Source organism: Necator americanus, chromosome IV (genome assembly GCF_031761385.1).
Source record: "Necator americanus strain Aroian chromosome IV, whole genome shotgun sequence".
In the NCBI taxonomy this organism is placed as follows: Eukaryota; Metazoa; Nematoda; class Chromadorea; order Rhabditida; family Ancylostomatidae; genus Necator; species Necator americanus.
The window spans coordinates 8,406,359-8,477,029 of record NC_087374.1 but is presented as its reverse complement, the minus strand read 5'-3'; the positions used below and the strand labels follow the sequence as shown (position 1 = coordinate 8,477,029).

At 41.2% G+C, this 70,671-nt stretch overlaps 9 protein-coding genes across 12 annotated transcripts in view; 6 read left to right on the top strand and 3 right to left on the bottom strand.

The window, feature by feature from the left end:
- The window catches only part of RB195_000672 (uncharacterized protein), a gene marked incomplete at both ends in the record, with an annotated part of 9,306 nt that extends 5,912 nt beyond the window's left edge, over positions 1-3,394 (bottom strand). For both annotated transcript variants that reach the window (XM_064197141.1, XM_064197140.1), the window contains 2 exons: positions 2,618-2,743; positions 3,258-3,394. In XM_064197141.1, coding sequence (XP_064053021.1) covers positions 2,618-2,743; positions 3,258-3,394 — 263 coding nt within the window. The remainder of the gene's footprint in view (positions 1-2,617; positions 2,744-3,257) is intronic.
- Positions 3,395-11,202: 7,808 nt separating this feature from the next.
- RB195_000671 (uncharacterized protein) lies at positions 11,203-11,515 on the top strand (the record flags this gene model as incomplete). Its single annotated transcript, XM_064197139.1, has 2 exons — positions 11,203-11,304; positions 11,372-11,515. The coding sequence occupies 2 exons, from the start codon at positions 11,203-11,205 to the stop codon at positions 11,513-11,515; spliced, it is 246 nt and encodes an 81-aa protein (XP_064053020.1).
- A 591-nt stretch (positions 11,516-12,106) lies between these two features.
- Positions 12,107-14,606, top strand: RB195_000670 (uncharacterized protein; the record flags this gene model as incomplete). The annotated part of the gene is made up of 5 exons (XM_064197138.1): positions 12,107-12,186; positions 12,275-12,328; positions 14,251-14,284; positions 14,349-14,435; positions 14,571-14,606. 5 exons carry the CDS (start codon positions 12,107-12,109, stop codon positions 14,604-14,606), a joined length of 291 nt encoding a protein of 96 aa, XP_064053019.1.
- A 2,722-nt stretch (positions 14,607-17,328) lies between these two features.
- Positions 17,329-17,841, top strand: RB195_000669 (uncharacterized protein; the record flags this gene model as incomplete). The annotated part of the gene is made up of 1 exon (XM_064197137.1): positions 17,329-17,841. One exon carries the CDS (start codon positions 17,329-17,331, stop codon positions 17,839-17,841), a length of 513 nt encoding a protein of 170 aa, XP_064053018.1.
- A 713-nt stretch (positions 17,842-18,554) lies between these two features.
- Positions 18,555-18,788, top strand: RB195_000668 (uncharacterized protein; the record flags this gene model as incomplete). The annotated part of the gene is made up of 1 exon (XM_064197136.1): positions 18,555-18,788. The coding sequence occupies one exon, from the start codon at positions 18,555-18,557 to the stop codon at positions 18,786-18,788; it is 234 nt and encodes a 77-aa protein (XP_064053017.1).
- Positions 18,789-33,142: 14,354 nt separating this feature from the next.
- Positions 33,143-50,023, top strand: RB195_000667 (uncharacterized protein; the record flags this gene model as incomplete). Of its 2 annotated transcripts, XM_064197135.1 has the most annotated exons (43): positions 33,143-33,194; positions 33,516-33,685; positions 33,778-33,867; positions 33,934-34,006; positions 34,092-34,182; positions 34,282-34,414; positions 34,485-34,618; positions 34,675-34,797; positions 34,887-35,013; positions 35,106-35,219; positions 35,516-35,691; positions 35,778-35,893; positions 35,951-36,043; positions 36,154-36,228; positions 36,559-36,656; positions 36,803-36,865; positions 36,934-37,062; positions 37,116-37,200; positions 37,271-37,347; positions 37,411-37,497; positions 37,559-37,618; positions 37,686-37,781; positions 38,424-38,541; positions 38,620-38,675; positions 38,961-39,148; positions 40,391-40,593; positions 40,655-40,719; positions 40,789-40,919; positions 41,668-41,728; positions 42,036-42,135; positions 42,203-42,300; positions 42,362-42,506; positions 42,567-42,736; positions 42,810-42,926; positions 43,855-43,938; positions 45,620-45,787; positions 45,843-45,957; positions 46,015-46,062; positions 47,934-48,024; positions 48,093-48,218; positions 48,288-48,423; positions 48,625-48,691; positions 49,902-50,023. In XM_064197135.1, the coding sequence occupies 43 exons, from the start codon at positions 33,143-33,145 to the stop codon at positions 50,021-50,023; spliced, it is 4,671 nt and encodes a 1,556-aa protein (XP_064053015.1). The 2 variants fall into 2 exon arrangements, with proteins under 2 accessions (XP_064053015.1, XP_064053016.1); XM_064197134.1 differs by having other exon boundaries at positions 42,362-42,736; positions 45,843-46,062.
- Positions 50,024-51,419: 1,396 nt separating this feature from the next.
- On the bottom strand, positions 51,420-54,364 carry RB195_000666 (uncharacterized protein; the record flags this gene model as incomplete). Its single annotated transcript, XM_064197133.1, has 4 exons — positions 51,420-51,511; positions 53,450-53,503; positions 53,561-53,606; positions 54,302-54,364. 4 exons carry the CDS (start codon positions 54,362-54,364, stop codon positions 51,420-51,422), a joined length of 255 nt encoding a protein of 84 aa, XP_064053014.1.
- An 8,825-nt stretch (positions 54,365-63,189) lies between these two features.
- On the bottom strand, positions 63,190-63,453 carry RB195_000665 (uncharacterized protein; the record flags this gene model as incomplete). Its single annotated transcript, XM_064197132.1, has 1 exon — positions 63,190-63,453. The coding sequence occupies one exon, from the start codon at positions 63,451-63,453 to the stop codon at positions 63,190-63,192; it is 264 nt and encodes an 87-aa protein (XP_064053013.1).
- RB195_000664 (uncharacterized protein) lies at positions 63,380-70,104 on the top strand (the record flags this gene model as incomplete). Of its 2 annotated transcripts, XM_064197131.1 has the most annotated exons (12): positions 63,380-63,454; positions 64,477-64,535; positions 64,881-65,029; positions 65,730-65,803; positions 66,756-66,902; positions 67,098-67,228; positions 67,281-67,380; positions 68,408-68,546; positions 68,602-68,685; positions 68,750-68,856; positions 69,752-69,850; positions 69,934-70,104. In XM_064197131.1, the coding sequence occupies 12 exons, from the start codon at positions 63,380-63,382 to the stop codon at positions 70,102-70,104; spliced, it is 1,335 nt and encodes a 444-aa protein (XP_064053012.1). The 2 variants fall into 2 exon arrangements, with proteins under 2 accessions (XP_064053012.1, XP_013305864.2); XM_013450410.2 differs by lacking the exons at positions 63,380-63,454; positions 64,477-64,535 and having other exon boundaries at positions 64,987-65,029.
- Between the last annotated feature and the right edge of the window lie 567 nt (positions 70,105-70,671).

Sequence of the window (70,671 nt, the reverse complement as noted above, 5' to 3'; positions counted from 1 at the left end):
TCAGTTCAGTCGAATGCATTCATCGACTACTGGGCACAAAGACGAATCAATCTGATAAAAATTAGACAGGGTGTTGTGAATTCGTAAAGTGAATTCATTTGGATATTTCTTAAAGAAGTCCAGCTAAATCTTGAGAAGTTTTGAACAAGTATATTATATTATTTACATAATACAATACAACCCGTGCAAACACCTGATCCCATTTAATTAGTTTACTTAGATAGCCTTGTTTACGTTTTTTTTTACTACTTCTCTAGTTTAAAGACTAAAACTAACTAAAATATTTGATTGAGAACAAAATTAGTCAGAGAGTATTACTGGCAACTGTCAACAACGGTAGCGTGTCGATTGGGCAAGTTATTGATTCCTCGGTCAAAGAATTCTGTACGCGAGGCAATTCTTTAAACCTAATTCTTAATTTGACTGCTTGTCTACTTCTGCTATCTATCTTTCTCTTATCGCATGGAAAAATTGTAGAGTTGTTCGGTGTAGATGAGAGTTGTAATTATGCTGAGCAAAATCAAGGCTGTACCCTTTACCATTCAACCTAATTCTTAATTTGACTGCTTGTCTACTTCTGCTATCTTTCTCTTATCGCATGGAAAAATGAACCTAGGAATTCGTTGGGGGTCCTCCATTTTCGAGGTTTGTATCTCGGACCGGTTGGCAATAACACTGGCCACTGTTCTCATGGCTAAAATTGATGTTCCGATCTCGATCGCTCCCATGGCTAAAATTTCGGAAACGCGTCCTTTGCTTTATTGCCGATACATTCACGACTTTTTCATTGTTTGTTCCACTCAAGCAGAAATGGACACAAGGTACTAACTGAACAGTCGACACATACTAAGTTCACTCGAGAAAGGCTGAGGAGAACAGTTAACGTTTCTCAACGTTGTGCATATCTCAAACAGAACGCAGTGGAGGAAATGGTACTGCAAAGTTAGTAACGAGAATATCTTGGTTCACTATCTTTCTGCTCATCCATCATAAGAGGTCGATTGTACGAAATATGTTTCGGTCGCCACTTGCACCGGAGAATAGGAAAGAATCAATCGAGCTCGCTAAGAAAATTGCAGCCAATAAATGCTACAGACCAATGCAGTCTATGACTAAAAGAGAACAAACCCGAAACAAATCAGGTATGCAGAAAATACAATTGTATAGTTTATTTCCAATGAGGTTAGGGTTACCAGTCGGCGGAGTCAGGAAAGCAAATATCAAAGAATCCATAGCGATTATACAGCTTCCCGTAGCAATCTTAAGCAAAGGCTCATATGTAATCGCCTATACGACGGCATTTGCACTATATGTCAGGACAACAAAGTATGCAATTGCATGAACTCAGATGTTTATCTAATCTCCTGTACGCAGTGCGGTGACGAATACATAGGAGAAACTACTATACCCCTACGTGTTCGGGTTAAAGAACACCTAGACGGCAAAAAAGGAAATTACGCGACTTCACGGCATTAGGGCTCATGGGGTACAGCATCATAACGGAAAAGATTTTGAAGTTAAGATCACTATATTGGTGCGCCAATCTAGTGTAGCCGCGGGGAAGGCACTCAAAAACGTTTTAGATCCATCCAAGAGCCCCAATAAAAATCACAAAATGGACGCCTCTATACTACGGAACTGCTCCCTAATTAAGGTTGGTATTTTGAGTGGGCTAGTCATACTACGACAGGTGTCTAGTCAGTGAAGTCCTACGATTCTAATATGAGAAAAACACTTCCACTTGTAACTATGTAAACAACAGCAAAGATAGGGCTTTGCTTGTTGCACGGATAGAGCGCTTGATCGGATAGAAAGCGATTTCGCCAGAAGGTTAGCCAATAATAAAGGATTGTAACAAGCTCGCGTCCGGCTCAAATTAAAAACACATACTGTCCTTACTTAGCTGGGTCTATCAAAAATGATGAAGTGCGTGGTGTTTACAGATCTCAATGGAATGATTCCGAGCTCAAGATGATCCAACGGGATCAATTTACGTATAAAGTGTGTCCTGCTATACATGGGTAGTACTAATCTATAGATTCCGGGAAGATGGTCGCAGCGGAACCAATTACCACTGTGGTACACCCTCCAAAACCTATTCAAGCTGGCATGAATACTCAATTCGTGAAAATCTCATGGATCCTTATAAGAGTAAGTTCTGCTCTGAACTTCGGGCAGCTCCTGCTCTTGCAGAAATATTTTAGATTAGCTTTCAAACATATTTTAAAAACACTTTTTATCCATGATTACAGTGACGCACATGAATCTTCATTGACCTACAAGGTGTACCATTCGAACGCAAAACTACACTGCGGTGAGCGTAGCGGTTAGGAGCGCACTGGAACCCTTGCTGGCACCACCTATCGCTGCAATTTGGGATGGTCCCAAACTCGTTTCCAACTGCTGCCTCCACCCCGCCCTTTCCAGCGCGCACGCTAATGCACCGTGTTTCGTGTAGTTTTGACCCGACTATACTCCACCCAAAATTTTGGAAACATTTCATTCAAAAGTACAGCATAAGTAAATCAGATGCTATAGAGGGTATGGATCCAGTCCAGTCCAATCCAGAGGTACAGAGAATCCGCCGTTAAGTTCCCAATTTTTGACAAAATCTTACTTGCTCATTGCTTCCTTGGCATCATCTCTTGTTTCGAAGCGAACGGCTACGAACAACCGTTGTTGATCAGCGCTCGTTTTAACAAAATCGAAAGACACTGGTCCAATCCGATCCTCGAAATACTCTCTGAAGAACACACGTGGGAATATATTTTCTAAAAAATTGTCAATGATATAGTCATGCTTGAGGATTTGTGTATAGTATTTCCCACATGTCGTTTCCACTCACCTTCACAAGAAGAAAACATTGAAACGTGAACCAATTAAATTAACATGATGATGCTCAGGGCACCCTTCCTAGGCAACGAACGGAAAACTATCCAAAGGGCAAACAATGGTATAGAGTAACAGGATAGGGAAGAGAGTAACGTCCAACGGCAATCGTGGAAATCTCCTCCAATTATTTGACGCTCATTAAATATCGATTATCATCAAATCAAGAGTTATTTTATAGCTGGAAAGATCAGTTGTTACTTTTTTCAAACAACAAGCAATAAAACAGAAAGAGTGACGTCAAAATATACCAAATAAGTACAATAAAATAGTTGGATGCATGCTTATGCAGTGTACTACAATTTGTTCGTCTAACAAACTCTTTTTTTCCCAAATTAAAGAATCGACATTGAAGGAAAGGAACTCACTTTATTTCGTCTGTAGATGTATCTCCAGGCAAACCACGAATGAAAATGGTATGCTTGGACTCCGGAACTTCATCTTCATTTATGCGATCTCTTCTTTGAAAGTCGTATCCACGATTTCCGTAACCACCGTAGCTCATCTTTGATTGTAACACAAATGGTTCAAACTAATTCAACCAAATCGAACAGTCCCTGTAAAATTGAATGATACGTTATCAAGATAAAGCAATCTAACTTATCTTTACTTGTCAACCGCTCTGCGGCACATTTTGAAACGATCAGAGAGAGCAATATCCAGAGCCTTCGAAAGTTCATATCAAGACTCCTGCATCAGGAAGTGAATCCAGAAAACCTTTGAGATTCTAGGAACCCTTTCTGTAACTTCCAGACAAAACATTTGTTGTTTTTTTTTTGTGGGAGAAGAAAGTGTACTGCAGAATATGAGATTAATTCACGTAAGTAATTTTGCCTTCGCTTTCATTAAAACCTCGAAAGGGTGCGGTGGAGCAAGTGGCTGTGGAGAGACTTTTCTCACTACTATTGTCCGATTGTGAAGCTCCCGCCCCGACTAGAACCACTGCGCCAATTCGAGCACAGCCGCGCGCGAAGTCCAGATCGTTTTGACCCAACTATACCTTCAATGCTCATTTTTACAGATTCCCTTCCTCAGGAGAAGAAAACAATAAAAATTTGATAGGAAGAGGACGATTTGGAAAGAAAGCAGTTCCCGACTAATTAAAAGAACGGACCATTCTCCTCATGCAGAGAGAAATGTTTCATCACAATGTTGACCTCATCCACCCTTCCGATGGAGTTTTCTTGACTTTGTAGTCAATGCGGTTCGAAACTCCAAATTTCATAGTATGGTTATTAAATGCGTAATGCGTGAGGTGGCAGCGTTCCCGATCGATACCAAGGCATTGGCAACAGCACATATTGAAACGACTCATGCATCTTGATCTTTCGCCTCGCGTACGCATACATACAACTCGCCTACAACTTGACTTTTCATTAAACCATCAGTTGGACGATGAATAAGTGATGGGAAGCTTCAGACAACACTTCTCACTAATCCAATTGCCAAATGATTGGTTAGTAACCTCAGAATCAGAGATTGCACAGTGCCAACACGGCCTGGATCCATGGTTCATCCTAATTACTACACTTTTATAAGGGAACCACTACCCTAAGAATAACAAAACTTTGACACCTTTATGGGTTGAAGTAGAAGATATGAGACAGAAATGAAAATCCATCTCATTATTCTGACACAATTCCTAATTAGAAGAATCACTCACCTTAATTCAGATCTTCTCGTGTTGTTTCAAAAAAGAAGGAGGTAAAACCAATAAATTCCAAGCAAAAGACGTGCACAGCCTAAAGAAGAGCGGTAGGCTTCAAACTGACGATTAGATGTTTGTGGAGAACGGAACGCTGCAACGCGACAATTCGCTGCGCGTCTATTTTTTCTCATCAGAGCGCGTCGAATGCTCAAGTCAGATCTGTTGCAGCGAACAAGAATAACTGATTGAAAAGCTGCGATATAACTGGATATCGAGTCGTTAGTTATTTTTCTTTTCTCGTGACCCACTGGATTCTAGTTTTCAAATTCAAAGCATCATCTGTGACAAAAGGTGAATTGAAAATGCTAGATTATTCGGTTACAATATAAATCTGTAATAAGATTTGTCTCCAGTTTTTCGTGAAACAAGTCACCAAACCAAGTCGTGCATCCAAAACAACTACAACCTTGAAACTTGACTCTACAGGACCTGATATTTAAGAACTCGTCTCCTCGTTTCGATTGTCGGTGGATTGATATTGAAGAGCAGTCATGATCCCCAATGTGCCCCCACTAACTCACGGAAATCCTAGCGGAAAAGATCTAACAGTGCATGAAGTTGTAAAGATCTCTCGATAAGAAGTGCGATTTGATGACTGATGAAACATACTGATGTAAGTAAATACAGTAAATACTACTAACTAGGAGTTCTATGCGGAATCCTACGGCGCGATTCCCTCCCTTTCATTACTGCTGTCAGTTTCTCTTACGCGCAGTGCTGATACCATACATACAAGTACATCCCTTCCCAAATTCTTCCACCCTGCTGGAATTTGGCAAACGGTATAACTAGCTTCTACCTTAGTAACAGCCGCACTATGGTTATTTGAAGTCGCTCCAATCTTAGTTGTTGGAATGCAGTCCAATCAAAACGCTTTGATTTCTGGTTCATCATAGCGCAGGTGGTTACGCTCGAAGGTTCGCGGAAAAGTTTGCAGGAAAATGTATGCAGCTAGTGGTAGATTCACAACTCTAATTCGAACTTAACCGAGTGTCGTCGTTAGTAAGTTCGAAAAAACGCAGCGCAGAGGTCGTCAATTTTTACTGGTCTTTGTTACTAGCTCAATGGCACATCGTTGAGATTTGGTTTTTATTTCATCTCTTTGGATTCCACAAAATCTTGTGCCTATATCACGGACAGTAACTGCGTATATAGTAGAGTAAAAACAACATGAAGCACGGTGTAGTTGCGTAAGCGGCTGCGTTCTAAGCGGCGCGGTGGATCTAGTGGTTGGGATGGAAGTGGAACCCTCACTAACTCCACCCATCGTTGCAGATTGCAGTCAGAATGAAGCTAGCAATGGTCTCGCCTCAATTTCAACCTCTCTCTACCATCCCGCTTCGATTGTAACCGCTTCTGCATCTGTTTCGAGCTTCAGGACGTTCTGAGCTCAACAAATGTTACCTTTGATTTCGCGGCGTTTGAGCTGAACTTCACAACATTAGAGATAGGATGTGGACTGGTGAGGAAGCGTTGTCCTAGTAAGTGGGAAGTGCTAATTGGTGGACAGAAAAAAGTAAGGAGATGATAAAGGATAAAGAAGAAAGTTCCTGGTGTTAATCAAACCGCTTGCGATGCGCCCACACGTTCACTTCAATTCAGAATCGTTTGGGGTTACGAAAGTGGAACTGTCCTATACAGCGCTAGCCGATGTGTCAAGTCAGTGTTTTTGTCCTCCCAGACAAGTCTGGTACCAATTTGTTGACTCCGGAGGGATAAAAGGCTTGGTGAGCACTAGGGCGGATTCGAACCTCCGATCGATCGTGCAGGAAGCGGAATCTCTAACCGCTACATTTTTGCGAAAAATTATGGAATGTAGCAAATTTAAAACGGTAATGAAGATGAAGATCACGATGCAGTTGCGCAAGCGGCTGCGGTGGAGCGTAGCGATTAAGAATGAGTGTGAACAAATGCTAGCACCTCGTCGCTGCAGTTTGCAGTGGTCGATTCAAACCGCTATTTCCACCACTGCTTACGCAAGTGCACCGTGCTTCATGTCGTTTTGACTTGACTACACTTCGGATTTTAGAGGGATTCATCGGCGACGAAACTTAGCAGTGAGGACGTGAAGACCTTTCGTGGAATTGTCGGTGCCATTGCTGAGAAATGTATATGGCACCATAATCGGGACAAAACGACATGAAGCACTTTGCATTTGCGTACCTGCTCGAAACGGCGCCGTGGAGGCAACAGTTGGAACCAGGGTGAGACCTCTGCAAACTCCAGCAATGGGTGGTGCCAGTAACGGTTCCAGTACGCTCATCAGCACTACGCTCCACCGCAGCCCCTCGAGAGAACCCGCGGACGCAATTGCACAATGCTTCATGTCGTTTGGGCCGGGTGTGGTGGTCGGTCAGAAGTCCGTTGTAGCCACATGGTCGAGGGTTCGAAACCGCCTAGTGTAAACCAAGCATTTCATCCCTCCGGGGTCGATAAATTGGTATCAGACTTGTCTGGGAGAACAAAAACACTGACTTGATCACCGGCTGGCCCACGGAATTCATTGTATAGGCCAAAACGCGTTCCAAAACCTCAATGATTACGAATTCCAGTAAAACGCGTTGGCGCATCCCAAGTAGATTGATGCGCCAGTGACTTTATCCTTTTTATCATGTCGTTTTAACCCTACAAAACAGAGACTGACACCAGTTCTTGGCGAACAGTCGAGCATTTGTGCTCAATTGTGCACCACTCCTGACGTTTTCCTTTTTGTTTGTCGTGAAGACTAACTCCATATTTAGTGTAGGTTATTTTATGAAGTATTGTTCGAAGGGCAACTGTGTTGTATGCAGTACTTAGAGTGATCAGGTGATAACTCTTTTCTGGATCAGGTTCAGACAAGCTCCCATCATAGATTTGGTGTACCACTGCTCCAAGATCTTTTAATGCTGCCACCAGTGTACATATGTAGTGTTTTGGAATTATGCGTTAGGTACTTAGCAGGGAGATTAACTACTTCAACTGACGGGGCGATAATAAACAGTGTGATGACACCGACAGCTCTTTTTTTCTCCTTTTTTTCTTTTTTTGGTTATTAACTTTTTTCCTTCATGTTTTTTTTTCATATGATACAAATTCGTACTTAGACGTAGTCTTTGATTAATTGTAGTAATAATAGTAATAATAGTAATTGAGCTGTAGCCGAGATTAGCGTTGATCTTTACAACCTTGCGGGGTTATCGGCTTCGTCAGAGCCTGGAAAAATCAAAACCATCTGTGACTTACCTCTCAAGCGCTTCATCACCACATAGAAAACATTCGAACAAAAGACAAACTCAAAGGACAACACATCGGTTAGCGGTTACCTCATTTGCTAGATCGCGTAACGTAACAGACCACCACGTACTACAAGAGCAAGAGCTTTTCATAGGGACCTGACGGCCCAGCCCGTGAATTAAAACCCGCACAGATATTGCTAGTTCGTTTGTGATCGCACTCCTTCCTGTTCACTTTTGCACTCTCACAGTTATCCAAAACGCCTCTAATATTCTACGTGCTATGATCTCGGACTCGAAGGATAGTATAGTAACTTCTACCTCTTTCGGAGTTTTGATGACGGCTTCCGCGGTGCGCTCCGAGTGTGATGGAAAGCTTAAATTTTGCTAGCCCATCTAGATGCTCGTTTATCTGATAACATAGTGGGATCCAGTTTCCCCCATGTAACCGTCAGCCCACGACCTGCGCGTGATACGACACATCACTCCTGAGAACATACAATCACTCTCCCACATGGAAAAATCACTGCTGTTCAGGATCGGTCATGCGTACGATTACATAGCAGCTGACGCTTCAGGTTCACTAGTGGTACCTCCACAACCATCAGGTCATTCTTTATACCCGCTTTCCATCGACAACTCTGTACCGCATTGCTTATAGAATTCTTAGGATGCACTAAAAGATAGTAGGCTAAGATGTTTTTGCTTACCGATACGACTTAGTCTTCCATATCCCATTCCGCAAACAGAGTCCAAGTTATCTGCAGTGTTCACTAATTTATCAGCGTCATGACTTGCCAAGTGCTCCATCCGTATAGGTTTACGGAAGCCAGGCGCCATGTGAGCAGTTCGTGAACAGCCTGCTTCGCGACATCGTTTGAAACGTTCGTATGACGCGGTGTAACGCCAATGGACTACACGACATGTTCACATTTGAACGTGGCACTGCGAAGTTGTTTGAGGGAACTGTTCGAACTACTGAGGTGAGCTGGGAGATATCGTAGCAGCTGGTTTAGGATTATACTAAGCAGTTAGGAATTCCTGTGTGTGGCCCCAGTACCACTTATCATAGGTCACTTATCATAAGTCGTAAGACCATTTTCAGAGCTTGTGAATCTTTTTTAGAGTGTATAGAACAGGGTATACAGGTAAGTCATTCTTGACGGGTGATAAAGTTCCTGAGTAACCCTGCTGTTCCCGCTGTTTCAACCCTTACACTATTCAGACGGCGATATCGTTTTCCAAACTCATTTTCGGAGGATGGAACATATAGACTGTCATCCTCAAGATGTTGCCTTGTTATCGCTATGTCTAGTTCACGTGGCAAGACAACTCCCCTCCCCCTCCCCTCTCTTATCAGTGACGGAGACCTTGATCCTTCCAGTTGTACAAAGTTTGCAAATCTCACGTAGGCCTCGGCGTCGCGCGGCAGGGAAGTTGGAATCGTGTTTTTTTTTTGTTGAAGAACGCTCCAAAATGTGGTATATTGTTGTAAACACTCTGAGCTTGAGCTCTTCAGTGGGGTTGTGGTCTGGTAGGTCATCGTACGTGGGAAAGGTATGGAAAGTAATGATTCTCGCTCAGCGATTCTGTTCTCGTATCACACTCATGGTTATTCGAAAACCCTTTGTTTTTAGCATTCGTGCCGCTCTAAAGCTTTCGATTATCGTCTAATCAACAGGTGGAGGTGTAACAGTGCTGAAAACAAACGTAAAAGAGGATCTGCTCTCTTTCTACGTTGATCAGCTTGCAAAACAAGGATGCAAGCTTATGAATCTTCTTCCGAAAAATGAGCTCACGTTTCTCCAACAACATAGGAATATCTATCCCTCCATAGATGAAGACACATACGATATACTTCAGGGGGTACCTGATCCGGAGTTCCTCTGAAGGGGTACAAGAGGAGATCCTGATCACCCCTTCCACAATTCTTTGCAGCGAATGCAATGCTGCGTTGATGTTTCTCAATGAAAGTGATGGCGCGACTAGAGATCGGGCGTGTCTGCTAAAGGCATCACCCCACGAATCTGAGGTGGTACTTATTTCAGGTGGAGTATTCGCATACGTATAGTACACTATGGAGAGAGGGGTGATCCCGTCCATTTCTTCCTAATTGCCGTAAAAAAACGGCCCGGAAGATACTGCTTCGGGCATTCCGGCGCGCCAGCCTTGCATTGTGCACGCGCCGCATCTTCCGGGCCGCTTTTTACGGCAATTAGGAAGAAATGGACGGAATCACCCCCTCTCCATAATTTACTATCCCGTGTACGAATACTCCACCTGAAATCCGTACCACCCCAGATTCGTGGGGTGATACCTTTAGTGCAGCTTTTTTTCTGGTGACGCATCACACCAGCTATAGTAGGGTCAAAACACCTGACATGGAGCACCTGCGCAATTGCGTACGCGGCTTCCCTCGAGACGCCTCGGTGGAGCGTAGCGGCTAGGAGCGTGGTGAAACCCTTGCTGCCACCACCCATCGCTGCAGTTTGCTACAGTCCCAACTTGGTTCCAACTGCCGCCTCCACCGCGCCGTTTCGAGCGCGTAAATGGACCGCAACTACACTCGAGGTTCATGTCGTTTCGACCCGACTATAGACAGCTTTCACTTGTTTAGAAACGGCTTTTCGTTTTGGATCGGAACAAAACGTGAGGAGTTTCTCCTAACGAGATCGGGCATCCCAATACCAAATAAATTAGCACTGTCAAAAGGTCGGAGCGGAGCAACAGTAACTACCAGCCCCTGGCACTTCTCCGTAATTTGAATATATCCTTAGTTAATCAATAGGAGAAGAAAAAAGAACGGCTTTCCTTCTGCGGATACGAAATGAACCCGTAGCATGGCAACTGATAAGTTCACTTCCAAAAGAAGATTACTCTGAGAAAATGAGCATATGCTACACAGGTCGGATAGACCACGTACCCTTAGCTCACGGGCTTCCGAAATATAGGACGTCTCGTCCGCGCAGCGGTTTTCCCTGTGCACGGCTTTGGATTGGAGCACGTCACGGCGCATCGATCCCGAGGACAACTGGGAAAAAAGGTCGATATTTTTACCACAAAATGTATGGAACTACAAAAAGTGAAGGACGGCATTCGTGTGACTCATAATGACATTTGAAAACTCTTACAGCAATATCAACGGTAGAGAACTTGCATCTTAGAAGCGTGGATGTTGAACGTCGTGAAAAGTGTCAAAAATGGTGCACTTACAGTGAAATTCTTCCAGACCCTGAGTCGTCCATCCTAATTAGTAGTACAACTATCGGTTAGGATTTTCCCATCGTTATATGTCTGTTTATTCCCTGTGGTCTCTTGTAACTCAGAACCACTCAAACATGCCGCCGCAAACCGTACGAGTTGTCCGTTGTCCACTGGCGCGAGCGTCACATGTGCGGACTCCTTCTAGTGATCACAGTTTTATTTGGTTTATCTGAATTTTACAGGTTGGAACCCACATCGTCCTGCCTTCGTGTTGAGCTCGTTGTAACGGTGAGCGACATATCCTACACTCATTCTACTGGTCCTCAGCAATTTCTAGGTTTTTGTTTGGTGTTAGGCTGAACCCACGTTCGCTTTCTTGAGCACTCGCTCAACAGTGAAGCATTTCATAGATAGCATACATCTGCCTCGTTCTGCAAAGCACACATGTGCACAAATCGGATGGCACTTCATATACTGGGATTTTCTTCAGCTAGCATGAAATATGAAGTAACTCACACGATTACGAAATAATAAGTAAATAAAGTCTTTAGTAGTTATTTCCTATGCGTAACATGACATCTCAGATGTGTTTCTATTGCAGTCGAGTGGCAGCTGCTTTTCAATAAAGGTTCTGTTGTATAACAATCCACGTTTTCTGCTTACACCATAAGTTTGCAAGTATACGAGAACATTGTGGACTTTCGCAAGCGTCTATGTCGCCATCATTTTGATTAAGGAGTAAGTTATAGGAAGAGGTCCAGACAAATGGATCGAAGATGAATAAAAAGCATGGAGGAGTTAGGCACACGCATTGAGATATCCTTAGCGCAGGTAAGGCCGAGCGAGTCGTCTGTTTGCAGATTCGTTCTAACGATTTAACCGGATATCGCCCGTTTGCAGATTACTTGTTTGGAATCTACACGTAGTACAATGTTTGGAACAGGTCTTTCTTTTTTTCAGTTTTGAATAAGTACGAATAAACGGCACAAATTCTGAGTGGAAAAATGGAGAATAACAAGGGCTGGACTATATACTTGTGCTATCTTTCTGTCTGTTTGTTTCAAGTTTTTATGCTATCTTTAGGCATAGAATGATATCTCACATGGAAGCAGTAGAACTATACAACATGAAATGTGAATGCTACAAAGTCCTTCTATCTTCCTATACGGGGTTGGTTATAGATGTATTTAGAGAAGTGAATAGAAGTAGGTGTGGTTTCCTTGTCTTGTGATCTACGGGTTTTCGTTCTGTTTTGTAGAGGTCTGTTCATGTATGAGGACTGGAACAAACTCTTCGGGCGCAGGAGAATTGAGTTTTGAGAAGAATTGATGAGAGAATTCTCTTTGTCACCACAAAGGAGTTGCCACACCTTCAGCCACTTATGTCTTAAGTTTTCTCTTCTGGAACTAGCTGCTTCGAATGCAAATAGAATCAACAGTGAACATTAAGACTTACGCATAATTAAGACTAAAGAATTAATGAAGTGGTGTTTGTTGTAAGTTGATAATTAGCCCATGTAAGGTGAAATCCTCTCCGCTCTGAATGCGTCTCCCACACCGCTTTCGAGCTGCTTTGAGTAGCTCATCCGATAGTTGATTGATCATTGTGACTGACCCTATTTCCGTCCCTCGCGTTGTTCTGTTTCTGTGAAGTTTAGATTTTTGTTGGATGTCTGGGAAGTTTTCACTTGGTGACGATGTTCAGGATTTTATTTTTGACGTATCTTACTAGGAGCAGCAAGGGCAACGAAAGCGCTCGTCGACCTTCATTCATGAAGATGGATCAATATCAAGTCTGTCACTGTGGTACTTCCGAAGATACTTTTGTACGGCAGTAAGACATGATTTCTTCTATTCATTCACCTTTTTGAAGCGAAGGTTTCTGTCGCTATTGTTCGGATTTCTCTTCACAACCAATAGCTTGGTTATTTTGTTGGATCCTTCTGAAGAATTCGACTTCCTTATGATATTTTGTGCAAAGTGAGTGTGTGTCGCGCAACCAATTGGTTCTGGTTCACGTTAAAAGCCAGCAAGTGTTCTTTTAGGAGGTGTACAACTTTTGCTTCGATGTAAGAATTAGTTGTATCGCATAAATTTTGGTAGTTCTAGATCTCGATCAACGCGACGCCTTATGTTGTCCGCGGACGTCGAAATTTGAAGGTCTGCACCAGCACCGCGTACAACCTGTAGGGAGTTTTTTCGGGTAAAGTGTCTTTGGGGGGGGGGGGGACATTCAGCGGCGCCCTTATTTCTCGAAGTAAATAATCAAATCAATCGGGGCCCTAAGGCCTAAACATTAGTCTCAGATGATCTATGACATGTAAACTTAAGTTACTAAGAGAAAAGGTAAGAGTTTCGGGAAATAAGGGAGCCACTGAGTGGCCCCCCAGCGACACTTTACCCGTTTTTTCCTCTTCGTTGAGCTGAGACTGTATCGGTGAAAGTTCTGAAAGTGAGGTTTGAGTGGGTCTCGTTGAGTTTCGTGAGATTAGCTGGGACATTTTTTTAGCTTTGAAGGATTCTTCAGGTGCCTATCAACTTCACAAGACCTTTGGTGCATAGTACAGTCGGGTTATAGTGACCTATGGTGCAATTGTGCAGGCAGTTACGCTCGAGATGAGGGACCTGGGACCTTTGCTGAGCTCACTAACCAGTTGGGACCAGCTTCTCACAGCGAGTTTGATCGTTTACGCAGTTGCTGCACAACCGGCAAGATGTAGTTGAGAGGCAATCAGTGGCGCCCTTATTTATTTTTTGAAGTAAATAGTTAAATCAGTCGGGGACCTAGGATTTAAGCATTAGTCTTAAGGGGGTCTGTGCACCCTGTACCCCTGATATCGGCGAGGGTAATTAATTTAGGAAGTTGGGAGTGCTCCTTCCAAACCCGATGCATCCGTCCCCACAGCAGAACCTGCGGTTCCTTTTCTTCTTTGTAGTAGATGGGTGAGGGTCCCTCTCGGAAAAGCGAGTCGATTCTCATTTAATGGATGTACGACTTAATGTGTCAAACACCTGCAAGTATTTCGAGTGAGTTTCGAGCAGCTGCAGCAATGAGGATGCAGTGAAGCAGCCGGTTTCTTTGCTTCAGAACATCTCACTAGTCTCTCTACGATTATGATGTGGAGGCGCTTTTAACGCGCGTGTCCGTGTATCTCCTGTGTTAGGAGTTAGGAACCGTTTTTCATAAACATCCATGGAAACTCCAAGATTGAGCAACCGACAATTATGTTTTAAGTGAATCCAACTGGAGTCGCCTGCTGTTGGATCCTGTAAGAGCAAGGCTGTAAGTAAAGCACAAAGAAGTTTTGCAGCACAGTTGCATTCAATTTCCAGCGTAGTTGCACGTCGAAGGCTATGTATCTCTCCAACCAACATCACCCTACCGACGTAGTGGTTTTCAGTGCCACGCCATCCCTTACTGTATGTATCAAATTTGTTAACTTGGCTCTTTCTTTCTTGGTCACCTCTCGCTCCACTCCAACTATATTTGAAAACAAAAAAAAAACCCCAACTTCTTGGTATGCATCCTTCAAATGTTTTAGCTATCGCTTTCAGGATCAGAAGTACCGGTGCTGCCAGATTCCTCCTTGAGGAGAAGTCGTGGTTTCTAATGTCTCGAATTTTGCTTTCAGAAAAATTTGCTACTTCTAGGCCAGATGTGGAGGTTTGAAGGTGATTAAATCATCAGATTTAGATTTTGCGCATTTTCGTGTTAGCAAGGAGCACCTCTTCTTGCTTTCCTAGCACTTATATGTTAGGTGCCAATCACATTTGATATGCAGTGGTCGATGTTCCTAGCTTTGATCACCAGTCCCTGCTCTAACGCATTCGTCGTCAGTGGTTGAAATCGAGGGTGGACCCTCCCTAGCGCCACTCATCGCTGAAGTTAGTGATGGTCCCATTTCGATCCCAACAGCTAGCTCCATCAAGCCGCCTCGAGCGCAGACTACGCCGAGCTTCAGGTTGTTTCGACTCTACTTTATCGACCTTGCAGAAATGAAAGGCCTAATAGGCCTTGCGCAATGTCCGACCATCGCGTGCACAGCTGTACTGGTGAAGCGTTACCACCGTGATTCACCTAGCCGCGATAGTAATTGTTTCTCCCAAGGCTTGGCTTGACTTGTTCTTCGTTAGTTTTACTTATTGGTTCCCACTTCTAGAACTTTGTCATGGAAATGCTTCATCTGTGGAGTCGTTTATCTGATGTCATTCCGAGTTGTCGGTTATTTGATGCCTTCGCTATTGCTATGTATTTTTATTTCTTCAAGTCTTTGGGGGAGAGGGAGCGAGCATTGTTTGCTCATGCGGGGAAATGTTTCGAATAAGCTCACTGTACAATAAAAGTAAGGAAGGAAACCGTGTAATTCAAAGAACAACACGAAGCCTCGAGTTAATTGCATATATGTTGCTTAACAATGTAATCTAGCTGTAATGTATGGCGGCTACTTCAGCAGTTCCATTTCTATGCCTCTACTTCGGAATTTTAGCGCAAATCAGAGTGCTCGTGAATTCTGCGTGAAAATGCTCAAGGTGAGTGGTTCACTTTCGTTGTGCAGTTGTTGTCGAACCTAGTGTGTTGGCTTGCGTTGCGTTCTCGGTACGTATTTGTTGGAGGCTTTGATCTGTATCTAGTGGTCAACGGGACGGGTTTGTTATGGAGATCATGCGATTTTAACCAAACTTTGCCATTACTACGATTACGAAGTAATTTTAGTTTTCACACACGTGACATGAAAAAAGTAAGGAAGTGAGGAGGGAAAATGAGGAGGAAAAAGCTCTGAGCTGAACACTGATGGCATCTCCATTTCAATATTCGATTGTCTTGCTTCGGTTAGACACCGTAGCAACCTCTGGCCGATAAGGCACGTTCGGCGACGACTACATAACGTTTTCTCTGCAAGGGAAACATCAATTACCGTTTATCAATTCCCCAACATGGAATGTAGAACTCTTGTGTGAGTGGTTTTCGCAAAAACATTCGTTATGGGGGAAGGTAGAAGTCAGGGTCGGATGTACAGGAAAGTGTACATCCGCATCTGACTTCTAGTTTTAATTTTCCTATCTGGCGACCACCATACTAGTGGCTTCCAGTAGAAACAATGAAGTTCATGAATAAGTGACAAGTGCTTTGAAATTAGTGCAGATGGTAGCTTTCGCTTGGACAGGGGAATTGATTTCGATGCTCGTCGTACAACCAGTTTATGAACTCAAAAATACATTTTGTTGGATTCCACGCAGATTTGGCAAGCGGGATCTTTTGTGCCTGGGTTTGTCATGGCATATAAATAACTTCACAGTTGAGTTTACTAGGGTCGGTCGTGGACTGAATCAACGTAGTGGCAGGTACATTTTGGGGGGCTAGTAGGCGGCGCAAAAACCCTGTGATATCTGACACCCCCTTTGTTCGGAGCTAAAAACGATTGGAGCTTAAGGAGCAGCCCGAAGTCGATTTGAGGCCAGATTTTGTAATTAGTTTTCTGATTTCGAAAGTCTTTAGAGTCATCGGATATGTAATGTGATGAGCAAGATCAAGGAAGTATAGCCGATCTGAAGTTGTTTTCCAGCCGAACCCCTTAAGCTGGTAGAAGGAAGTTGAAGCGAAATTAGGACAATTGTTATTGCACGATAGATGGATTGCCATTGGTCTGCTTTTGTTGGATGATTTCGTATAACTTCTGATATCTCACCCTGTTCTTAGGAAGGGAGATCGCATCATCACAGGAGAGGAACTCCCCGAATTGGCGAGGTTCCATTAGCAAAAGAAGATCGAAGACATACCGTGTTCACACCTTTCAGGACGCAGAAGATCTTCTTGAAGTGTGTCTCTCTCTTAAAGTGCGGGAAAGGAAGTTTGCAGTACCCCCAGCGTATTCGAATACCTTGGAAAATGGTCTGGTACTGACTGACTGAATCATGCAGATTTTTTAAGGTGTAGAAGAACTTTTGTTGAACATGATGCTTGTGAATTTAATTTCAATTGAACAAGGAAAAATAGAAAAAAGAAAAGAATACGGGAAAATGGAAAAAAAAACAGACAGACGAGCGAATTATTGCTTACATTTTTGTAGCAGTACTAGCTGCAGAAATGTAAGCAAAAATAGCTAGTAATAGGATTCCGTGTACTAATCTATGCGAAGCTGTTGGGAGCACATATACAGGTCATATTGTTACCTGCAGGTGGTGCCCCTACCTCCACTAAACGGAATTAGGCACTTCGAGTGCACGAGCTATGTAACTCATCATATTGTTTGGCAAATGTTTCCCATATATTACAAAAGGTGTAGTCGTGCAACAGAGTCCATACCTTCTTAACATGTCAGATGCCTTAAGGGAACATGGAGCGACAACAAACATCTGCCTCGTAGCTGTGAAGTGCCGGTCGTTGTCATTGCGAACTCTGTCAAGTCAACTCCAACAAGCTCACACACCTACGGAGATCGATGAGGACTATCAAAAGAACGGCTTTTATGGTGAATTTAACGCGTTGATATCCAAGGTATCCACCCAGCAGGCGGTTATAGTCGGAATTGATGCGAATGCAAAGATGGAACTCAAGCAACAATCTAATGTGCTTGGGAAATGGTATTATACCGTGGAGCAAACATCAGTTAACGAAAATAGTCTTGAGGACCTTTGTGGGCAGATGCGGCAAGGAACGACCTCATTACCATCAGATGAGCGGCACAAGTCGAAGATGTCGACTCTTAAGCTTCAGTTTGATCGCGGTTTGTCGTTGGAATATCTCCCTGTGTCGGACACACGCAAATCTAAAGCTGCCGGGACGTCGTATTCGATTTCGATCACCGCCCACTTCTCCTCAGCTTAATGTTACAGTTTCAGAGGAGTTGTGGGGTTCCGTACCAACCGAACCTCGACAAGTCTGGAAGATGATGAGAAAAATCCCTCCAGTGGGTATCGATTAGTATTGGGTTACGAACTAAGAAGAGAGTGAATGACACCAACTTTTTCACCTAAACTATTTAGGATGCTGCGAAGAAAACACTGCCGGCTTTAACACCGAGGTAAAAGTTTGCCTTTGCATCTGCGGAGACAAGATCCACGTACAATTCTGTATGTGTAGCCCGCATTTCTGATGACTTCAGCCAGGAGAAGCGTTTCAGAAGGGGGTTGCGTCGTCAGCTGAAACGTGATCGTGAGAACGAATAGACGTCAAGAGCGAAAGAGTCTGAAGAGGTGTGGATCCTGACAAGAAACCGAGGAAAGCCTATGCTGTGCTAAGGTGGTATAGCGGCAAAATGGAGGAGGGTTCCTTTGTCCTAAACACGGGCAACAGAGTCGCTGTTGCGGAGGCAACCCTGTCCATCTGGAGGGAACATGCTATCATCTTGCTGAACCGGCAGACGTTGTCTGTCCCTGAAATCGAGCGCACCTCTCTTTGAAATCTCTTCCTCTGGGATTTGTGAGATGACGAAGAACATCCGTTGAGTATGGATTGACGAAAAGATTCCTGACTCGTGGAGACACTATTATAATTCCTCTCCACAAGAGACTATCCGTTACGGAACCCAGTCATTACCGATGGGTACATTGCTGCGTGTGATGAACAAGGTTTTGGGGCGGATCATCCTGGATCGACTAATCCGACATCGCGAAGAAATCACCCGTGACGAGCAAGCAGCATTTCGCTCTGGTCGATCGACGATTGATCAGGTGTTTATTGTGAGGAGAGTGATTGACCCTATAGATAGTGGAAACTGGAGTAAGACAAGAGGCCGTCGCGAGACCTCCCTTGTTCGACATTCCCGTCGATGATATCATGGGAAGACCATTTGAACAATATCCCGCTGATGTGTTTCTTGCATCATTTGGTCGTCCCTTATGGACCCCCAGGACGCCGACGATGTAGTAATGTTCACTTCAAGGAGTGCGAATTCACATGTTGTTAACCTTATATGGAGATTAGCTACAGCCTACGGACTTCGACTCCACGCACGCAAATGCAAACAGATGTGAATGTACTCGGGACTCTCAACGTGAATCAGGGTGGACGGGCATCCTACTGAACTCGGGGAGATTCTGTTATTTGGGCTATATGCTAAGAAAACGATGGCAGCTACGAGAGTGATGGCAACAATGTAAAAAAGTAAAGACAATTAGGCATTCAACACCAAATTCCTGTGATTGACCCCTATTCGTTAACGAGGTCAAGCTGCGAGTCTACCTATTCCGCTCTATCATGATCTACGGGTCGGAAACTTGGGGAGCACGCCATCTGTGATGGAGAAGCATGACTGCCTCGCAGGAGAGGTGCTCAGACGTCAGGCTACTTTTGACTGATGGTGTTCCATAGGAATAACTTTGAACAAAAGTAGATATGGTGCACCGGCGGAAGACTCTCGCAAAACACCAACATACTCGGTCGTCTAAGGTGTTCACAGAGAGCCGTTTTCGCTTCTTTGTTTACATTACAGGAGTCGTCTGATCATTTGTCAAGTTGTGCTGAAAATGCTACAGGGCTCGAAGTGGAAAAGCATCCTGATTGTAAAAGAAAGTTCTGAACGGAGGTGGTAAAAGCAGATCTGAGGACACTTGTCGTTGACAGACAGTTCAGTCGAGACGTATAGTCTAGCAGATTATGGAGTAGCGGCGAATGATAGATTCTGTGTGAGCTCTAGATGAAGATCGAACAGGACGGAATTGGATACGCATAAGGACGACACACCCCAGCCAAGATTATAGATGCGTTAAGGCGAAACATCTGGCCGCTTAAGTCAAGTATGTCGAGGATTTCGTACTTCTACTAAGAAAGACGTGCTTTGCCTAACAATAGGATTATGGGCAGTTCTTAAACATTTAAAGGTATGGTCGGGCCGAAACGACCTGAAGTTGCATAAGCGGCGTAATGGAGATAGCGGTCACAATGCATTGCGTAAAGACACCTCTAAATACAGGACATGTATATCTAGTCGTAGTCGGGTCGAGATCGGATGAGACTGCAGGGATGAGTGGAGCTAACGAGGGCCCCATCTCCACCGCGCCGCTTCGAGTGCGCGTAATATTCAGGGTACATATGAGTCTTCCCAAAGCGTCGTCCACCGCTTATTCAGAAGACGAATCACAGTAAAAGTACTCCGTCGACGGTTTTTTTTTTGCATGGCCGTTTTTTGAACTTTCACTGTGTTGAAGCCCAGCTTTCATATTTCCTAGTGGCATTCGCCTCTATGCACTTTTGTCACAAAACAGTGAGGATTCAAAATACGAATGACGGCAAAAGGAAACCGCCGATGTAGTGCTTTATTGTGAATCGCCTTCTGAATTGGCGGCGGGCGACGCTTTGCGAAGATAGTATGTTTCTGGTTCTTGTGATTAAAGACTAGATCCAACTCGTTTTGTTTGCTGCCCTTATTTTTTCGTACTAAACTGGAATGGAAAACAAAACTATTGGTGGAATACTCATATAAGTGCCGTTCGTATACTGCACCTACACGCGTACCACTACGAATGAGTTGTCAGTGATGTAAATCACAACACAAATTAGTTACATATGTCTCTGATGGTTTAACAACTGCTCATAATCCAGCTCTACTTGTTAGGGAAAGGTGCGGGAGTGTGCCTAAGTATGAGGATGTTGCATCTCTTTTTTTTCGCAAAATGGAAGGAATACTATTACCTATGCTACAGCATAAGAAGGAGCTGCGCTCTAGAACGGCTTTCCATGTAGCGGCTGCAATGAGGATCTAGATGGGACTCTTCCTAGCAACAATCATCGGTGCACTTTACGAGCGTCCCATCTCGATCACAACTGCTAGCTTCATAGCGCCGAACGCAACCGCTCACGTAACTGTCGTGTACTCGTTCGTTCTCATTAACCTATCAATCGTTACTATCGTATCAATTACCCGCAGTCTCTGCGTTCTATTGTGCTTCCAACGGACTTGCAGCGTATGTTGGTGCGGTGAGACTTGACCGTAGGAGTGGAAACCTGTCACCACACAGTCGCAAGTTCGCAGTCAACAGCGAGCGGTTGGAAACTGAGCCGCATTCTACGTAATCGCTTACGCAATCCTGCACCACACATCAAAACTTCGCGGTCAAACAGGAAAGAGGCAGTCGCTCTCGCTGATTCCATAATTATAATGATAATCTTAAATGAGTCTTACACTGAATTACTAATTTTATTGGTTCACCAGTTCAGTTTTATGTCTCTTTTTTTTTTGTTTAATAAAACCATAGTTACAGCGGTTCCGCGGCTACGGATGTGATGTTCTGCGCGAGTGCATTTCTCATGGTTCTCTTTATTTTTTTTCTAGATGCGATAGAATCTCATCTGTATGTATTTCTGCAGACATCGTCTTGCACGCTGTTAACCTTTTGTACAATAATTCTTGCTGATTGTAAAGCGTTACCAACTTGGCATGAACTTGCATACTGCCGGTACTTCCCGGTTAATACAACACGTTTGCGGTAGTGCGCATGCTTTCTGTGCTTCATACACGGATACTTCTTTGAGCTCTGATTCGATCGAATGCACAGCCAACTGAGGTTAAAGCCAGCTTACCACGATTTCGAACTGGTGCAAAACACACAGCGAAAGCCAGAGTACATGCAGTAAATTGCGGAATCCAGTGTGGTTCCACCTATCCGGTCGTCGTTCCCGATTTCGGTTGCAATACGCGTCACTTTTGTGCAGGTTCCACATTCATGTGCGAGCGGTCGTAGATCAGCGATGTCTTCTCACCAGCATATTCAAGCGAGCCAAATGAATAGGCTGCTGAAGGTACGGAACGTGTGTATAGAAGCGCGTTATAACGTACCTCTTAAGAACTGCAGCGGTTAACACGCCGTTTTTTTTACGACGATTAGGAAAGGATGGTTTGAACCACGCTCACTTCCGTTGTCTATTATCCGAACTCTACGCTTTCGCTCTGGGGTTCGCTCCACGTCAAAATCGTGCCTTTAAGCCGATGGCTTGCAGGCCTCGAGAAGTACCAGTAGTAGAAAATTCTTTTCTTCAAGTTCGCAGGGGTAATGGTTTTTGTAGAACAGCATGAATACTGCGCAGGTTAACTTCATATTCATGATATGGGAAATCTTTAATTTGTGAAGAGCGCGTGCGGAGATGTCCTTCTGAGGAAGTAGAAGGACATTTCAAATGTTTTCTCATGCTCCTCTGGATTCAGTTGCATTCCAAATTTATCAATTTGCTAGGTTTTTGGACTATCGATAGCATTTTATGTGTGGACTGCGCTTTTTGAGCAAAGCTCTTCCAACTGAATCAGCCCTATTTCTTCTTAAACACATTTGTGTTCTGCATCTAATTTGCAGTATGTATAGGAAGTTATCTTTTTTCCTTATAAAAAGTTTTGAAAATTGGTTGCCCTAGTTGGGTTTCTTGTGACGGCTGCTCTATGTTGTTTGAGTTGTGGTGAGACCCTACGGTTTACATTACTAAGCAAATTGTTCTTGTATGTTGCTAACATCGTTTCCTTTTTCCTGTCTCGTACAAAAAGCGGGGCAGATTGTTCACTAACTAGTTCATGTTTCAGGAGTCATGTTGTTGGATTGAGTATCTGGCCGGTTGAGTGTCCTGTCTGCCTCTGGAGGTTGAGAACGACGCATCGGACAAACGGAACAATCTCTACTATTCATTAGACTTAGCATATTCATGGGATCGGGACATAGTTTTTTTGCTTCTTTTGACTGCGCACTAAATTTTAGTTTTGCTGTATAGTTCAGCGGTGGATTATGTTGTTCTTCAGTAGTTTGGCGGTCTAGTCAGCTCAGCTATCGTAGAGGAGTTGGATTTTACCTACATTTTTGTGTTGCAGCTCGGTATTTTACCTCTTCCGAGGCGACAAAGCTTGCGTAACTTGGAGACAGCATACCACGAAATTGACGATGTTGGGATATCTGCCAAGGAATGTAAAATAAGGTGGGCTGGACACGTGATGCGCTTTAAAAAGAACGGGCAGATTTGGGGAGTATCGCAACGGGATGGGAGACTACGGAGAGAGAGGGATCCGTCCATTTCTTGCCAATGCCGTAAAAAACGGCCCGGAAGATGCGGCGCCGCACAAGACTGGCGCGCCCAATCGAACCTCTTGTACGAAATGGTGCGCCAAAAGAAGAAGCCGTATCTTCCGGCTTTTTACGGCAATTAGGAAGAAATGGACGGAATCACCCCCCTGTCCGTAGTCTCCCATCCTGTATACGAATACTCCACCTGAAATCTGCACCACCTCAGATTCGTGGGGTGATGCCTTTAACAACAACCGTTGGGCCAGGGCCGTGAGCGACTAGGTTCCCCGCGATATTAAACGCACTAGAGGAAGACAGCCGACCCGATGGTCAGATTTCTTCACGAAGTCTTTCAAAGAAAATTATGATGCTCTTCGTTTCCCACGCGAAAGGAGGAACCACTGGGCGTCTCTCGCATACGACCGAGACAAGTGGAAAAATTACTGGCGCTCGCTTCTACCAGTTCGAAGATCAACGGGAGTCAAGGTAATCAAGGGATATCTGCAGGAGAAGATATGGTGGGGGTGTGGATTATCAGTTCCCGGTAATTGTACTGAAAATCCGAGTTCTTGTACGAATTTTCCTAGTAGTTACTTTATGACCCGCCAACGAAGGAAATTGTGATTGTGAGAATGAGTTTCCTGCAGCTTATTCAATACTAATTGATAGGCTGCTAAGGGAACCGGTGCATATAAAAGGTGACGCTATAAGATTTCTCGTAGGAAAATTCATAGTGCCAGAAAGGCCGGTTCCCACGCCGTTTTTCAGTACTATTAGGGGGGTTTGAAGGTTAGTATGCAAATACTTGTAAACCTCATCCTTAGTCCTATCATTTTGTAGCGAGATCCAAAATATCGTCAGTATCGTGCTATGCTGCTTTTAAGCGCTCATTTGGGGCAGGATGCAGAGCAAAACGGGTGGATGTCAGTAGAGGTAGTGTAGGTAGAGAAAATGAGAGAAGTTGCCTGCGGATATAAGTAATGCTGGTTTTTTATCTGTGGAGGTGTAATCCTTGGATCTCATGCTCTACCTGACCTTGCAGTTTTCGTCAGTTATCCATACAACCATCATTCTCTTGATTCAATGATGTCATGAGGCGTACATTTGACATGTTGCGGATCAATAGGACAGATAAGACACTACACCAGCTTTTTAACTCTATCACATGCACTGTAGCTGTTCTTCTGAAACTTCCTCTAAGTTTGGGGAAAAAAGCTCGACAGAGTGCGAGAAAGTTTTTTGTGCTTTGTACGAAATTGAGGAAGCTGAAAGAAGCTGTTTCAGTTCAGCTTTTGATTCATGTTAAGCTCGCCAATAGTAAAAAAAAGCTTTTATCACTCGTCAGAGTGTTTAAGCGTATCACTTTTGTGCTTATCTCGTTTGGAACGCTAATGTAGAGCTAAGCGTATGTATTATTAGGCAGACGCCTACCGTTGTTTCCAAACCGTTGGTGGGAATGTGTAATTGCGTGTATCGGAGAGGGGACTGGTATAGTGACAGGATATACAAATATAAAGGATAAAGTTTCCGGCGTAAATCAATCCGCTTAGGATGCGCCCCCACGTTCACTTCAATTCAGAATCGTTTGAGGTTTACGAACGTGTAACTGCCGTATACAATGACTTGCGGTGGCTAGCCGATGTGTCAAGTCAGTGTTTTTAACATCCCAAACAAGTCTGGTACCAATTTATCCACCCCGGAGGGATGCAAGGCTTGGTAAGCACTGGCGCGGATTCGAACTTCCGATCGATTGTGCTGGAAGCGGAACCTCTAACCGCTACACTACACCCGCCCCATATACAAACATATATGTAATAATAATATAATATATAATGTACAATAAGAATGCATATATATATATCAAACGACGTATGGTGCATATTTTGCGTAAATGTCGATTGGAACCTCTACACAAATCAATTGTTATATGCACCATTAGGTGATTCTTCGAATGCTCGTAAAAGAGATTTTCGCTATAGGATTATGAGGAAATCATGTCGTTCTACATGAAATACTTTTACATCTGTCTTTTGTACTGCCCTTGTACTCATTTTTTTCTGCCTAAATATAAGAGAAAAATCACACATCAGTCGAGTATGTTACAGAATTAAAAGTTTCGTAAAGAATTTCACCACGTCTAGGGTTCGTCTACATTTGTTGCTAACGTGGCTCTTTTTTAAAATCAGATCTAGCAACGCAGAGCTTTTCTGCCTCAAATTTTGAGTTTTTTAAACAGCTTTATATATTTTTCCCCACTTCATCCCAGCCAATAATGCGTTCTACTCCATAAATGGTCTAACCGTAAAAAATCGAAAATCTAGAAATACAATTCAGAAATGATACAACCAGCACGTGTCACAAATCTTTGATCATGATCTTTCGCTGCCGCGTCAAATTCCGATGAACTCCGATGGCCAAATGTTCACCACACCATTGAACGGCTAAGAGGACCTATTCATATTCTAGTACCTAAACCTTTACGTTGATAAGCTGATTACGAGGGAATTTAAAGCTGCGCATTGAAATTACTCGTGACATGGTTCCACTCATGTTGGTTCCACTCACGATTCAACAAATTAGAGTTAGACACAAAGTGCTGTTTACCGTTCTTTTTATTTAACTTTGCTACATATTTCGTAGTATACACCTCGACTGTCACAAGTGCACAACTCAAGAGAGGTAAGAAAACACGACAGACACTATTTGTTGAAGGAGCAATGGACAAAGTACCCTACTTCCAATCATTGGTGTTCGATGGCTTAAATAAGGTTTCTTGCTTCAAATTTACCCATTAGTTTGATATAAGGCTATTCCAAATTCCATTTTTTTTTTTCAAATTTTAGAAATCGAAGTCAGTCTGCACCTTTCGCGGCTTTGTTTTACTTAACACAAATGTTCCCAAGACAGAGCTGAATCCTTACAATCGAATCGCAACTTTGGTCCCGTAGCTTTATTCTTGGCACAGATGTGTAGGCGATTGCGCTCGAAGTGGTAAGGTGGAACTAGTGGTTGCGATCAATGTAGAGCATCTATTCATTTCTGCTGTTGGACTGCAGCCTAAGAGGATCACACCTCGATCACACCCATAATTGAAAACGTAGAAGATAAATATAAATACAAATGAGATATTGGCATAGCTTACAACTCTAAATTTTGCATTTTTTTTCTCAAAATCAGACTGCGGAATCTGAGTAGGCTGAATTCTTGTTATAAGGAAATTATAAAGTTTGTTGGTTCATGCAATTCGCCTTTTGGAAGGGCCAGATTATCCATAGATATATTTAGAAACAACAAAAATGTATCTGATTTCAGGCAGTACTTTCTAGAGCTATTTGGGTTGACATTATCTAAATATAGATTTTAGTATCTCAACAACTAATTAAGGGATAAGATGTTGAACTACTGCGCACTCTGAAATCGTTTCACTTTTGGCTTAATTTATAAACCGTGTTTGCAGAAACCTAGTTAGGAATTTAATTCTGAAAAACTCTGAAAGTAGATTGAGAAATCAGTTTTTCTCGAACATATTTTTCTTCCAAAACAGTGATTATAATTATTTCTGAGTTTCACAATAAAAAAAGCTACAGTAGGACAGGTACAGTTTCTAGCAGGTGTATTCAGTCACATGTACATAGTACACCATCTAATTTACTGACTGGTGAATTCTTTAACAAGAACTTGAGATCAGAAATATAGTTGGATATTTGGAAAATGTGCATAAGATGTGTATGGGCAGTGGTGGTTATCTAGTGAGATGTAAGCGAATTTTATGAGTGAGTGGTACTCTTTTTCTGCTTTCAGGAATACCTCTACTGTCATCAGCTGTAGTTTGATTTTTGTCGCACATTTACGCTCACGACCAGCTTCTGTTTTAGCAACTTATCAGATACAGGTTTAGAAATTCGTAGTAGAAGCAAAGATGGTAAAATATTTCTGCGGTAGCTATTAAATGGAAATGCTTTAACTTTTCATCAGATCTTTTTGCACTGGTCTGCAGCATATGTAGGTGCGATAATGAGGAGATGAACCCTCCTTAGGTGAAGGGGGTGTAGCTGATATGGGGTGCAACTCAAGTAGCTCAAGTGATGAGTATTCCTTCGCCAACCATCCAAAAGCGAAGGGGCTTCTTGTGCCAGCCGCCTGAAGTGAAGGGGGTTGGGGTACGGGCTCCGACTGTCGCATCTATGATTTGCAGGTAATTCCAGTTACTTTTTCTATCTTCCTTGGTTTTCTCGTTGCTGTAAAAGTCTGGCTTGAACCTGTGCGGTGGTGACGTGCCGTTCTCCCTGCTTACCTTCGCGGGTTCTGAACAAATGTGGTGAATATCTTCATCACATGAGGCGATCGCTTATTGTTTATGAGAACTACTATGAAATATCTAGCTGCTTTCTCTTGCAGTAGTACCCCTTTTTTTAACTCTGCAGCTGCAGCAGGAAGACTTCACCGACCTTCTAGGAAGGTTTTTGGTGCTGCGAAAAAGTGGGGATTTTGCTGCAGTTTCGTCTCTTCAGCAAACTTATTTTTGCCCTCTTTTCATTGTTTTGAAGTTGGGATAGCTTTAGGCAGACCGGATTAGACTTTTAGTAATAACAAGTATTCGGGTAGGTGTAGCGCTGTCCAAGGTTGATAAGTTGGTGTCAGTTGTCTGTTAGAAAAAACACTGACTCTTGACACATCAGCTCATCTCTACAAGTTGTATAGGCTACAGATGCGATTCATAAACCTCAAACGATTCCGAAATTCGAGTCAAAGGCGCATCCCTATGGGGATTGATTGATTTTCTTTCTATTATTTAACAAATAGTCGGTACACTAAGACGAGGTTGAGTCGCGCGTAGGGGTTTACTCGAAACTGACCCTGGTAAACATCAGGGTTCTTCAAATGGATTCTAAGATAGCTTTTACCGAGTGGTCGGACATTCCACTAACAGCACTAATATTCAAATAATTCTTGTTCGAAAGAGGTCGAACATTTGTACGAATGATATATTCAGCTCTGCTCTCTGAACAGCGGGACTCGTCTCTTCCGCTTCCTTCCAACCTCTTCTGGCATCCTTTGTCTCAATGTGTTGTGCATGTAAGATGAAACATAATGCAGAAAAATACGCTTAAAAGATTTTTCGTGGATTGTTTTTGACACAGCTAAGAAGAGTTTCATATATTCCATTACTTGGAGGAAGATCTATAACAGCAGCCTGCAATAAGCTCTTGAAGCTCGTAGCAGTGCTTTTAAAACGCATTTAAAGCCTGACGAAACTACGATAAGACTAATTCACCATTTTTGCTGACCCTCCATAAAATAATGAGACCGCGGATGCTTGAAGGATGGGATGAAAGTCGACGTAATAAAGCAATGCGAAACATTTACTGCGCGAATCCTTGGAGATCACCCATATCGTTCCATTGGGACATCAGTTCCTCCAAACTGTACGTGAGAATCTTCTTAGACGGTCGGGGCAGTAACCATAAACTTCTTTTAGTACCGCGGGCTTGGAGCGATGGATGTGACGAGATCAGGGTGCGACTGATTTATTTTCTTTTGATCATCTTTTCATGTCACCATAACAAATCAATCTCACAACATCTACTACTACTACGTGTAGTTACTGTTGACAGTGGAAACCAAAACTTGCGACGACAATTTCTTTTCAATAAAACTTAGTTGTAGACGGGTGGGCTGCGTTGGAGGTCTTTGCCTTTTGATCAAGTGAAAAAGACTGCAATTTTGAGAACTCTTTTCCTCAAGTTATTGTAGTATATTCTCAACGAGGAGCATACACAGAGATTAAGGCCTGTTACCAGCAACTTTCAAGAAATTCAAAGGAAAGCTTATATAAATGGTTTGATGTAATAATACATTATCTCCCTTCCAGAAGGATAATAGCGCGCAGACTGGGACGGGAGCAGACGTGTCCTTACGTCATCATGCGCTGTTGACAGCAGATGCTAAAACTCGCCACAATTTGCAAAAGATGTATTATATGGTGATTCAAGGACAATCCAATTGTATATATGAAAGTAAAAGGATAAACTCACTGGCGTACAATCCATTTGGGATGCGCTAGCGCGTTTTACTGGAATTCGTAATCGTTGAGGTTTTGGAACGTGTGTTGGCTTATACAATGACTTGCAGAGGCCAGCCGATGATCAAGTCAGTGTTTTTGTCCTCTCAGACCAGTCTGGTACCAGTTTGTCGACCCCGAAGGGATGAAAGACTTGGTTTGCACTGGGGCGGTTTCGAACCCTCGACCGTGTGGCTACAACGGACCTCTAACCGACTGCGCCACACCCACCCCATATATATATATATATATATATATATATATATATATATATATATATAATAAAACAATAATATGTTATATTCCATATACAAACTTTTCCTGATCAAATAATTGGGATCGAATTTTGCAAAGCGTCTTACTCTTTTGAGAGCGGATTGTTGACATGTACTACATTCAGACCAAAGTTTCAACCTCTTTGTAAATTATATCGAGTTTGGGTATTCATTTACTTCTGTGCAGTAAATAAAAATAAATAATGAAGTAATTAAGAAATGGAACCAGGAGGTTGTAAACCAGTCAAAAAGGACTGAGGTCAGGTACAATTGCTTGAGTGGATGCGCTCTTCCTAGTGGCGCGCTCGAGCTAGCGGTTGCGACGGAAGTGTGACCTTGGCTAGCTAGAGTCGGCCTGAAGAGATGAGTAGAGTTCTTTTTTTTATCGCAGTTGCTAACTTAATTGGGCCAATTATAGCGCAAATAATTATGCAGTTTCACTGAGCTTCTGGACATTGACCCATAGATAGCAGTGATCATATGTGGTATTGCGGGTATAGTGGGGTCAAAACGATCTGAAGCTTGGAGATCAATGAGTGAGGGTAACAATGCCCTCACATCCCCTCTTTCCACTGTATCTCATCGCTACGCTTTACCGCCACGCTTAGAGCGATGCAGGTGCAGTTGAGCTCCACCTTCTTTGACACGACCATAACATCGTTAAAATGTTGTCCCGTCAAAAAAAACGTAGGAACAACAGATTTAGCAATTCGCAGGCGCCATGGTTAGATGAAAGGAAGATTGGAGGGAGAAGAACCATAGCAGATTTATATATCTTTCTCTGGTTTCTCCTTATCTTTCTTTCTTTCTATTCGTTGCACTTTTTTTGAAACAATATAGTCTGGTCGACACAGCCTGATGCCCGGGGGTGTTGAACAAGCAGCTGCGCTCAAAGGAGCACGGTGAAGCGATTGCGATCTTCAACTTTCTTTGGGGGCAGCTGCTTACGCAACTGGACCATTCAGGTTGTTTTGACCAGGCTATTCATATGCATATGTATAGTTGCTTAAATAGTAGTCTTGTTTACGTCAAACATTGATGACATCACTTCCCCCACTTCGCTTAAGACTTAGTAAGCTGCGCTTGGGGCTTAGTAAACTCTGTCTCAAACCTTAGCAGCATTAGGCCGCCCGCAGTTCACAGCCGCGAAGGCAGCGCCACCCACGTGGCTGTGAACTCTGCGGGCGGCCTTAGCCCCAGTGCGGGCTTTGGCTACGGAAGATGGTGTCCCCAGACTTGAACACATGTTTTAATAGGTAAGGCAGTTGAGGTTGAGAAGTCTGGGGTTAGGCCATAAATCTGAACAGGGGTTAAAGGGATATCGCGAAACTGACGGTGCTGAGATCTCCACGAATATGTAGGGGAGGATGGAGATCACGATCATGTATGTGATCAAACCTACTTCGTATAGTAATTCGAAAAAGGCGTGGAAAACACGAAAAAAAACTGAAACTTTACTGTATTAGCTCCTCAATACGGAACTTGTTGCACAAGTAGAAATTCACAAACCTACGCAATCGCAGACGCGTTGCGCATTGCTCTCATTCTACTGCAGCAAGTACTTTCACACGCGTTTTTCTGAATTACTGATAATAATAAATGAACGATCACGCTCAAATTCTTGAACTACCCACGTACTCCTATCTTTTTGTGGTGAGATCCAATCCCGCCAATGTGGTACGCTGCATTTAAGCCTTCACCCACTTCCCTCTCCCAAGTAGGCCAACGTATTGATGGAGTATTAATGTAGCATGTGACTTTCTTTTGTTTTTTTAATGACTCAAGGGCCAGGAACGAAATGTGGACCTCTGAGGGACACGGCACATTGGGTGTAAACGTAGTTGGGGGTTGGCAGTCAACGTTGCTCGTGAACGGGTGTTGAACTGTTTTTTGAGCGCAACACGTCCACAGAGCGCGAAAACCGTCTTTGATTGACAAGTCTCTCTCCCATTTGAGAAGGCGATAGTTCATCAATAGACTTTTTTCACTGGAAATGGATAGCTAAGTCAGCTGGAGTCCTAAAACTTAAGCACTATTCTTCGAGGATCAATGACATGTAGACTAAGGACACTAAAAATCAAACATTTGTAGTCCCAGCTCTTTTATTTGTTTAGCAGCTTAGCGTGAGTATGATCCTCTTAGACTAATGCATAGATTTCAGCGCCCCAACTTACTCAACTACTCACTTTCACTGATTTCCTGTCGATGGGTGAGATATCGCCTTCTTAAATGGGAAAGAGACATGTCACTTAAAGGCATCACCCCACGAATCTGAGGTGGTACGCATTTGAGGTGGAATATTCGTACACGGGATAGAAGATTATGGAGAGGGGTGTGATTCCGTCCATTTCTTCTTAATTGCCGTAAAAAACGGCCCGGAAGATGCGGCGGCGCACAGGGCTGGCGCGCTCCAATCGAACTCCTTGTGGAAAATAGTGCGCCGGAACGCTCGAAGCCGTATCTTCCGTGCCGTTTTCTACGCCAATTAGGAAGAAATGAACGGAATCACTCTCCTCCCCATAATCTACGACTCCGTATACGAATACTCCACCGCAAATCCGTACCACTCCAGATTCGTGGGGTGATGCCTTTAAGAGCGATTTTTGTACTTTGTGTTTTTTGTGGACGTCTTGCGCCCAAAAGTACAGTTCAGTTAGGGCAGCTTTGAGTGCCCCTTTCCCCCTACCTTTGCATGATACATTGCATTGTGAACCCAAATAAATGAAACGAATCGAAGTCACAATAACCAGAACATCATTTTTGTTGGAGGGAAAAAAGTCTACTTTTGCATGGACCTTCGCAACATTTATCGTTAAACCTCATCGCTCAAGATGGATAAGTATGATTATCTCTCAAATTGTGTCCATCGGCACCACGTTCGAACTTGTTTTCCTCTTATCAGAAGTGTTGATTTACATACGAACGCGGGAAAAATTTATTGGGAGGAGTGACGGACACTCAGTCGCGGTCTTATTTCTGGAAGTAAATCACTAGGTCAGCCGGAACCTTAAGACTCAAGCAGGAGTCCTACCATGGGATCAATGACATGTAAACTAAAGCTACTAAGAGAGAAAAAAAGAAAGATAGGGCTTCCAGAAATAAGAACGCAGTTAAGCGCCCACTCCCAACTACATATTGCCCCCGATAAAATGTGTGTTGTATGAATTATCACGAACGTATTTGATAGTTTCTATTATTGATGAGGTCTCAGTGGAGATTTTCAGTTGGACTGAATGTACTTCCAGTTATAGCCACTTTTTTCTCTTTCTCCGTTACTTTTATGGTCTTAGCTATTTATGTTAGTATCTTATTGTTTTTTATTTTTCTGCCACTTTCAGCCTTGATATAAAACCTTGTTTATAAAACCATCCCAGACAGCCTCATGCATGAGTTGGAGCGATAAGGCAATCGTTTTTGAAAGATTGCTCCTTTCAAGATGGTTGACCGTCTACCAGCGTTTTATATGGCGTTTGCTCGCCTTTAATTGTTGAAATGACAGGAATCTCCTTATATGGACTAAGATAAGAGAGAACCATTCGCTTATTTTTTGCATTAATTGCAGAGTTAACCATTCATTATTCACCACTTTTATGCAAATCTTTACCTTTCTGCCGTTCAAACATCCACATGAAATTATAGTATATTGTAAGGCTGAAGTCCGTTCTCACCATTTGTTTTGTACATTTACTTTCTTGCTGATTCATGAACACGGTTTTACTTTATCGAAGTGTGAGCTCTTCTGGTGCTCATTTTCTTTATTTTCCGTGTTTTTCAGGTTTCTGACAAGAAACGATCCTATGTGAGCTGTCATTATGAACTTTGTCATTCCGAAGAAAAAACGTGCCGTCGAGAAATCCATTATTGGTGAGCATTCTCATAGTAGTAGCCGAAGATGTGTGCAAAAATCAACTTACTTAATGTCATTGGTTAAAAATATTGCTCATTCGCTGTGAGTTTAGTTATGTCTGTTGCACGGGTACAAGTCTTGTATAGGTTAGGGCGCCGGAAAGTTATCGACAAATGCCAATTTTCTGTTTAACTCCTTTCACTGTTCTAAATTTTGGCCATTTTGCGTGAGCAACATTTTGAATGCTCCTAGTAGTCAAAGTTTACATAATATTTATATTTACATCCCGTCATTTTCTAACTATTACCTGAAGTTTAAACATATGCAAGATTTTGCAGATGTGTCTACGCTTGAGCCTAAGGCTACTATTGAGGATGCGCCGCGAGATTCGGAGAAATTCAACACAGTAAAAAATGTTATTTTAAATGGTGTATCTGATCGTCAAGTGCATCATTTTGTGCACGTGGAAAAGGTTCAAGTTATCAAGAATCCCTTTCTGGAATACAAGGTTTGTAAGTTTAATAGTTAGTTCGTTAGTTTAGTTTATTGTAAGTATTTCTTATCTATTAATTACTATGGGTTACAATTTTATTCGTTTAGTATGACCAGTTCAAAGCTAACTTGCGAGGATCTGGGCAAAGTGATGCAGAAAGTTTTGAGTTTTTGCTCATAGGATTTGATTCAGATGATGTATGTTCAGCTCTTTTTTGTATTTAACAGTGTATTGAATTGTAGTGCAGTAACTTTCTGATTTAGTTGACTTATATTGCTGACAATGGATACTCCGTTGGCACATCATTTTATGGTGATTTGGGTTCAACGACGCGAGGTAATAACTGTACATTTGAGGCGTTCAAATCCGACTGATTATCAATCCAATAAAATGAACTTCATTCCAATAAAATAAACTTTAGGGGTCTACCTTTATCGTTATGTGGATTTGGTGACGCCATCGCTTTTGTACAAGGACGAAGTTATGCGCATCATGGTGTTCCGAACCCTAAGGTATGCGATTTTTTTCTATTTGTTAGTCACGGCTTTGGTATGCTTTACAATCTCCTAGAATCTACAGATATACAAAATAGCTGGTTGAGAATTTTTCAGAGGAAAAAGCTATGGTGTCGGCTTAGGCTCAACAGAATTGGAACCAACTTTGGAATGTTGTAGTCATGTTGCTGCTCCTGACAACACTCCCCTTTTGCGGAAGTCCCGACAGCAGCTGCATCGTCAAGCAGCGGTAAGTAAACTAGTGCGTTTTATTTAGGCAATTATTTTCGATTCACAGCTGATCTTTAAATCATTTTAAGGTGTATCACTACGAATATAGGAAAGATATGTCCGTCGCTGAAGTACCTTCAGGAGTTTTACCTTATGCTGTGGTAGACTTACGGTTCAATATTTCTGACAAAAATCAGCATTCCAGCATTTTTCCGACAATAGGGTAAAATATTATTGGAATACATGATATCTTGGTCTGCTCAATTGGAATAATTTCAGTTACGTACACGAGGCACTCTATTTCTATCCTGTTTATGAGGGTAACCTCAAAATATTATCGGCAAACTTCCCTCGAGCCCTATTGAGCACTGTTTTTGAGGACTCGAATAAACCTCATGGACTGTATGTTTCTCTCTCTCTTTTTGCCATATTCGTGAAAGACAAGAGTCTAGCAAAGTATTTTTCCACTCACCTTCGACGATTGTTTTCAGAGACGGGTCCTTAGTATTCACAAAATTACTGCAGTGGATAGATGCTTTCGATATTAGAGGGGTCAACCAACTGATGGCTCATGATACATGGGGTTTAATAGCAAGACAGCGAGAAATTTGTGTCAAGGTTGGTTGCATTTTACAAATGTTGTCTTTTTTTTACTTCTGCTGTGAAATTCTTCAGTTTGATACAATACTTACTCGTTCCATACAATTCAGAATGTCAACGATCGATCTGAAAAGTGGAAGTTTCGCTATGTTTCTCACTTCGTTTGGACATGTAACGATCCCCGTTTCACATCTCTAGTAAATGGCATGCGGGTTGAGCAATGCGTGAGTGGGACAAGTCCATTGATTTCTTGCGTTTCTGAGCTGGTCGTTTTGTTTGTGCAGTGGCTGAAGTAATGCTGACATCTGAGAGCTCAACTGATTTGTCCTTGAAATCCGTAAAATGTTTCGTAACATGTTTTCTGGGAAGGACAGATCATGTGTAGACATCATGTTTGTAGCACTATTCTTAGGAAGCAGCCCACGTAATTTTGCTAAGCAATTTATTAGCTTGATTAATCTAGATAGAGGTAATTGGTGGAATATGTTAGTTGCATTCCATAGTATTTGTTTTATTCTAGGCAGCTGTTGCGTATTCGATAGATGCGACGACATATGTGGCGTTCCCATCTGGCCAATTTTCTAACATACTTGGACTACCATGGCTTCAAATACCCTCGCTTCATGTACTGGTTGTGCACAATAACCCGCTCTTTTATGCGGATCCCAACGATGTTACGAGCTTCAACGATGAAACGTTAGTAATTATTGCTTTTGCAACAATAAAATGGTTTTTCTACTAATTTCTGTTGAGGACGCCACACCATAAGTTACACATTGCAGTGCTACTATTGCCAAAACTCCGTTAGGCACAGCAATTCTAGACGGCGATGATGCGGTTCTTTGCCGCTTTTTCGACCATCAAGGTGCTCTCAATTTCCCTTCGGGTCAAGCAACAGGTGTGTCTTTGAAGGTAAAGTTATGACGGTGCTGTATTTATTTGATCCGAATTATAGAATCGACTGAAGAGGTACCTCGTTCCCATCCTGGAGTGCGCTATTCTAACGGCGAGTCTCCGTACCAGCAGTCTCCATCGCAAAATAGTGAAGGTAAATCTTTTTGCTACGGCTGTTTTTTTATTCTACTGCAGAATTATTGTGGTTGTGAATGTTCCCATTTGTCGCTTCAAGTGTTTTTAACGTAGTAAAAGATGTTTCAGCACTACCAGGTGACTCAGATGGAGAACAAGCCGTTCCACTTCCGCCGGTTGATCTTCCATCGTCAGCTGGCAAAAGTAGGTCCACAAAATGTTCTAGAGATTTTTTGGCATTTCCATAGTTATGCATTTAAAGTGTATGTAGTCGCTGAGGCTAAGCGATGATTTTTGTGCTTTGATTCATGAAACGCCAGTCTCACCAGACGAACATACTTGGAATGATCGGTCGGACAAGAAACCACTGGGTGGTAAGACTCATAGAAGGCTAAAACTGGTTTGCTAACCGGAATATGCATGGTTACCTGTTAATGAATTCCAGCTCTTTATATTAACGAGGACTTAGAAAGTGGTTTCGTTAGTTTTAATACGTATGTTGAAATGCTGGCACATCTATTGTTTGATTTTCAGGCTGTCTCCGAAGTAAGCCGCCTCAAGTTTTTGTAGAACAACCTCCCCTCATCGGCAAAAGTGTGCCCCCTCCAGCACCTGGAACTGGGCGTAATTTGGTGAGAATCGAATCGTCACGTTATTTTTATTTCGGTGACTTTTGGGTATGAAATTAAAAAAAAGTGAAAGTTCTCAGAATGAAAAAAGACTAAGTTAAAACTAAAAAAAAAAACATAACTAAGTTTGCGTCATCCGAGTATTCTAGGCTTCATTTGGTCCCATCCCATCTAGAAAAACGCGGATTCGGTGGGCAGAAAACGTTGTTGATGTAAGTTGTCCTTTTTTCTTTGTGTCTGCCGTAGTTTAATTGCCCCAACAGCGTTTTGCTTGTTTCAGAATGAAAATAAATGCGGAAAAAAGTTTTCGAACGACAGAGATGAAGCAGTGAAAGCGGGTTGGCATGGGAGAACTCCTCCAAAGGAATCAACAGCAAAAAAGTCCAGTCCTTCTTCTGCAGATTCGTTGGTTCGTGTGTTCATTGTGCTTTTTTGAAGGATGATCCTAACGTTTTTGTCTAGCCTTCGAACTCCCCAGCTTTTGGCGTGAGACCGGGGCCCTCTACTGGAGGAACCAAGTATAAGGACCTATTCCAAGGAGTCTTCAGTACAATTGCAAAAGGAAACATTTTTCTTTAAATGTGCATGTTATTTCGCGCTCAACTTCGATTTTTCAGGTGGAAATGTTGACTCTGATGTTGTAAACAATGTTTTGCCGGATGCCCCAACTCCCGCCGCGTCAGAGACATCAAAGGTGCTCCCAATGAGGAATGATTTTGTAAAACAGTTCTTTTTCTTCTACGATTTTTCTTTTAAGACTTTTTCGTCTGCAAAGCGGACTGGAAACTCTAAAAACTGCATCATAACTTCCCTTCCGCTGCCCTTATTTGGACGAGTTGCAGATGTTAGTTCTACAAAGACCTTTTTATTGATGCTATTATTTATGTTATCGTCCGTGCTTGCAGAGTAACCGCGAGTCAAACAACTCCTCAGCCGTAGCTAGTGCTAGTGTTCAACAACCAGAGGTTTGTGGTTGTGGTCGTGTATTCACGTCATGAAACGAATTGTCGTCCTTGAAAATATAACATTTAGGAAGTGTCTGCAATTTGCGATATGGAGATCGAATCTAGTTCCGACGGCACACCCACTCCCCCTCAAACGAAAACATCTCCGGATGGGGTTGCCGATGTATGTCTGTTGTTGTCCGTTCAGAACGACCTGAAGTTTGGTGCAGTTGCATAACCAGCGCGAAGAGCATAGTTCAGGCAGCGATAGTGACCGATATAAAAACATCGTTAGCTCCAGATTAGTGAAACTAGCCGTGGTGCCCAACTACAGTACTGTCGTATGTTAATTATGGACTTATTATGTGCTTTATATTTCGGAAATGGGGTCTAAATAGCACCACGTCTTTACTTGATTATTCATAATTGATGTTGTACAAGGTGCGGCAGTTTGGGTACACAAGGCGATGGTTGTTTGGGTATATTACAGAAGAAACGAAATTTACTACGTAAAAGACACACACCATGCAGATCTTTAACGTGATCTTCTCTAATTTTCAATGTTTTCTTGTATTAGTTTGCTACACTTCTTTAAACGACTCTTCATCTAAGAGAACATATATTGGCTCGTAAGTGGAGTGCTACGCCTCTTTAACGACTGTAGACTTATTGAGCATGTGATGGCATTGTACTTTCTTAAAATCTTAAAAGTTTGGTTTTATCAAGTGATGTTCACTACGCTAACATCGGAAGCTTCCAATATGATTAAAGACAACTTAGAGGTCCAAATGCTTTCGTTTTGAATTTTTGAAAACGAGTTTTTCAGGTAGTTGATTTTATTGATGATCAAGATGAGGACTACGACGCTCTGTTTCACTGTGAATCTATGGATTCACAATCGTGTTCATCAGATACCCCTGCTTCGCCAACTCCTTGTGCAAAGAGTTTGTTTTCACATGCTTTTGACAGTCAGATAATTGTGGTTATGATTTTTAATTAAAAATTTTGCTTTTCTACTTAAGACTTCGAGCCGTCAACAGCAACCGTACCAGTACCAGTGGACGTCGAAAGTTCTCAGGTGTTTTTTTTTCTTTACTTCTTCGAGAGACGTTAGTTAGCAGTATTGGATACTACTCCATTTGCACAGCCTTCATAAGTTCTTTCAGTTTGCAAACAGTAGGAATGTTGTCAAAGTAGATGATGATGTACATATTGAATGTTTACATGAGTGTACATATTTCTGGCATATACACATAAAATAGTTTGTCGACCACTATGTTCACTTTTTGCTTCCTATTATGCAGTTATTAGGGGTTGAAATTTAATATTTTGTAGTTTGTCATCATTAAGAGTAATGATTTAGAATGAAGCAGTTGACAACGAAGTGACGTCGCTTTTGAAGGAACTTGTTCCTAGCAGGGCAGAAACAGCACTTGTGCCTAATGCTCCTGCCAGCCCTGATCGCTCCTCGGAACTTGATGGCCCAGCTAGCCCTCCCCCTTCAAGTCCTCCGCCTACATCTGTCTCGGAGATGCCGGAGAATGTGTTGAGGTACTTTTTGTTCTGTTTTCTTTTGGAGTCAGCGTTCGCACTCGAAATCTCCAATGATGTATATGAAGTAAAGCTATCAACTATCTATTGTTTTTTTATTGTTCATACGAGACCTGATGTCCCTTCATTTAACCAATCCCAGTCGCTTAAGTCTCAAGGCTAATAGAGGTTAAGCTTATCAAAAGCGATCTTGACACGTCCTGATAAGCAAATCGAACCAGAGCAGGCCCTGTTTGTGCTTATCTAAGATCATGAGTTCACTTCGGTTTCATTACACGGGAACCACGGTTTTTCCTGGTGAACACAGAACTGATTGAATATTCGTATCCTGGAACAGCAAGTGTTTATTACGCCAACAATCAGTCAGTATAAAAGCCGCTGCAAAGTTATCTAAGCGATCAGAAAGAAGAATAACTATGATGGGATAAGTATTCACAATAGACACGCACGGCCACATCGGAAGCTTCTGCTGAAGGCCTTATGATGTTGTAACTCGCGATATGATAAGAGACCAGAAAATATAGCTCACTGATCAATATTATATTCTTCCTTGTAGTGTCCTTGTTCTTTGCAGTATGGGACAGCTCCAGTCAGCGGCTCCAATATCTAGCTAATACAAAGAAAAAGTCAGAGAATTCTACCCAGACGAAGAAATTCTACAGAGTAGACTTTCTCAAATAATTTTTCATTATGTGACCCAAAAGAACTTCATAATGTACAGCTGCACGACAGCTCGACAATGATTTTCTTCGGACTACCAATTCGCAGCGGTGTATCCCTCTCGTTGTAGTTACAGTGGAATTAGTGTAACGAGTCACATATTTCATCTCTATATTCCGAAAAATTCAAAAGATACGTTTCATTTATCGTTTTTGTTAGATTTTACTTACGTGGCAGCTCAGTTAGGTTCTAAAAGATAAAAGATAATGTGCACGGCTTTCAATCTTTAAGGGGATTCGCCTATGCATTCGACTTCAATTAAGAATGTTTGAGGTCCATGAAGGCTTGTGTGTCCTTACAATGCCTTGCGTGGGAAAATATGTGTCAGATCAGTGTTTTTATACTCCAAGACAAATCTGGTACCAACTTATCGTCTCCGTACAGATGAAAGGCTCGGTTCGCACTCGGGTGATTTCGAACCATCGTGCAATCAGTGTCCACCCTCTTACCTTTTGGGCTATATTCGCCTCTTTAATAAGGTCTAACAGTTATTATCATGTAGATAGAGATTTTTTTGTTTAGGTTATTGGAATTACTTCGATCGAACGAAGCATCGTCCCAAAACCGTGACACTGATTTACGTAAACAAACACCCATAGTGACGACGTCGAATACAAGTTCGGAGTCGTACGGGAGGCAACGGAAATCGCGATTTGATCAGCCTCCTCCGGAACTTGCTGGCTGCGCGGGATATGTGCCTAAGCCTGTCCCTCCTGCTTCTATAGGTCAGTTTTTGTAAATGGACTCGCGCTCACGCATCATAGTTAACTCTGTAACTATTTATAGGTTTTGTTGGCACCGTACCAGCATTGGGCTCATCTATTAAAGACACGGATCTACGATCTCAACCGGTAAATATCGTTTAACCTTTAGAATCTCGATTACATGTGCATTTGGGAATTCCTAATATTTTTCTTCAGCCTGCTTCTTTGGCGTTTTCTATAAAAAAGCAGCCGGTGGCTCCAGCATTAAATCCTCCTGCACCTCTGGTATTTGGTGATGACGTAGACGATGACGATAACGTTGATTGTGATGAGCGGCAGAAAACAAGGTTTCATAAGAAGTTTCTGCCAAAAACTTCTGAGAAAAATCTAACAATCCCACCAAAACAAGCAACAAAAAATATCCAAAAATATGGGATTTCTACCTTTGTAGGGTAGCAAACTCCAACTCAACCCACTCTTTCCTATGCAGCAAGGAAGTTCTTTTTTTCTAACAATTACAACTTCATCACCTGTAAAAAAATAACATTTTATTTTTAAGGCAACAAATTGCGCTCTCTTGTACTGTTTTTCTGTGCTTGGTATAACGTAGAAATTGAGAAAGAAGGAAGCTTTTTGGTCGCTTAAAAGGCATCACCCCACGAATCTGAGGTGGCACGGATTTCAGGTGGACTTTTCGTATACGAGATAGTAGATTATGAAGAGGGGGTGATTCCGTCCATTTCTTCCTAATTGCTGTAAAAACGACCCGGAAGATACGGCTTCGGGCGTTTCGGCGCGTTGCTTTCTGCAAGAAGTTCGATTGGAGCGCGCCAGCCTTGTGCGGCGCCGCGTCTTCCGGGCCGTTTTTTACGGCAATTAGGAAGAAATGGACTGAATCACCCCCCCTCCATAATCTACTATCCCGTATACGAGTACTCCACTATAGGTCACCTGAAATCCGTACCACCTCAGATTCGTGGGATGATGCCTTTAATGCCAGTAAAGGGAGGATATCTTTTGTTCGTGTATCTCATGATTTTGTACTAGAAAAATAAGACTACAGTATGTAAACTGTCTAAAATCTTCGTTTTTTAGTGAGCGCAGAGATCGGGATGATCGAATCAAGAAATGGGGGAGACCAGTCGGTGGTCCATCGGTGTGTGAATTTTTTCACTGTTTACTTAGCTCAGTTATTTGCAGCTGATTTTTTTCGTGATTTACAGCTAGTAGATACCAGATCTGATACATTCTAGGGTTGGCTTCTTATGTATTCTTATGTATTCTTTCGTTACTTTCAAAGATGTTCAGTGAGACAATTTAGATTTAGATTTAGTTGTTTATGGGCTTTACTTAGTTATCAAGTGCTTTCTTGAATTGAAATCTTGTGAACTCCACCTGTGGTTTACGCTTTCTTGAAACACTTTATTTTTTCTCTTTTTTTTAAATCTATCGCTGCATTATAGGTCGATGTATCCACTCCGATCTTGTCTCAAACACCCAATCTAGGAAAGGAGAAGCCCTCTGACAATTCGAAACTGTTTCATATTTTGGCTGGAGCTCGAAGTTCGTCCCCTGTTACAAGCTACCTTGGAACTGTGAATTTCTAGTGATTCTTTTTTCTTATTTGCAGTGCTGCAATCACAACGAGACAAGCAAAGTGTTGAGCATGTTTCTTCATCTCAGCCAAGTACCTCAGGATCATCGTTCCCTGCTGTGACGAGATCTGAGGTAAGTAATGTGAGGACCTAGCGTTTCATCGATAGAAGAACTATCTCAGTTCCGAATTTAGGGTGCTGCATCGTCGAAAGAAACTCCTACCGTCACTGTTGGGGCCGGTAATTCGACTTCACATTCGATTGTCGCCAATCATTCGAATGAAGCGTCGGAACCTCATGCGGCGCCTACAAAAACAAGCCTATTAGGGAACGCTTTCGGTCTCTCTAATGATGTGATCCAGCAACTTCTGAGAAGATCTACGACCTCGAGAAGTTCAGAGCAACCGCAAAACGTTGCCCCGAAAGTCTGCAAAGATACCCCGGCTTCTCCGGAGGCGCCAGCTTCACCAGACCCAGAAGGACCGGCGTCTCCAGATGCACCAGCTTCTCCTGATCCCGAGGAACGTGAAGCAAACGGTTCAATCCCACTTAATCAAAAAGCACAGTCGGTGGGTGACCCCTTGTTTCATATATGAATGGATGAAAATCGGTGTTCTTCGCTATCATAAGAAATTCTTTTAGGAGATACCACTTGACTGCTGGCAGCCTACAGAAGATAAACGCCCGGAACCAGTGCGCATTCTTACTGTTCGAACTCCTAAAAAACCGAAACGACCGAAAGATATTGACGCAATAAGTGTAAGTAGATCGCACAGCTGCGGGAATGGTTCGCATGACAAAAACTTCCATACAAAGGGAAATTTCTAGTCTGGGATTTTTGGAAAAACCTTGGAGACTTAAAGTAGATATTTTCGTTTTTCCCTTTAATGTTTTAGTCTTTCTATTTTGAGAACTTACCAATCTAACTGCTTATTCCATATTAGAATTCCATATTTCCCGTGTCATGTTGACTCTTACTGTTAATCTCCTTTAATGGCCTTCGTCATTGTATGGCTATGGTTAAGCTAATTACATGAGACGGTTTATACTGTGATTAAAAGTAACATACCGCATTTCCTTGAAAAAATGCTATGCGGAAGGATTTAAGAGATCACAGGTTGAACCTTCTGCCTCTGTTGTGCAGAGTTGCTGGCTCAACTACTAGGTGGCAGCGCATTGGCGAGTTAAAAACGATGAATGTCAGTGGTGCAGTGCAAGTTTCAAGCAGAGCAATTCTCCTTCTTACTGGTGCTTGCTTATCCTTAGTCACCCCAAATTCGATGACTTGTGCGTACCGTGAAAAGTGATTGGTCTGAACCAAGAGTGATACCGAGGAGAACATATGCTCCCTCTGAATGCTGCCGCAAAGTCAAATGAACAGATGCGGACGTCTTTGGGTGCCCTTCAAAATCTCTGTCGTTTGTGGGCAGATGTTTTTCGATCCCTAGTAGTCGATCTTTTAAAATCTAATCTCTCATATTTTGTCGTAAATGGCTTTTCTCTTTTTCTCTTTTCTTTTCAAAAGCGTTAGAAATCCTTTACTGAATCTTAAGGGGCTAATTTCTGGTTTTTTTTTCTTCTTAAATAGAAATAGACATTCCGCAGATATGAAAATGACTAAAATATTCTAAGCTGTCTTTTTTTCTAGTTTTCCGTTGAAATTTTCTTTCCATCGTTTCCAGTTTAGTGTAAAGGCAATGAGGATCAAGTCATGCACTCATGGATCAAAGCACTGGAGCAGAAATCAGAAACGACGACGGCTTTAAAGCGGGTTTGTAGCAGTTAATCCTTTATAGGTAACTTGACGAATGAGCACTTCCAGAGGTGCTTGACTGCTGGATTTTTTTTTTCAGTTGTTTTTGTGCAAATGATTGTTTTACATGAAATATATTATTACGAGAGCTTGGTTCTAGTTGCTAAATGATTATGTGCAGGAAATAGTTTGAATCCATATAAACTACGGTAAAGTACGATGTGCTTGCCAGCAAATCGTATTGTACGCTACACTAGGCTAAACTTCGACCGTCGAAATCACAACGCTTTGTGTTGTTGGGCTCACGATTCTTTTTCTAAATAAGGTGTAATATATTTGGATTTGAACTTTTCCCTCGGTAGCAATATGTAAAAATATAAAATACAATGTGATTAGTTATGGAAGAAGCTATTTGATCACAATATTTTTTCGAAAGTACAATCATCAATAAAAAAATTCAACATATTTCTCAAAAGTAGTTGAAATGGCCTTTAATTTACTGAGTTTTAAGGAATTTAGAAAATCCTACTGCATTTCATATCAGATTTTCCTGTTACTCTCATAATACATCCTAACTAAGTTCTCATCTTACTTCTCCTAATTCTTCTATTAAGTCTCCCTAGTTAGCCACCGCAACTGCTTTCCTATGACAATGCTATGCTCTCTTATCGTTACGATGAATCGAATGAATCAACGATCCTAGGCTTTTTGCGTATTTACTCTACTGCAGCTGTTCAAAGTCCTGCCATTTTTACAATCCTTTTCGCTAATTTTTACATATTCTACAAAACTTCTTCATTGCTGTTCCCAGTTCTGTTTGCTCTTCTGTATTTACCGAGTATAAGGCTTAAAGAGGACGTTATGCGAACTTGCAATCAGCGCCGCCAGTTTTCCTGTCATGAGACAGGCTATTCTACTGGTTGTATTCAGTGAGTTATTTATGCATCCGGTGCACGACATGCTCACTGCAGCGACCATGTAGCCAATATACTTTACACATGTCTACGGAACTGTACAACGAAATTAGTCTACGGAAATAAAATGTATCTTCATTTTGTCGAAGTGATTGTTTAGAACGGGTAAGACATCTATTTTCCATACTTCTATGTACTTATGGTACTTAGGGTAGGTATATTCGCTACATAGTCGCTGCTGTGAGTTTTTACGTATAATGTGCGATGAATATGCATATAGGATGGATGGGATGGGATGGATTGAAAGGGAGCGCATAAATCACAACATCATCGGGAATTTCAACCGTGTGTGGATAGATAATAGCTAGGAAAATTAGAACTGCACTAGTGCTGCTCATTATAGCAGAAATTTCGATAGTGGTTCTTAAGATTGAGTAGTATTAATATCTGAAAGTTTGAGTAGATCTCTCAAAGAGTTTTAGGGGAAATTCCTAGAGCAATACCTTTGTTTCGTTATACGTCATACAAAATCTCACTTTGTAAGGAAAGAAAATGCTTGAAAGTTTATAAATTTGACACCGTCCTTAAAAACCCGTGTAGTGGTGCCGAGAATAGTGCTCGTAACTACTTTGAAATGCAAAGTCAAAATCCGTGTCTGGCACTAATCATGTTGTTAAGAAAGATTACTGCGCACAAAAATGTTTTTTTTTTCAATGAGCTGTCTCATCGTCAAAACGTGGTCTTATTTTAACTATCGAAAAATTTTACTTAATTAGAGTTTTTAGGAACGGAGCACCGGTAGCTCTCGTTCAGTTGATGATGAGGAGGAGGAAGGCGAAATTCTTAGTGACGGTTCAGATGATCCTAAAGACACACCAAAACCTATAACGGTTATCGGTGCAACGTCCAACAATTTCCATTCTTCATTTACTAGGAAGTCTTCGAAAGCCGATGTATGTTTTGTGGTCGAGATATTTGTTTAGTTTTTTTTAACATTATTATCTGAAGATATCCACTTCTTCGACGCACACAACCTCGGGACCTCCTGCTCATTCAAATATTGGTATTCTTCCTCAACAAAATATGGCTGCTGGACGTGGTATCCTCAATGAACAAGCGTTTGGTTCATTGGCACAACGTAGAAGTTTCTCTGGCAAACAGCACAGTGGGCCATTTGCAGGAACCCCTCCATGGCATACCACCCTTCCTGCATGTACCTCTTTGCCAGGTAGTTCTTGTACATCCAAAATTTTCAGTTGCTATTTGCATTTAGTGAAGCTTCATAAAATAACCTTGTCAAAGACTTTCTTCGTGTAGTATTTCTTCATAGTGTTTTCAAAAGTTCCTACAATATCAGAATTGCTGAGTGACCATGAGTAACAATCAGAAGAAGTCGTATTGGAGACAGCTTATGTTAATCTTTATTAGTTCCATAATTGAGACGATTTTGACTTCAGATTTTCAAGGAGCCCCTATTCCTGAGTAAAATTCATTAAGCATGTGCTTCTGATTGAGTTTAAATGTTTGCAGAAAGGGAACGTGGTCGATTCAGATTTATGGATTTTGCGATAAAGCTGAAAATTGTATGGGGTTCCGAGCACATTGAAAAAAGTATTGGTTTGTGAAATTGTGTGCTCACTAACTTGATTTTGCAACGTACGAAATGTTCTGATTAACGAAAAACAACTAGAAAACAGTCTCTGTGTAAAATTTCTCCTTTTTTATAGAAGAACACTATTTTTGTTTTTTTTTAATAGAGCCGGACACGAGGTTGTTATAATCTTTTATTCGTGGCTAACGTTTCGGCAATATCGCCTTCTTCAGAGCCTGAAAGGGGTGAAATCGAACGTGATTAATCCGATTAAACGCCTTATCCGCCCAACAAAGGAAGTCCTACGTTAACCGTTTTACGTTGGGTCTCACAGCTACAGGTGGAAGAAAACATCGTACCTTAGGATCAGCTGGCTATCCTGCCACTGCTAGATACCTGATGTGAGGTGACTAGCACAATCAAATATCAGCCTTAAATAAGGCGCGAGTTCCCGCGTGATGGAGAGGCATTCCTCCTTGCGATTCATATTTGGACTCTTGGAGTGGATCCAAAAAGCCTCCAGAGCCTTGCGCGCCGCAGTGCTAGGTTCGCGCGCCAAAATCGTGATCTTAACTTCAAAATCTTCTCCGTTATGACGCCGCACCCTGTGAACACCCAATGCAGTGGAGTCACATGATTTCCTTTTGCCGTCCAGGTGTTCTTTGATTCGAATATATGGTGGTCTAGCTGTTTCTCCTATGTATTCGTCACCACACTGCACACAGGAAATCATATAAACAACACATGAACTCATGCAATCATCCTCGTTGTTATCCGGGCATATTTTGCACTCCGGTGTTGTGCAAATACGATCATATAGGCGATTTCGAATGATTATTTGCTTAAGGTTACTACGGGGAGCTACACGATGGCAACAGATTCTTCAAGTTTAGCTAATATTATTATTATTTATTATTATTTGTATTTGCACGACAGATGCTAAAACTTGCCACAATTTACAAAAGATATATATATATATATATATATATAAAGTAAAAAGATAAATTCACTGGCGTATCAATCCATTTGGGATGCGCCAACGCGTTTTTGCTGCAATTCATAATCGTTGAGGTTTTGGAACGCGTGTTGCCCTATGCATGACTTACGGGGGCCAGCCGATAATCAAGTCAGTGTTTTTATCCTCCCAGACTGGTCTGGTACCAATTTATCGGCCCCGAAGGGATGAAAGGCCTGGTTTGCGCTATGGCGATTTGGAACCATCGACCGTGTGGCTACAGTGGACCTCTAACCGAATGCGCCACGGGCACCTCTCATTTAATTCAAATTAAATTGAATTTAATTTGTGCCGTACATCAATTCTGACTTTTAAATTGTGAATAGACAATTTAGAACAATTGGAGTAGATGTACTGTACCTATCAAGCACGAACCATTAGATCCTCTGTCCCTCGTTCAAAATAGGATAAGCGGAAAAGCGCACCCGCAGCAGCCATGACATCAAATTGTGAGGTGCTGAGAAGTTGATGGTTTTGGATACGAATGATTTAGGCAGCGCCTTCCAGCACAGTCTGCCTCAACAGGAAACTCCAGGCATTACCGTTATTGTTCCTGATTTTATGATGTTCAATCGAGCGGCGATGTGAGTTCTTTCTACTCAATATGTGGCTTTTGGTATCGTTTTTTAAGGTACCAGTAACGTGATTTTAGGACAAGAATGGATCCTGCTGGTTTCGAATCTTTCTGTGTTCGTCTGAAAGTAATTCAAACGAAGGAGAATAGAATTGTTTCGTTACAGATGCACGAACGACTATTGCACTATGTTCGGGAAATGATGTAATAGTGATTACCATCTTAGGGTGAACACCTTAATTTCATTTACTTGTATCTAAATTACTATTTCAGGCAATCATTAGCTGGCTCCGAAGCTGGTAATGCTTTCCAAATGTACTACTCAGTTATTCTTAAATATAAAGAGCTAGGTATAGTACATTTTATGGAGAGGCATGCATGCGATAATGGTGATGTCTGCGCAGCACAGGTGCATTAATTTAGTTTTACATCATTAAACCATATATGTAATATATATATATATATATATATATATATATATATATATATATATATATATATATATATATATATATATATATATATATATATATATATATATATATATATATATATATATATATATATATATATATATATATATATATATATATATAACATCCTAGTTCAGACTATCAATTGCTTCACTGCGCTTCGCAAGCAGTACTACCCATCGACTGTTTTGATATACATGTCAAGTAAGTAATGTGCCAAAGACATTTTTGTCTATTTAAGGTTTTATTGGAGTTCGGGGAAAACAAGCACTAAGATTTTTTCGAGTTGAATATTGAGAATGATCTCTAAAGGAACTTTTGCTAAGAAAGTGGCAGGCATTCCAGAAGTGATCTTATGTTTAATCTGTCACTGTAAGCGTGGACTTGAAAACAGAGGCATGAATCCTGCCACCGTATGCTTCAGTTCTGTTCGGAATTGTTGACTTTCATGTGTACGTTATCAAAAGCGAAGTTTGAGACAAGTGCAATTTTAGTAGCACAAGACAGAATAGAAGATAATGAGGTGGACAGGATATCCCTCCGAGATTTAGTTGAGACCTCTGAACTCTTTGTAAATGTAAATTTTTTCAATGAGTTCTTATCTTCGATCGGCGTTGTTTCATTTGTCCACGTTTCTTCTTGGGTAGGGTGTGCTGTTCTCCTTAGTACGACTCTTCTAGAAAGATATTAGAGAGCTGAGACCGCTGCTGCCGATATAGTTTGGAGATTTGTGGCCGTCACGCTTTTGAGATTCAGGAATACTATTGAGATCTAGTGGTAATCCTGCAAATCACTTTCGACGGATTTGTGGCAATTTCCAAGATTTTCCGACGTTGACGAAAGCTTCGATTAGCGCTATAAGCTGCATATAATGTTTGTTGCTCCGCTAGCTACGTGAAGAAGCATAATTTGATTTAATTTCTCTAACTTGAACAAAAATGGACTTTCATGGGTGTACCACCTGAGCAAAGGCACAGTGTTTCTGCCCCGAGAGAGGACTTAAGGATGGAACTCTAGGGGAGATAGATATAGCTAGGTCAAATGAAGGAATAGCCGATGTATGGCAGTTTTCCACTCAAACCCCGATTTGTGTTAATTTCGTGGGACGATGAAGGTTGGCTCTCACCCAAGCCGTATGTTTGCCACATCTTGTTCTCTTTCACCCTGCTTTCATAATTATTGGTGATAAAGTAAAGTAATTTTACCTGGCGCAATTCGGTTCACAACTAGAAGGAAATGCAAATGTCCATAAAAATGCGTCAATAGGATATCCGGTCAGGAGAAATAGAAAGAAGTAGCTAACTATTAACTCCTATTGGCTGCATGTATCCACATTTACCATTGCCACATGAGTTAGGCAATTAAATTTTTCGCATCATAGTAGCATGATATGTTTATGAATAATTCGTTTCAGACATGTCGCCAAGCTCCTCTACAGGAGCTGCTTTATCATCTCTGGGAGTACGAGTGATGCCGCCCAATACTGTTTTACGTACTTTTGGGTTGGAATCTCTCAGGCATTCAATCCAGTCTTAGTGCTCAAGTAATTCACAGGCATTACGTTTCGTTTCTCCTGTATAAGTGGCAGAGATCGTCGATACTGCATATAGGCAACTATATGTATGTGGTACTATTAAGAGTCTCGAGAAATTTGTTACGAGTATTTATCAGATTGTAAGAACGTTCTATATTGTTTGTGGAGAGTTTATCATTCTTTTTCCAACTTTCAAATGAGTACTCAGTCTTCAGTCTCTTTTCATGTTTTTGTTGCCAACGGTGATAGTCCTTCTAAAATTACCGGTATCGTTGATTGTGTGAATCGTTCGCGGTTTTGTTTCGCTGCTTGCATGATCTTTGTCAAGGGAAAATACACATCAATATTTCCAAAAAAAAAGAAGTACAAATGTGAAACCTTTTGTGATTCAGAATGAGGAGATGTAAAACTAAGGTATTTTGTTGTCTAGGATGAGCTTATTTCCAAAATTGCAGCAGTTGATTGTATACGTAAGTACAGAAACAGTATAAACATGATCTATCATTAGTTTTTACAAGAAATGCACACAAAAAGATTGTTTCATTTTAGGAGTTGAAGAGCGCTGTTTATGCCGTCATTCGATAAGATCCAACTGTTCAGTAGCCTGGTAAACGAATATTTTATGGAGACGAATTAAGTTGCTTAGGACCGTGAAAAAATTGGAGACCATGAAGTCCACATCACAAAAACAAGGATGGTACAGTGGAAGCCATACTAAGATTCCTAGAGTAGATTACATGAGAAAGAAAAGCTCGGTCCGTTCCCTCAAAGACAGCAACCCGGAAAGTTTTTGGGGTTGAGCGCTCACCACCATTAAAGGCATCACTCCACGAATCTGAGGTGGTACGGATTTCAGGTGGAGTATTCGCATACGGGATGGGAGACTATGGAGAGGGGGGTGATTCCGTCCATATCTTCCTAATTGCCGTAAAAAACGGCTTCGGGCGTTTTGGCGCACTATTTTCTACAGGGAGTTCGTTTGGAGCGCGCCAACCTTGTGTGGCGCCGCATCTTCCGGGCCGTCTTTTACGGCAATTAGGAAGAAATGGACGGAGTCACCCTCCTCTCTATAATCTACTATCCCTTATAAGAATACTCCACCTGAAATCTGCACCACCTCAGATTCGTGGGGTGATGCGTTTAATGTCCATCAAAACTACTTTAAAATGTTTATGAAGTGGTGAGAACAAATGTTTATTCATTTGGTTGAGCATGATGGGACTCACTGAGTTCTACATGAAAAAATTTTGAAAAAAAAAATGAATTTCTGATAAAATTCAACATGAAAACAACTTATAACGACAATCTCCTTCAAGCATATCAAAACAATTTTCATCGGCAACAAAACATCGGTTGAAAGAGAATGTAGTGGTCGTGCGTTCTGGTTATCGCCGTTCTTCATTCTTTGATTGCTTCCCCACTTCCTTCAGGCTCCTGGCTTCTGCCGGCTTCCTCCTTTATCAGAGTTGTGTCGGCAGCGCCACTGCTTTCTAGATTTTGGTTTGCAAGTAAGAGTTTTTAGGTTTGGAGCTTTAAAAATTGCTCGCAAATCCTTATGAATATTGATAATGAGCTTCTCAGGGACGTCACATGGATTTCTGAATTATCAATGCCAATGTAGGTCATAGAAGGTAAGCTGGTGCTGTCAAGTTCATGAAATTTATAAAAATGATGCGTTCTCATGTCACTCTGAGATAAAATTTGAAGTTTTCGTTGTGATAAAAAAAAAATGCACTCATTTGATGAAAAGAAATAGAAGGCACACAGGCAGTGTGGTGCTTTGCTTCTTTCTCGAATGGCGTTTTCTTCCAGAAACAATGATTCTTGCCTTCCACTATCCTTTTTCTTCATTTCATGTTGAATCCAATGACAAGATCTTACGTGGTTGCATTTGGAGTGGTTAAAAAGTGTTGAAAGGCCAGAAACAGACCATAATTGCTTCACAACAGAACAATTTAGTTGGTTATGGCTAGTGTACCCCCATTCCTCGGATATAATTTCTTTTTACTTCAGATTGTGAGACTACCGAGCTGCAAGGTCAGTATTGTAGTGTATACGAAGATTGTTGATAGAAATGTAAAAAGGATAGGACTGAAGACTACTATGCTCTCGCGAACAATGTAGTACTTCAAGTTATCCGCTACGAATCAGTATTATTCGATAACTCGTTGGAAAATTAGAAAACTAGAAAATTAAATTAGAAAACAAATTAAATTAGAAAAAATAGAGTGGAAATCGAGCTTCATCTTCAAAATGTGAATGCTATGCCTCACGAAATTGGAAGACAAATGATACTCTTCTTTATTTTCTTAATTTTAATTTCTCTATATTCATATTTATATTTATTTTATTTTTCATTTTATTTTTTTCATTATTTAACTTTTTATCTTTTTGTTTTTAATATTTATTCTTTTTTTACTTCTCTCCAAACTCTTTCTTACTTGTACAATGACGGTACTATGATCAAAGGTATCACTCCCAAAAAACGGCCCTAAAGATACGACTTCGAGCGTTCTGGCGCGCTATTTTCCACAAGGAGTTCGATTGGAGCGCGCCAACCTTGTGCACGCGTCGCATCTTCTGGGCCGTTTCCTACGGCAATTAGGAAGAAATGGACGGAATCACCCCCCTCTCCATAATCTACTATCCCTTATACGAATACTCCACCTGAAATCCGTACCACCTCACATTCGTGGGATGATGCCTTTAAAAAAAGCCGCTGCGCCTCAATATACCGTGCGTACTCCAAAGAGCGTTGAAAAGGTCAGACAAGCGATAGTGCCAAGTCCATGGTTCTCTATCCATGTTTCATTTTCTGACGATTCATGATTTTGCGTTCATAATTTTTACGAAGTGCTATCTTTTTAGCCATGTTGTCGATAACTTTTTCTTGAGCCAAAAACTAACCATTTTATTATTGTTTTAAAAACACTTAGTTCTTACGCCACACCTTGTACAGAGCAGAGAGAAATTAAAAAGTTATGCAAGGACTGATGTCTCTGACTCTGAGTCTCTACCCTATAGAATCAATGCTTGTTTCATTGCAATAAAGCAAAATCTTAGCGGAAAGTTCGATGAAATTGTCCGTTCTGATCTTTAGAAACTACGAGGAGATCCACGTGGTAGTGAAGAAACACACTTCTTCCGATTACGGTTTGCTTTCCGTGCGATTTTCACTTTTTTCGGACCCTTTAATGAAGCCTCAAGAGGAAGGCAACACATGTAAAGGTTTTATTGCGGTCTGAGCTGACCGACTGTTCTCTTTTTACAACAGCCGAATTAAAAAAAACCTTAAAATTGGAAAATGCATCACGAAGTGAAGAAATAACGTGAAAGGAATGACTTCCAAATTTTTTTCTTTCCCTCGGAAATTTGAGAAAATTTAAGTTCACTTTCTATTTACCCTTTTTTGAGGTAGATTTCCTTACCTCCTACTTCTATCTTCCTGAGTACCTCTTCTCCAGACGCTTCGACCGTCTTCCCTAAAACTTCAATAATGAAAGTGTTCTGGCAATAATAATTTCCTCTCTTTCACTAACCTTCCTCGGAGCTTGACCTCGACGAGACACCTTTACTGTCCCCATTCTAGAAAAAGATTAATATTAATGTTTGTGTTGTCTGATTTTGAGTATTCCTCACAAAAAATACTGAGATATATTTAAATGATTTGAGAAAGCCTTGGTAACAAGGAAATCGGTCAAATATTGTTTCATCCACTTAATTGTTGATTAGGTACTCATACTTGTGATTTTATTCATAATAATTAAAGGTTGTTTATCACAAAATTGACGTGTTGTGCAAACACAATGGAAAACATAGAGTTTGTGGTCTAGATTACGAACATAAGCATGACCCCGCTCAATTCCCACTAGTCATCCGAAAAAAGAGCGTGGGAATCACTTTTTTCCGTTTTGTTTTTTGATTTCGTCCCTACGAGATACCTTAGAATGTGGGACCTTTATACACGCACCGCATCCACGAGCGAGCGGTTAAGAATCAATGAGATCTCTTCAGCAGTCTATTTGTCTAGAAGGAGTGAATATTGTACATTTAGAGGATTATATCGAGGAAATTGGAGCCTGTGGAGGAGTGGTACGTTCTAATGTACCTTGTAGGAACTAAGTCCGTTTCTCACGCTGTTTTTCATGATGATCAAAAGCAATTGAGCCTGGTCACGCCTATATTCGTAGTTTACATCCACAACACCATGTTTTCTATCAGGTTTCCACACTGCGTTAATTTCGTGATTTGCTATTTTTGAGTGTCCGAACAGAACTCACTTCTTTCGATGCTAAAACTGCAGCGATTACAGTCGCTAGGAGTAGAACGGTTAGGCCGCGCATGATCCTATGATTTTTCCTGTAAATAAGTGTATTGCAGTTTAATTACCCAAATTTAAGAATACGACAATCCGTCGTGAAAAACAGGATCAGAAGGAGGCAGAGCAAGAACAGTTTCAGGATAACAGCAACGAATGTCACTAATCTACTCGGAGAGAAGCTAATGCGGCTTAAAAGCGAATTGTAACAGCTGGGACAGCTCATGGATGCCTTTTTCATTTTTGTCTTCACTTCTGTGCTTACTTCACTAGTCATTTCACCATGATGTTAGCTCTGGGAACTAGAATCGCCCGTACTGATATGACCAGATCACAATACTGATGAGAATGTGACCTACAAATGATTCCGGAAATCAGAATCCCCAAACATTTTGATACAGAACCAGCTCGCTGGTAGAAGCTATGCACTTTTGTTTTCTAATAATTTTTAGGTTTTAGGACTAATCGAAAAGCTCTACAGTTCTGCAAATCATACGGTAGTGGTAGCCATGCTATAAAAGTCTGGTTTTCATGGCATTTTCAGTGATGAACTCAGGGAACGGTAGCAATTTCAGAAGTTTTCAGCAAATTTTTCACCTCATGCAGATGTCTTTTTTATCTGAAAATAGTTGTTACCTTATTTATCTGAAAATAGTTTAATACAAAATAGTTGTCAGTTACCTCTGAAATGCTGCTTCCCAGATGTTTGGCTGGATATTAATCGAACTACTAGAATTAGAAACTTTCCGGTCGTCCATTCAGCTGACCGGACATACGGCACAGTTTGGAGTCGAGCAGAAGAGATCGTGTATTCAGTTATCAATTGAAGGCATCACCCCACGAATCTGAGGTGGTACGGATTTCAGGTGGAGTATTCGTGTACGGGATCGTAGATTATGGAGATGGGGGTGATTCCGTCCATTTCTCCCTGTATCAGCGGAAACGAGAAACCCTGGGATGATGGATCTTATGTTATTGCAATGCTTAACGTTTGCGCTTCGCCCAACCCAGCCAAGCCTGCGATTCGTGGAAATCCCATTCGGACGAATCGCAGACGGGGGCGGAGCAAGGGTGGCGCGCTGCAAATGAGGACGTCGTAAGAAACAGCGTACCGGGGTTGTCCGTTTCCACTGATACAGGGAGAGATGGACGGAATCATCCTCTCTCCATAATCTACGATCCCGTATACGAATACTCCACCTGAAATCCGTACCACCTCAGATTCGTGGGGTGATGCCTTTAACTGCTTCTTGAAATTTATCCGGATCAATTCTTCGATTCTTGCGTGATCATCAGGTCCAAACCTTGCTGACCTACCATTTCCATTTTGGTCTTCCGTTTCATCTGAAGTAGAAGACAAACAGAAACTGCTTTTTTTTCTTTTGTCCATTGTGACATGTTGACACTGCGCAAGAAGAGCTGGCCTAGGTGGTGCAAGGGGAAGGTCGAAACAGCTGTGAACCGTACCTTGAGTAGAACGTACAAAGCAGCAGGCGTGAATTTAACGGTATTACAGTAGACTTTCCGATTCACCGTGGGGATTTTTGACGGATGTAGCGGGGTCTTTAAGAGGTTCAACTGTGCAATGACCCAGATTTGATCGATGTTTCGAAATCGTCCATCAAGCCCTCTTCCCTCCGATTCGTTAAATTCCCTCCTTCGTAAAGTCATTTGATAAATGGGCTAGACTCTTCAAGTCTTTGGCTGTACGTAAACCTCCAACGACTTCGAATTGAATCCGAGCGCGCTGGCGCATCTCAAGCAGATTAGTTAACCCCAAACACTGTGCTGTTTATCCTTTATTGGGTCCTGTTTGGCTTTGGATAGGAATGCAACAGCACTATTGCGGTAATGTCCCAAACAATTTTGCCTCTAACTTTTCTGGAGGACTTCAAGCACAGGGAGTGTCATAACTCGCCTAGTGGAAACTCTATAAAGCTTTAAATTGGTAACAGGTGTACTGTAAGTGGTTCAAACGGTCAAACGGCATTGTAGCACCTTTGGCGATGTTCGTGTAAAGAGAGCTGAGATGGGAAAATCCAATGAAGCAATTCGCATCGCGCTTTGCAAGGATGCTCAGTTAAAGGCGTCACCTCATGAATCTGGAGTTGTACGGATTTCCGGTGAAGTATTCGTATACGAGGTCGTAGATTATGGGGAGAAGGATGATTCCGTTCATTTCTTCTTAATTGCCGTAGAAAACGGCCCGGAAGATACGGCTTCAAGCGTTCCGGCGCACTATTTTCTACAAGGAGTTCGATTGCAGCGCGCCAGCCCTCTGCGACGCCGCATCTTCCGGACCGTTTTTTACGGCAATTAGGAAGGAATGGACGGAATCACATCCCTCTCCACAATCTACTATCCCGTATACGAATACTCTACCTGAAATCCGTACCCCCTCGTGGGGTGATTAAAGAAATGCGTGAGAAAGAAGCAGTAGAGCCACCAACGCTGCTTGAACGTATTTGGAATCTTGGGTCCAAGGATCTTCAGAAAATTACAAATTTGAGATCTTCAGAATCTTCACGAAAGAAGGAGGAAGAGGAAGAGGAGGAGGAGGAGAAATGAGAGGAGGAGAGTTTGTCTGTTCTTACCAATAAACATGGAACCGAGCAACTGAGACCCGCGCATTTTTTGTGTGTAACTGTTGTCGTATGCAACCTCACAGCTTTTGTGATCTCGAAGCAGACTCTTCCGAGATTGTAATACTACGTTATAAACTCTGAGAATTGTACATGAACGTGCTAATGAATTATGGAGAAATTCAACACCTTTATGCTTAAATCCTCAAATTCATCTGTACAGTGGAAATAACAATTTTCATAATTCACCTTGTAAAAACAGCTTCCTCAAATAGATCAGATAGCAAGCACTTACAACAAATATTTTAAAAAAATTCTGGCTATGGGAGCTATGGAGACGAAGACGGATAATGCTCGAAGGAGACATAATGAGAAATGAACTCAATGATTTCTGCCCGTTCGCCGTGGCCCTGTGCCCTCTGTGCTAAACGCAACCAGACACTTGACTACGGGCACAGGACACGTGCAAACCATACAAATTTAAAAAAGAAGTGACAAGTGCGTGCAACCAGCCGCGCCACATCCGGTGAAGCAACACGTAAGACCATTTTCAACGTAGATGGGTTTCTGTTTTTACTACCCTGAGCGATTATCGAAACAGTGACCCAGGGTAGTGTGGCACTTGACGGGATAAACGTAGCACTGCTCGAGTCATCCTCTATTTAGGCCTCTCAAGACGGCGAAAAAGCCGAAACGTCAGGCAAATAAAGGTTGAATCTAAAAACCTCGCAGGCACACTTTAACAAAACACAGACAGAATATGCCGAGGTTTCAAGACAAAAGAACATTCGAACTTTAAAAAAGAACTTAACTTGTGTAGTTACATGATAGAAATTATCCACGTATTGCAGATGCGTCGTTTAGAACTTCGTCAAGCCCGTAAGCTAATACGTCTAATGCTAAGAGGAACCATGTAATCTTCGAAAATCCTCGGTTTCTCACATTTGACCATCGAACACTGCGGAGTTCAGCAATTAGAGATAAATTGATAAGCAAAGGCGCGTATAGCGCAGTCAGTGAGAGGTTCTTCAGCGACTACACTGACCGTCAGTTGATTTTTCGAAACTTCCCTAGTGCGAACCAAACCCTTCATCCGTCGGGATCGATAAATCGGTACCAGACTTGTCTGGGAGGATAAAAAAAACTGATCTGACACATCGTGTAGCCCCGAGAGTCGCTGTATAGGCTAAACACGCGTTCGTAAAGCTCAAGCGATTCTGAATTGAAGCGAACGTGGTGGCGCATCCCTAATGGACCAATCAACTCCACACACTTTATTTTTTTTATCCACTTTGATATCTTCAAATGAGATTTCACGCCTCGTGGAAGATAGGAGAACAACTTTTGAATGAGTAGCTGTAGATCGAGAGCGTTGGACCCAAGTTGTGTTTGAAGACGACCTTCTGGGCGATGATACCAGCAATAGTGTTTGTAATAACAAATTCCTTAATTTATTTCATTCCAACAGCAATGGTACATAGATCAATCAAACCTTCCGCTGTACACTTCGTAATCCTTGTTTTTAGAGAGTGTAAAACAGCTGGAGCGTTTTCTTCAGGAAAACACAGATCGCTTTTAGAAATTACGGATTTTCCGACTGATTGCTTGAAACCGCAACAAAAACAGGTGAGAATCTGGCTTTTAATACTTTGGTAACGAGGTTTTAGTAAAGCTAACTACCGAAAAAAGAAAATCCAGAAAAAATTATACTATAATAAATGTGCGATAAGATGAATACGGACCAGACAAGCCTGACAACTCTCGTGTAGCTATTGATTATTTCATTACTATTTTCGCAATTTTGTTTCATTTTCAAGAAGCAAAAAATAACAAAATCATCTTTGAATTAGAAAATCTTTTAATTATGGGACAAATGGCAACCAATGGACCAAACATAATATTTTCAACTATTTTTGGTAAATCATTTCTTAACAAAGATAATGAGAAGATGAAAGTAGTGAAGAGAGAAGTTTTTTCAAACAAAGAGTGCCACATTTTAGTGAGCTCTCAAACTACAGGAAGTCAGTTTGAGATTTGCGCTTTCGCCCAAGTTCGGTTGTGCTGGGGCTCAGTTTGAAGCAGAACGGTATGGAAAAAAATATTAGATTGAAGAACAAGATGTTTATTCATTGTGAACAACTTCCTGTTAATTAAATTTCAGTGCCAAGCGGATAAAAGAGAGCTTTTTGACACTTCATTTGCTCTTTGAATTCAATATGTATGATAGAGCCGCAAATGCTGGGATTGGTGCCGTCTGTAGAAGGAGCAATGCATGAAAGTATGCAGCTCTCAGCGTTTCCTTCACTCTTCAAACCTTAAGAGTTTTGTCCTGAAAAATGGATATACACCCACTGGCCAATTCAATTGTTGCGGATGGAGAAAAAACTCCTTTTTTTGAGTTTTTTTTTGAAAACAAAAAACTACTGCAAATTAATCGTTAATATATTGCTTCTCCCTTACTCTTTTTCGCATCTTTACCAACTACCTTCTCCCATCGTTAAATCGTTGGCTTTTCGACAATTTCTTTGGTTTTTCATATTTATTTTTGTTTTATTCCGGTGGTCTTATCGCTTTGATTAATTGCAAAATAAGACTGAAAGGGTCAAAATTCCTCCATCAATTAAACAATTTTTTATATTTGACTCCTATTAATTAATCCATCATCATTATCAACTTGATACCCCGTTTTAGATGATCTGAAAAAAGGAATCATTAAGATTAAAAAAAGCTAGAGTGAAAGTTGTAGGAAAGAAAAATTCCCAATTGAAAGAAGTGTAAAATTTTAGAATTAGTTTTTATTTCTGAAAGCATTTTTCAGTTAAAAAAAAAACTCTCACTACTTATTCCTCAGTCCATTACATTCTCAATATTATGATTTCTCTGCATTAAAACATCGATGAAACGAACAGCATGAACAAAAAGTAATGCAATTTTGTAAGCATATTTTAAATGGTTTGGAACATACGTTGTTAATTATAGTGTCAAAGAGAAGGAATTCCAAACGACTTTTCTCCATAAAATCCCTAGAGCTCCTCTTATAGCTCACTGATTTTCCTAATTTGTAGAAATGATCTTATGGAAAATCAAATTGGTGGATTTCAGAGCTTACTACCGTTGATTGCCTGAAATATTTGTCATACCTAAGGGACACAACTATCCCTTGAGCGCTTGAGTAAGATAGAGAGAGGAAGAAGTGAAAATTAATGCTCACTTCGTAGAGGAGTCAAACCCCTGTATTAACAGTAGGTCATCCTTTATATTCTCACAACACAAGCACTGATCAGAACACAAGACGAGGTTAACTGATTGTCGTCGTGATGAGGTTAGCTTGGGGACGATCACTGGATTCGATGAAGCTAATGGAAAGAGTCGGCCAGGGAACCGTTTGCCCACTCACAACATCAGGCCAAAGATATGTGGGTGTGGTTTAGTCGAACATGTGTTTTATTTCCCGACGTTCTTCGTTTAAAAAAAAACTATATCACATTCAACTGAATTTCCTACACTTCAGGTGATGTTGAGGTTTAGGTGGTGGTAAGTCGTGCCCGCAAGCCACCAGGTAGTTGGTTGGTTCTCCACATTTTCAACTGTAATCCGATCTTGCAAGCATCGATTTGATTGGTATTTTTATTTCTTTGCACTTTTCAGTATTTGTTCTTGTGTAGTGTTAGTCATGAAAAGTCCAACTATTTGTCATTCTGCTCCTTTTGCAACTGTACTGCGTAACGGATGAACGTGCGATTAGTTGATTTATGGACCGTCGATGTCAATGAATCATTCGCATTTCTCAGATCTCTGCAGCAGTTGCTGCGAGTGTTTTTAGACCACCAATGGGATTTCGTAGGAATACGCTTCTAATTTACGTTCCTGATTGATGTCTTATTACATTCACATCTACAAGAATATTCAAATGTATGAGGAACACACGATAGTAGTTGTCCACGCAAGTGCTCATGCTGTGCCGATCATCAGGCAAAGACAAACATTCCGTCCGGGAAAATTACAGTTCATGATCCTGTAGCGTGTAGTACGTGGTTGACAGTTTCCGGAACAATCTACAACAATCCCTACAGAAGCAGTAAAACGAGGCTGAATCAACTAAAATCATTTGGCAATATTTCCGAAATGATAATAGTATATTACTGATATATTTTAATTTCCTTTGTAACTTGTTTCCTTTGTTTGTAGATGAGCACTGTTCCCCATGTAAGGGAAAATTTTGCTCTTCAACACCCTCCTCAATTTAATTTCTTATTTCTTAAGTTCTTAATTTTAAGTCTATATAGAACAAAATGCTTTATCTTTCTTAAACGAGATCGTTGTAACATGAAAATATGAACTAGTGTTGTTTGATTTGTTTTAAAAAATTGCTCTGCAAATTTTTTTGTTTGATTTTACTGCATACGTCGAAGAGCTGCACAGTCGATCACTTATATTATTGATATAGGTTGATGCAAAAGAAGCAGATTTTGTTGTGTCAGTTTCAATACTTTTTAAAACAATAAAGTGTACTACAAATAAGAGTTTTGTGCGATGTGTTGCTCAGTTTTGGACAGCTATTCTGCCATTTCTAAACATACACATGTGTGAAATTTAATTTAAGTCACTTTGTTTGAATTATTATAGCAGTAATGAGCTTTGTGTAGGATGTGAACCATGTTAATGAAGGGCAAATTAAAATAGAACCAGAATTTACCTGCTGTTTCTGGCTCAGACGCTTGCAACAAAACCATGTCTGTCTAATGTGGTGAGAGAATAATATGTAATAATGAAGAATATAAGAAATATAATAATGAGGAATAGAAAAAATAGCTAAGAATATATATATATATATATATATATAATACGAAGTTCTCATGATGCTGGGTGATATTTATGAAAGAAGCTTGCGGAAATTTATAACCCCACTGGAATGATGACTCGACGTCAAATCCAGTACATTGATATTTAGGATGCTTAGATGATATGATATGAATAGTCTCGTGCTGTGGATTTCACTTTTCAGTACGTCTCATTCTGTGTAGCTTCCTTCAACAAATCTTCTTTGCTTCCTTTCTGACCTTTCCGTTGTCAACTGAGAAAATTTTCATCTCTTTCCCTCTCTAAAAGATGAATTATCCATTGCCATTTTCCTGAAGCTCTTTCAATAATAATTTCGTAGGAGCAGAAATTCTTTTCAAATAATTAGCTTTTCAAAAAAGGGAAAGGGAAAGTCCCAAAGATAAAGCATTGCTAATCACGTTCGTCAAAGGTTTGAACTCAAAACTTCTAGCAGGTTTTTAGAACACATAGCTGTTGTGTTTTGGTATAGTGCACCTCTGCTCGCAATGATCACATGCGGACATTTGTTTAATTCTCAAAAACGTTTCGAATAAGAAGAAAACTAATGAACAGGACACCAGTTTCCGGTTGGGATTAGATTCCTCGTGGCCGATAAGCCACAGCGAACGTTGCACTTTAGGAGGCATTCACATATAAATAAAAGAAATTTAAGGTGGAGCTATCTAAGAACATCGAGTTACAGTTTTCCTCGATAATATATCTGAAGAATTTCGTTTTTTCCAGGTCCCCTATCACTGATGGTCAATAAATCATAAAAAAGTCCTTGAACTTAGCAAATGCACAAAACATTTCTGTGCAGACAGAGCAGGCTTGGAATGCCTTGGGATTTTATTTGTTTTCATTTACTTATTACATTGAAAAGATGCAAAAGAACAATAGAACATTCATGGAAATAATATACAGTAAGAGGATAGTAAGTTGTTCATCACTTCACAGAAAAAAAAGGAAAACAGTTGCATGTGCAGTTTTTTTTTTAATTTTAAGCTAAGGAAGCTTGCCTAGAATAGAAAACATTTTGCTGATCAAACATTCGGAGTCGGCTTTGCTAGCGAAAAGTACTTCCTTATTCCGGCAAACTACTGACTGTAGAAAAGTTTTAAAAGTTGCGGGGCCTAGGCTGGGTGTAGTGCAGTCGGTTAGAGGTTCCGCTTCTTGCACGATCGATCGAAGGTTCGAATCCGCCGTAATGCTTACCAAGTCTTTCATCCCTTCGGCGTCGATAAATTGGTACCATACCTGTCTGGGAGGATAAAAATACTGATTTGACAGATCGGTTAGCCCCCGTAGGTCACTGTATGGGCCAGTTACACGTTCGTGAACCTCAAACGATTCTGAATTGAAGTGAACGTGGTGGCACATCCCAAGCGGATTGGTTAATGCCAAACCTTTTATCCTTTTATCCTTTTATAGGGCGCGTTGTTAAATTTCACATAGAAAATAAACTAACGTTGTTTACTCTTCGCTTCGAGTCTTGCAGCTTCCCTACAAAAGTCTGCATATCGTAGGGTTCTTTCTGCTCATTCAACTCATGCAGGAAATCTGACATCTCCTTGATTTTATTGCTCATTTGCATTTGGGCGAGACGCGTGACTCTGATTTGATCCTCCAAGCCTTGAATGACTGGACCTATAGATGCGAATATGAGACCACCGCTATCCAGAGCCACTTCTGTCGGTGAAGTGGCCGCCATAGTACTCAAACTTGGGTAATAAACTAAAGAATTTCTGATTAGTATAACCATAGAGGATTTTTTAGGTTTGACACGATCATTTCGGTATTTCCTTCGGGAGCGAAGTTTACGTGAGATCGAATAGACTATTTCCACTTTCGGCATCGAGTATCCAGGTGGGATCAGTCTTCAAGATCTGTTCACCAGTTTCCTCGTCTAATTGTTCCAGTTTTTTTTAATACTCTCTTTTCAGTAACGAAAAGTAAAGTGCGATATTCAATAAGAGGTTTTGAATAAGTCTTATATGCTTCCATTAGAGGAAGTAAATCATTGGTTATTACCTGTATCACTCATACCTCCCTCGTTCTCCGAGTTGCTCGAGCAGGAAGTACTCTTCCAGTAACACTTCTATTTATTATATTGTTCATGTGTTAGAGTTGCCAACGACTCCTTTTTTGCAAAGACACAAAGGGGATTTTCTTTCAAGGGCTTTGTGAGACCTACTTTCGCTCTTGGTTCTCGCCATTGAAATGCATCACGAGTTCGACATTTTTTATTTTACTTTCCTGGAGCAGCTTAGGAATGACAGCACTAATTGCCTTCTCAAACCGTGAATCCTCTAGGAAACTATTCTCTACATTTGTGGCGATCGCATGCCAGAGTCGCCCAGTGGTTCCTCCTTTCGCGTGGGACACGGAGAGCATCATAATTTTCTTTCAAAGACTTTCAGTCTTTCCATCCCCTCAAAGATTCGAAAATCGGAAAAAGTATGTAAGACCGAATGAAGGGGAATTCGCCATTCATTTGCATAACAGCAAAAATGTTTGTTGCTAACTTGCTGACTCTTCGCCATTTCACTCTGATTACAATATGTTCGGAGCTTGCATCGAACTCTAAGGAAGAATTTGACGGATGACTTGCTTATCGCAGATTGCTATGGAAGGAGCGATCGTGGCGCAACAATAGAAATCTTAAAAAGTCATGAAGCAGGCGAACGCTGAAGATCCTTGGTGGAAGTTCTAATGCCAACGTCGTCAATCTCAGGGAATTCTGCTCGTGATTAAAGGCATCACCCCACGAATCTGGGGTGGTGCGGGTTCCAGGTGGGTAACGCTTACACGGGTTCGTAAATTGTGAGGAAGAGAATGATTCCATCGATTTCTTCCTAATTGCCGTAAAAAAAAACGAAGACGAAAAAAAACGGAAACGTGAAATGCGGCGAGGACACAAGAATGGCGCGCCCCTACAGAACTCGTCGTGGAAAATCAGGACCTCAAGAAACGTGCTCAGCTAGCCATTACGACTTCTTGAGTGGTCCCCACTTCCCCTCCTATTTTAAGAGAGGCAGATTTAATGGGAAAATGCTAGGACCCACTTTCCATCCCTAGCACTTTCGACCTTTTGCAGTGATCAGCTCCTCCTAATAGACTGTTTGTGTGTAATTACAGTCGTCACATCAGACCTTACGAGAACAAGATAGCCAATTTCCGGATACTGCGTCGTGGTGCGTTGTCGATCTTATTCGTTTCTGCTACTCAAGAACTTGACTTAAAGATGCCTCTCTATGACGACGACGATTCTCCACCTCACGGAAAGGGTGGGTCGTGTTTATTTTGAGTGTTCCATCCAATAGTATTTTGTGAGTTTCATTTTCTATTTCCATTTTGTTCAATTTTGAACTTCCTTCACTCCTTTTATTTCCGCGTATGAGGCTTTCATAACATAACATAACAAAATGTAGAGTAAAGCTACTGAGAGAAAAAAAGGAAAACAGAGCAATAAGAGCGCACTCTCCCTATAAATACATTTTACCTTTAAATAATACCATAGATTAAATAAAGGGAATATTTTTCGTTTGATCTACCCCAATCAGTCGTGTTAATTAAAGTCCCACTAGTAAGGGAAATTTCGAGCCAGAACTTCTAAATTTAGCGCCTGCGCGCACGGGATTCACTTTGAAAAAGTCACATCTTTCCATGCCTTAAATTCATTTGATCTTAATCACAACTACTTACAACTGATGAAACTTAATTTGCGAGTTTATCACCAGACTCGTTCAGCATGTTCTTTTTACGGTTCAAAAAGCCTGGAGGAATTTCTTTTCTCCTTCTGTTAGGCTTCAGTGCTTCATATTTAGGAGACTTCTTTCGTTCCAATAAAGGTTCTTACTGCTTTTTCTTTTATTAGTTGCTCACTTTTTACACTCCTTTTTAGACCAAAAACGCATCTAAATAGTTCCAATTTTCAGCGAAGTTTCACATCTTTGTTCTCTTGTAGGTATAAGTGCTAGATTTCAGGTTCTGCCAACATAACGATGAAATTTCTTCAAGCTCAGATTGCTCAAAAAAGAGTTCAAATTCAGCAGGGAATGGTAATGTTTACTTTTTCATGGTTTTAACTATAATTGGGTGTTCGTGCAGGTTCAGTTGGGAGGTTCAGTTCTAATATTTGAGACCACAAGAAATAGTTTGATTTTTGAAAGATTTTGCAATTATCGTTGACATATAGTAGGGTCAAAGCAGCACGAAGCACGGTGCAGTTGCGTAAGTGACTGCGCTCGAAGCGCTGCGGTGGAGCGTAGTGGTTAGGTTCGAGGAAGGATCCTTGTTACCACCATACTTCGCTGCTGTTCGTCGTGGTGTCAACTCGGTCCCAACCGCTTTCTCTACCGCGTCGCTTCGAGCGCAACCGCTTACGCAACTACATCGTACTTCGTGTCGTGTGGACTTTACTACATATAACTGAGGTTACAGGAGAAGCTAATAAAAAGTAGTTCATCAGGATTGTACGTGACATGTGAATGTGATACAGTGCAAGAAGAGTTACTGCTATTTTTCATAGTAAACATTGACAATGAATTGGTTTTCACCACTAATCAAGAGTATGGAGTGTGAAGAGTAAGTCACTAGTTCAATCAAAATAGGAGTGGCTCAGAATTTTTTCAAATTTCGTCGTAATTCAAATAAATCAGTTTCGAGCTGAGAGTATCAGAGTGAACTCCGAAATTTTCATAGTAGTCGCTCCGCGACCTCGATCAAATTACTTCATCCAGTTGATGCTCTGTGTGTAAATACGTGTAATGTAGTCTCTAAAAATTGTAGGAGTTTTATTAACCATGACTAAATTTATGAGCATTCTCAAGAACTGTCTTTCCTCTTTCTTCTTTCTTTCTGTTTGTTGTTTTTACTTTTATTCAATCTTTCAGTAAGTTATTTGTGATATGTTTCGTACAAAACATTTCATTTGATGAAAGTTGAAGTCGTTTTCTGAGTTTGATGCTCCCGTCTAATGTTTCAAAGAAAATTCTTACCGAAATGTTACAGCAAAAAGCAAGCATAGCTCCGGTTGTCGATCTATCTGCTCGTAATAAAGCTGCGCTCAATATGCGCAGGATACAACCGGTACGGGCACTTCCAATCACGGACTGCGCTCCTCCATCATTTCTACCAAAAGGTGCTGTTGAGGACAGTGTAAGTGCCACTCTTTCTCTTGTTTTACTTTTACTTCCAGGATCTAGCTAACTTTTATCTCCTGTTTTCTGCTTAGTGTGTTGGTGTAGGTGTGCTGCTAGTGCAAATATGCAACTTTTTGTTACTAAATTCCACTGTATCTGTGCATGCAAGTGTTTACTGCCGGGACACGTCGGGTATATCTTTAAAATTTAGGTGAACTTATTCGGAGAATACATAGTGAAAAATGAATATCAACCAGCTGTTCCGAATGAATATATATCTTTCAAGCGTAAGGCTGAAGAACGCGAGGCACGGGAAAGGCATGCTAGAGAAGTTGCTGAAAGGTGTGTTTTAAGTACTCATCTTGACCAATTCTGCAATAATTTTTGTTTTAAGGCTAAGCCGTGATCATAAGGAAGAAGCGAAGAAGAGAATGAAAGGTGCTGCAATTGCTCCACCTCAGGCGTTACTGGAACCGTCGTCACCTCCACCTAAGGTGCGTCATTCTTAGGTTACAAAGCATCTTTAAAACATATCATGGTTCATAGTTTAAATTTACTCAAATATACTGTAAAAGCTGCCTCTATCAACCCGTCGAGGTTCAGATCAATGGCTACTCGATTGTTAATATTAGTAACATGATTAGGTGTTGCTGGCATAGTTCCAGTGTGATTTTCCAGGTGTGGCAGCCGAAATTTCCTCTTTAAGTTGTAGACCACAAGGGTGAGAAACTAATGAATAAGGAAAGACGCGCGGCGACCCCTTACCATTACGCAGATCAATATTAGATTAGACCTCCACTGAGGAAAGCAGTGATTCTTGAAATCCGTTTTAAAAAACTTGACAACACTATCAGAGTCTTTCAGAAGTAATCAACGTTACATTGCAGTGGAGTGTTCATGATCTAGTAGCGACATGTCAAATTATTGTGAACTCTGCTTGAATGAAACTTGCTGGAATTTGTTTGGTTGGAGTACACATGCCATGTTGTTTGGTTGAAGTACTCAATTCGAATAATAGAAGGTGAAAGAAAAACAATCAAAATCCATGCCGATTTTGATTGTTTTTCTTTCACTTTCTATTATTCAAATTGATAGTTCGATAAAGAATATATCAACGATACTACTTTCTGGATATATTCTTCATCTTGAACTATCAATTTGAATATTATTATTTGATATATTCTTGATCGGAATTGGATATATTCTTGATCGAATGGATGGTGATCTTTTCGGAATGTTTGAGTCCATTGCTCGTTGAAAACAACGAGGTGCTAAGGGGACCAGTCAGCGAATGTGTTACGTTGTCGTTGCAGTCGTTAAATTCACATCTCACAGGGAATGAACCGTAATCATTAATGATGGTCTGGTATTATCTATTGCTTGTAGGTTTGAGTGGAACGGGCTTTAGCCTTGTATGCACGATGGTTTTTTTTGTTGTTGTGAAAGGCCTGACATTAATCGGAGAATTGGCTTAGAACGTAATTTTATTCCAGGACTCAATTTAAATGTCATTTTGTATAGGAATCGTCTCCACCTTCATCTGCTGCTGGCATGCCACCGCCAGCATTTTTACCCTCTTTTGGCAAAGCCACGTCTAAAGGTCTTGGCGTTGCTGCTAACATAATGAGCAAATTTGGTTACAAACATGGTGCAGGACTTGGTAAATGCAATATTCTATGTCCTCAGATGGTTAGAATTTATAGCTCAGCATTCAGGACGTGATGAGCAGGGGATGAGCACGGCGTTATCTGTGGAGAAGCTAGGGAAAAACGCGGGTCTTATCATCAATGAAAGCCAAAGTGAAATATTGAGACATTTTCTTTTCGAATATCCAAGTTTTTAGTTTATATTGTGTTATCTTAGGCGCTGCTCCCTCTACAACAACTACGACGACTGCGGCGCCTATGGGTGTTGCTCCTATCAATATGACCGAAGCAATGAAGTGTTCTACCAAAGTACTGATGCTAACGGTTCGTAATGATTTCTTATTCGATTCTTCGTAGTGAGTTTTCTAGTAGATTTTGCGCCAGATACCCAACTTTTCACTAGAACGTTCGCTTGCTGTTACTAGTAAATGGGCAGCATATGATTAACGCCAGCATACAGTTAGGAATATACAGTTAGTAGAATGATACACTTTTCTTTAGATCGTTCTTGTCATCTCATACTTATTGTTAATACAAAAAGTCATGTTGTCAATAGTTGACTTCATGAAGCTACGCCCATAGATGGGCCAGTGCTTCGACCCTCTTCATCTTTGGACGGTTGGCAAAAGTACCCCGTTCACTTTTGAACGGTTGACGAAAGGATCCTCATCACTTGAGCTGCACCTCACGAGCTAGACCTCCTTCATCTGAGGAGGGTCCGGCTCCTCAGGTGAAGGAGGTCTAGCCCCTTCCTATCGCACCTACTTAACTCCGGTTGAAGCTTATGGCTTGGATACTTTGCATTCTTACTGTTTTCCTTGTATTGCTATTTCTTTTTTCGATCTATGCAGAGACATTTATGTTATTTGCGGTGGAAAGAACCAAATTTATGCTTGAGTGTGCTTTCAAGGTAAAATTAACGAACATATTGCTAACATAAATATCCATTTTTTATTTTGCGAAAGAAAGACGTAAGATTAGCTCCATGTGCCTTTCAACTTTGACGACGAATGTAGATACCAATATCATGAGAAAAATCATCGTAGTTTGTTGGGTTTATCAGGCACAGGTAACCTATCTTAGCTGCTCATTGCTAGTTGCTTGCTAGCAACTTCTTCGCCTTCTGTTCTTTCCTTATTTCTGCAAATTTCATCTCGCAAACTTTCACACATGTTGTATTACCCAAACAAATAAATGGTATTTAATACACGTTTTCTAGAACATGGTAGGTCCTGACGAGGTGGACGATGAACTCGAACCGGAAATCCGTGATGAGATGGCCAAATATGGTCAAGTTGCGTCCGTAGTCATTCACAAGGTCTTTCCTTAAGTTTTAACAAATTTTTACAAATATACTTCGACAAGAGTTTGCCATTATTTATCCTGATGCATTGTTTACAGCTGGACGGTGTTAGTGACGATCTAGCAGTGCGAATCTTTGTTGAGTTCACGAACGTTGCGCAGGCAATTAAGGCCTTTGTTGTCATGAATGGACGGTTTTTCGGTGGACGATCCGTAGCTGCTGCATTCTACAACGTCGATGACTTCAATAATAAAGAGTATGGACGGTAGCTGAATTTGCTCTAGCATTGCTGAGCATTGCGGAGCAATTTTTGAGTTCTGTGCATTGGAAGTTTTCTTGCTCGGGTTTTCTTGTTTCCTGAATTGTTCTTCCTTATCACTTTTTTTTGTGTAATTTCGAATCTTTCTGAGAACTAAAGATTGAATAATACTGCTATTTAGACGCACCTTTGTTCAATTTATCTTACGTTGTTGTTGATTTAACCCATTAAAAGTATGATTTATGTCCTTTTGTTTCTCATTACAATGATCGCGCCACTTCTTGCTTCGTCAAATTGTCGTGTACTACATCAATGTGTCACGAGCATGTGATGAGCGTCCTTTGGTTGCTGGTAGTTTATTTTCGTGTTTTTTTGTTTACATTACTGAAAAGAGGTAATGCAGTACGAATAAGAATAAATATTTGGATCTTGTTATGTAATTGTGTGCAACAGTCCTACTCAGTTGGTGGTTCTAACTTTTCTCGAACTACATGGCTACAAAAATATAATCCTTTGTTTCCATTTTTAAGAATTGCTCAGGACCGTTATTTCTTATTTGGAACCGTGAACAAAGGCT